The sequence below is a fragment of the Salvia miltiorrhiza genome, chromosome 7 (assembly GCF_028751815.1).
Source record: "Salvia miltiorrhiza cultivar Shanhuang (shh) chromosome 7, IMPLAD_Smil_shh, whole genome shotgun sequence".
In the NCBI taxonomy this organism is placed as follows: domain Eukaryota; kingdom Viridiplantae; phylum Streptophyta; class Magnoliopsida; order Lamiales; family Lamiaceae; genus Salvia; species Salvia miltiorrhiza.
Window position 1 is genome coordinate 44,487,438 of NC_080393.1, and position 72,089 is coordinate 44,559,526.

At 40.2% G+C, this 72,089-nt stretch overlaps 1 protein-coding gene across 2 annotated transcripts; it reads left to right on the top strand.

Moving 5' to 3' along the window:
• The first annotated feature begins 2,568 nt into the window (after nt 1–2,568).
• On the top strand, nt 2,569–9,246 carry LOC130996274 (syntaxin-61-like). 2 transcript variants are annotated; one of them, XM_057921786.1, is made up of 7 exons: nt 2,569–2,843; nt 3,976–4,089; nt 4,417–4,530; nt 4,711–4,901; nt 8,542–8,632; nt 8,781–8,846; nt 8,952–9,246. In XM_057921786.1, the coding sequence occupies exons 1-7, from the start codon at nt 2,790–2,792 to the stop codon at nt 9,060–9,062; spliced, it is 741 nt and encodes a 246-aa protein (XP_057777769.1). In that variant the 5' UTR covers nt 2,569–2,789; the 3' UTR covers nt 9,063–9,246. The 2 variants fall into 2 exon arrangements, with proteins under 2 accessions (XP_057777769.1, XP_057777770.1); XM_057921787.1 differs by having other exon boundaries at nt 2,808–2,843; nt 4,421–4,530.
• Nucleotides 9,247–72,089: the final 62,843 nt, after the last annotated feature.

Below are 72,089 nucleotides of genomic sequence, written 5' to 3' on the forward strand. Positions count from 1 at the left end.
CTTCTTCTTGGCAAATTGAGTCATGCAAGATTTCAACACCCTCCACCATATTATTGGACTCAATAGTGACAAGATTGGCGGTGGACTTATCCTCTTCAAGTGATATCTTCCCCTGTTGTTCTAATTGCATAACTTTATCCTTGAAGATGAAGCAATCATGTATGGGATGTCCAACCAGTCGATGATATTTGCAGTACTTTGGATCATCAGTTTGTCCAGCTTCATTTGGCCTTTTCATCTCTGGCAATTCGATAAGTCCTTCTCTAAGTAGATCATCAAATATCCCGGAGACGTCAGAGTCTAAGAAAGGATATTGCTTTTGCTGCATTTCTTTCAAAGTAAGCTTTCTGTACCCCGCGTCTTGAGGAGTTTTCTGCTTGTCGCCCTTGTTGTCATCCTTTCTCAAGAATTTGACGGAGGCTGCTTTTACTGCCATAGACTCTTTCTTCGGGGTCTTATCAAAAGACTTAGCTCCCTTCTTGAATTCCTGCTTCTCCTTGAATTTACGAGATTCTTGGAGCAGTGGTCCTTCGATTCCGCTTGCCGCCATACTCAATTCCATGTCATGAGCTCTAGTGGCTAACTCTTCGAATGTTCTGGGCTGAATTCCTCGCAAGATGTATTGTAACCCCCAATGCATCCCTTGAATGCACATTTCAATGGCAGACGATTCTGACAATCGATCCTTGCAGTTGAGGCAAAGGTTTCTCCACCTATTGATGTAGTCAATCACCGGCTCTTCTTTGAATTGACGAGAACTGGTAAGTTCCACCATCCTGACAGTTCTTCTGGTGCTATAAAAGCGGTTAAGGAACTTGTGCTCCAACTGTTCCCAACTATCGATCGCGTTCGACTCCAAATCCGTATACCAGTCAAAAGCATTTCCTTTGAGTGAGCGAACAAACTGCTTGACCAAATGATCTCCATAGGTGCCAGCGTTATTGCACGTCTCAACAAAATGAGCCACATGTTGTCTAGGATTGCCTTTTCCATCGAATTGTTGAAATTTGGGAGGTTGATAACCAATAGGCATCTTTAATTGATCAATCCTTTTAGTATAAGGTTTGGAGTAGATCATGGATGACTTGGAGCTACCACTAGCCTTCATAGTTCCTTCGATGAATTCTTTGAGTTGGTCGATTTGAATGAAACCATCGGAAGAGACTTGGATGTTCTTTGAAGACGTCTTTTCTTCATGGTGTTTCTCGGATGACTCTGAATCATCGCTTTCTTCATCTTTCTCGTCATTCACTCGACTTCCTTCTACTTTCTCTAAGATGAGCTTTGAGATCTTGGCGTCTTGCTCCAATATATGCTTGTTCATGTTTTCAACAAGCTTAGCTAGGCCAGCAATTTGTTCCTCCAGAGTAGAAGCATTTGTCACCATGACGGGAGCTTCAAGAGAGTAGCTAGCGGTTGAATACTCCTCCCTTGTTGAAGCAGACTTGGAAATCTCCTCCAATAGCTTAGCTTTGCCTCGAGTGATAACACCAATGTTCTCCAAAGTGATGTTTAGGGCAGCACTTGAAGCCTTGTTCTCCATTTGAACTTGCTTGAGTTGTTGTTGGTGAAGAGGAGAGATGAGAGGTAGAGAGGACCCACCGGGCGTGCCAAAATTTGTAAACACAAATTTTATATGTATTCAATCTAATGAAATACAAAAATGTGTACAAATCCAAAATATGTGGATTGAAATGAATTTGTTGCGGGTTGCGATTCTCTACTTTAATCCTCTTATTCTCCTCTTCAAGCTTCTTCAAATCATTGGAGGGAAATATAATTTCTTGATCTCTTTGAACTCGAATGTTGACTTGAATTTGATTTAATAACGTCAATCCAGAGGGCTTCCACCTTATTTCTAAATCAAACGTTGACTTGGATGAATTTGATGAAGAACTCTTTGATCTTCTTCTTTGCAGAATGCCTTGATTGTTGGAGATGACTTCGTCGTAGAGAATTACTCCTTCAATGCTTGAGCTCTCAAATGATTTCTGTTCCCTTTGACTCCACAAATGACCCATATTTATAGGTGAAGAATGGAGTGGGCTGTGGGCTTTGGCCTGTCATATTGGGCTTTTAGGGCTGAGGTGGCGCGATTTGATTGGTTCCTCAATATTTGTATTTATCTACATAAAATATTTAATATTTTATGTAGATATTCCACATGTCAATTTCTGATTGGTCAACAAATCCACATAATCAAATATTAATTATATATTTATTTAATCTTGGAATTATATTTAATTTAATTCCAAAATATAAAATAAAATATATAATTTCATATTTAATTTGTAATTTCCACATGGCATGATTTAATAGGCTATAAATTTAATTGCCTACACCAGGATCTGCATTCATCCAACAAGATGATGCATCCACCGTAGATCTTGATGATGGAATGGTTGAAAATGGTTCTGCGGCCTTCTTTTATTTATGGTTCTTTCTTGAACCTCTCCCTATATATATATATATACTTAGTTTTCAAAATTTAAAAGTTTTTAAGAGATTATTTTACCAAACATTTTTAAAGGATAGCTCGTAAGACTTATAAGTTCGGCCAAACTCAACTAATACGGTTTTTGTCCCCCACCCCCACCCCCACCCCCACCCCCACCTTTCTAAACACATTCGAACACAGGATAAGTAGACAGACCCCTCTTCTCAAATCCGGCGAGCACAGCCGTCTTCTTTTTCGATTCCCGGTGAAGACCGCGTGAAACCATCACCACAAAACCTCTTATCTCTCTCTATTTCTTCTCCACTGACCCTCTCTCTATTTGGATTTGATTATGTCATCAGCTCAAGACCCTTTTTACATTGTGAAAGAGGAGATTCAAGATTCTGTAAGTTTTTATTTCTACCTAATATTTCTTATATCCACCATTCGGTACGAGATAGATCGGCCGATTAAATTATTTCTCGGATAGTTTGAGCAGTTTATTCCTTAATTGATTGAACTAAGTTTTACATTGATTAATGAACCCGACACTCGAATGTTATTGGATTTTGAACCTTTGATAGATAGAATTTTACACTTGGATTACTTGGTGCATCACAGCGGTTCTACACTAGGCGGAGAATCTTGCTTGGTCCAATGCCAATTGTGTATCGGATGTGTTTAGCACGCCTATATTGAACTTAGAGCTAGTGATAAGACGTTTGCTGTAATATGGGAGGTTATCATATATCTGTGATTTGTTAGGGTTCCATGAATTATAATTATGTTTTGTGAGAGAGGATATCTTTACATGTGACTTGTGCACGGGTTTTAATAAAAAGTTGTTTGAAGTATTGATAGAGGAGAAAGGTCCCACATTGAGGGTATTGTTAAGAAGATTGTGGGTAAATAGTGTAAGTTAGAAGGGTAAAATTGTAAAAATTATATGTGGGGTAGTGTCAAAAAATAGAGAATGCATAAATTTGGGGACGTACCAAAAAAGAAAGGTATGCATACCCTAAAATGTTATGCAGAAAGTGTTAACTCATTTATTGTGATATTGGTGAATATTTTGCAAAGCAATAGTGTTACATATAAGTAATGGTTTGCACATTTCGGTTTGAGCACCATCAGACTGTAACATGAGTTGCCCATTTGCGAAACTCGTCTAATATTATAGATTAATTCAGGTATCAACATTGTACTTATGCCCTGTGCTAATATACAGCAAGTGGTGGTTCCTTAATTGTGATATTCTTGAATGCCATCTGCTAAGCAACAGTGGACATCTCAGTAAAGATTCACCTATCTCAATTCGAGCACCATGAATCTTAAACATTCCTAATGTATCTGTAGGCTGATGATTTGTGCGAAAACACTCTTTACAGAAAGTTTGTTTAGATATCTTGACCTGCCAATACTTTGATGTTGCCCCCCATGGGGGTGCCCAACTCTTCAATAAATTATCTGATTGCTTCTATTACGTTTATTTGCGTTTGTTGAATGTTAGCTAAACAATGATGTTCCTGCTTGGTTAGATTGATAAGTTTCTCCATACCTTTCATCAATGGGAACGGATGCCTCCAGATAGTGGGGAGAGGATACGCCTCACTAAGGAGGTTCTTACTGGATCCGAGAGCATAGAATGGCAGGTATAATTTTGTATTTGAACTTCAAGTATTTTGCTTGAGCAATCAGTTATGTTTCTGAATTATGATAGATTGACAGAGATCGGAAGATAAGTTTCCTTCGGTCTGTAATTGGATGCATTTTCCACTTGTCTATGGCCTCTGACATTTTTCTTGCTTCCATGCAACTAAGGTTGTAGATGTTGTCATAGGCTGTCAGTATCGTAGTGGATGATCATGGTATTATTGTTTGCTTGACATAAGTATACAATTGATTCTAGAATTCTGATATATATAATATAATATAATACATTTCTATCACATTAGTACTGAAAGTTTCCTGACTGGAAGGTAGATGAATTGGACAAGGCAATAACTGTTGCATCTAGAAATCCTGCTTTGTATGGTATCAATCAAGTGGAGCTTGATAATCGAAGAAGATGGACAAGCAATGCCCGCGATCAGGTATTAGCTGTTCGTTTTTAGGAGATTGGTTGCCCTATATGATATTCTTGCAGAGTTTAAAATATTTTGTTTGTTTCTGAAGTTTGATTTTTTTAGGATTTTAATTGAGTTATATACAATAGTGTATTGTTCAGTGGTTGATTATGGATTTTTCGAACTGGAATTTTTCTCGATCAATAGGTGAAAACTGTCAAGAAATCAGTTGTAACTGGAAAGGAGTTGAATGACACTAGCACATCTAATTTCAGTGAAATGCGTCGTGAGCTTATGAGACTGCCAAATCCTCATCATGCTGATCAATCACAAAAGTACAGTGCAGATAATGATGATTTCATAACATCAGAATCTGATAGACAACTACTTCTCATGAGGTAATATTCATAAACCGTTGTGTTGTTTTCTTTCCTTTGGTTAGTCTGAATTATAAGCTGTAGGTGACTTTCTATCAACGGTTAATGCAATTTGGTGATTTCCCAGTAGCTTAACACCCTTTTTTCTTTTTCGAGAGCATTATCTCTTAAGAGTATGTGTTTTATTGTTCTTAGCCATAACTTAAGATCTTAACCTAATATGATAGAGGTCATTATTTAGTTATAGTTAATTAGTTATAGATTGTTTTTTAATTTGTTTAGTTATTTAGGCTTAAGCTATTTAGGGCTAGAATAAAGTAATGAGTCAGGCTTTTGTGTGGGCCCCAAGATATTTCTTGGGCCTCAAGTTTCTGTAGGTCTTTAAGTAAGTTAATAGTGAGTTAGGATTAGGATTATCGCTGCTGAATTATTTTGGACAGCTTCTGCTGTAGGCCTCGCAAGAGGAGTTATTCTACTGTTCTGTTCTGTTATTCTACGTGTTCCACTTTAATTCTATCAATTGGTCCAACCTGCCGGATAAAAATAAAAAAAAGATGATGGAGAAGACGATAGAGAAGGGTGTTGAGCCTGTTGACTCGAGCTTGACAACATTTGAGCTAATAATGGAGAAACTCGCAATGAGGAGTTGCTAACAATTTGATCAAGAAAAAGGAAGCCCTCTCCCGTTTCATATAGCCAAAATAGTGTCAAATCAGCCACGCCACATCCACCTCCTGTTTCTGTGATAACTTCACCGCATCCACGTCCTGTTTATGTGATGACTCCACCGCCCCCACGTCCTGTTTCCATAATGACTCTGCCACCTCCACCTCGTGTTTCAGCGATATGTCTGCCGCCTCAACCTCCTGTTTCCCTGACGCCGCCTTTGCCTTTGCCTCTTGTTTCCATGACGACACCTACTTCTCTTATAGAGACAATGGTCGTGGTGGCTTCTGCCCCTTCAAATATACTTGCTGCGTCGCTCCCTACAAGAACTGCATCTCTTTCAAAGGTTGCTCCCCTCTCTACAAGGGTTGATTCCCTCTCTACAAAGACCCTTGCACCAACAAGGATTTACGCCAGCTTTGCTTATCGAGATTGGAAGGAATTGAGTCAATTGACTAAGGAATTTCTCACTACAACAAACTTATGCAAAATATATACAGCCTCTCCAGGGATGACGGCGCAGCAAGGGGAATATGAATTTCCTAATCAAAATAGCCTCAAGCCATGACAAATTTGGGATGTCATTTGAAGTGCTTACAGCCTTGAGGATAAGGCTGTTTTGAAGAGCGAAGGATTTGATACAGATCATTATTTAGTTATAGTTAATAAGGTATATATTGTTTCTTTAACTTATTTAGTTATTTAGGCTTAAGTTATGTATGGCTAGAATAAAGTAATAGGTCAGGCTTTTGTGTGGGCTCTAAGATATTTCTTGGGCCTCAAGTTTCTGTAGGTCTTTAAATAAGTTAATAGTGAGTTACAAGACATCTTTTTTCCCCGCATCTGAGACGTTTTCTGTATTAAAAACCTCCAATGATGGTCATGAGGTAATTTAAATTATTTTTTGTGGGAATTCTGCTAATAATAACTACTTCGACCGTACCAATAATAACTTCCCAAATTTCCTTTTTGGGTGTCCCATTTATGATGTCCCAACCCAAACAAGGAAATAATTTACTTTGTCTACCCTCTTTATGTATCTACTTATATACTTTTTCTCTCTCTTACTTTTTTATTTCTCTCTCTATCGCTCTCCTTATTTTACTTTCTCTCTCTCTTACTTTATCTACATTTTCTTAATTTGCGCGTCTCATTTTTTGGGGGACGTTATTATTGGGAGGAGCGAGTATTTTTTACTAGATCTGATAAGGAACTTTATTTTTTTTATTTTCAATTTTGGATTTATTTCGCAATTTCATTGATTTTTGAGGATACAATTTTGTTTTTCTAGTTAATTATGGTTAGTGCCAGAGCTTGACAATCTTATTGAAATTCTTATTCATTTGATAGAGTAGGTTCCATAGGGTTGTTCTTGTGAACAGATATTTTCCTTTTGCATGTTAGTTGTTGAAATACTCTTATTTGACTTTATATTACTTGTCTCTGATGACCTTGGAGATTGGTTTCCCGTCACTAATCTAGAATACCAATACTAGTTTTGATGGACTTGAGAGTTGGGACTGGCAGGATAAAATATTGTTGAAAAGGAATGACGATAACAGGAGAAGTTCTCTAATAAGAAGAGAATTTTGCTGACCATTTATGCTGCTTAGGTTAGGCCTTCTAATTCTTTTGTTATAATTAGGCATCCAATCATCATACTAATAGATCAGCAGATAATTTTTAGAGTAATCGCATTCATTTCCTTCATTTATCTTCCTAGATAGTTTGGTGCCTTGTGAACATCCTCTGCCAAGCCAATTGTCATATTCTAGTTTTGTTGAACTCTGGTGGAATGATTGTTAAGTTAGGTTCTATGGAATGTAGACTTAGTGGATTTAGGAAAAGCAATGGAATCTTATGTTCTTTGTTTTGTTCAGAGCAAGAACTAGATTTGGAACCAAGTGTGGGAGGTCAATTATTGAATGTGTCTTTGCTTAGAATCAAGTAAAAAAGGTTAAACATTGGGCAATAAAGCCTTATTTAAAAATTTCTTGCACGTTTTGTTACTAAAACACAGCAAAAAGATTTTTGAGGTTAAAAGGTAGAACAAGGCTTCTGGAGATGATCAGACCATCATCATTGACTAACAGATGATCAGCTTCGACTTTAAAATTAAATGTTCACTACCTGGTTCATTCTGGAAGCATAGAACTGTTTAAATTATTGCATTCTTTGGATTTTGAAAAAAAACAAAATGTTGGTGCTGAGGCTGTAAATTTTCGTGGCTGCTGTTGGTGCCCAATCAATTAGCTTTCATTTGAAGATGATAATTTAGTTTATTGTAATGCTGATAGGAAGCAGCTCAGAAATAATTTGTGGATTGAAGATCAGCAAGGAAAAAAGAAGTTAACCCCTGATACCCCTTGTCTTAATATGATATGACTGTATGCTCTTATGTTGAATTTAGCCTGAGAAGCTATTGTCACATGTGCGTAAATAGGATATGAATATCCTTGAGTAATAAAATATGTGAAAAAGCTAATGACTATCCCCCCCTATGTTTATAGTTGGAGGCTGCCTTATATATTGAATGTGTTACTAACTTACTAGATAGACTTTTATGCCACATGACAGCTGATTTGTGGAGTTTTTCATGCAAGGGCTTGGATGTTTGGGTGGTGGGGCGTGGTAGAAAATGATAAAGATCTTATTGGGTTCCTATGTGGGTTGTTTCAAGGGTAAAAATGGCAGTGTGAAGGCATTCAAAGACCTTTCTGGGAGAGTAGATGTATCTGTCGTAATTTTACTCTGCAATTGACTTCTTTGCCAAGTTCTGTTCTCTAATAGATGAGGATTTGAGCATACTTTTGTATATTTGTCTCTTTTATGTTTGTGATAAATTGGAATATGAAAACCACTGTATGTGAACAAATTAAATATGGCACTGGATGTTCCGATCAATGCTGATTGATGCTCTCCCCTTTATTTTCTATTGGATTTGGGGTTATCTCAGTTATTTCTGTCCTTTCTACTGATGAGTCTTCTCATGCAGGCAACAGGATGAAGAACTAGATGAACTTAGTGCCAGTGTGCAAAGGATCGGAGGTGTAGGGCTTACAATACATGAAGAGCTCCTTGCACAGGTAAAAGTCCCTCTACCACAGTTACTAAGACATACACGAAGCGAAGTTCTATGACTCAGTTTTCTCAAGCCTTACTGAGTATTTGCAAATTTATGTCTGGTTCCTGTTTATGAATTATATTTTTTCATGTAATTTACTTTTCTATCAGGAGAAAATTATAGATGAACTTGGCATGGAGATGGACAGCACGTCAAACCGTCTTGATTTTGTTCAGGTGAAAAACATGTCACCTTCATGCCTGTATCTATTTGCTCAAAGTGAATAACTTGAATGTGGTGGTTAATGGTTAGTCATCTTCTGTGTTATTTCACATTTGCAGAAAAAGGTTGCTGTGGTTATGAAGAAGGCAGGTGCCAAGGGCCAAATCATGATGATTTGTTTTTTACTTGTCTTGTTCATTATTCTATTTGTGCTCGTCTTCCTGACATAGGTAAAGGTAAATCGAGTTGAGCACGAGGAGAGCATTCATAGAATAAGTCGGGATTTTTCACTTTTGTTGTAAACGTATTGCTCGTGAGGTAAAATATGATTCATCATCAAACTCAGTGGGATGTGACGAGCAAAATGTGATCAATGTTTTTCTCAGTATTGTTTCAAGGTAGTGTTGTGTTTCATTTGTCTCTGGTTACTTACTTCCTGAGGTAAAATATGATTCATCATCAAACTCAGTGGGAGTAGTATTTATGACGGGCTAGGGATAGGATTTCCTTTTTGGCAGGAAAGGAGGATGAGCAATCGCAATAATATATTGATATGTTTGATTTAGGGCGTCCACTATGGACTATGGTGCTGCTACCCACCTCAGCAACTTCCTCTTTTTTCAGCTATGCTATATTTTTTCTAGTGCAGCATTACCTCATACTCCATTCGTTCTACTAAAAGTGACATGTATTCGATTTTGGGCCGTTCTATTATAAGTGGTCTGTTTCCATAATGAAAAATTTAATCTTTAAAAAAGTGTAGGTTCAACCACTTTTAATAAATTTACACCTCTTTAATTTTCGTGTCGAAAAGTTTGGAGTCACTTATAATGGGACGAATGGAGTATTTAATTATTCATGGATTTCAATATTATTATTATTGTATTTACCACAATACATATGTCATTTATGCATTTTAATTTTTATATTCTATTTTACTTCAATAAAATAAATACCCCTTTTGTCCCAATTTAATAGGTTATGTTTTCTTATTTGGATGTTTCATTTCAATAGCCATTTATTAAAATGAAAAGTCAATGTATAATAAATATTATCACATTAACTCATTATTTATATCAAATTAGTATACGCTCATTCGTGTGATGCACGACGGACATCGAAATTAAACAATAAATTTAAATAAATAAATAAATATAAATAAAAACGGGTAAATATCATGAATATCCCTGAACTATACCCATTTTATCAAAAATACCCTGAAACTTTGAAAATATTCTCTAAACCCTTAAACTATCAGATTTTTATCAAATATATTCTGGATTTATTTTTCGGTTATCAGAAACATGATGTGGCTCGCCGGATGCCACAATGTAATTTATATTCTATTTTTTTTAAATGACATGGAAAAAACGACTTCGTTTCGTACCAAATTCTATCGTGTTTATCCCTAATTCTAGGTTATTAGCATGAATTTCAAACACAATAGGAATGAATTTTAAATTTCAGAGTGAATTTTTTAGAGGATATGGTACGAAACAACGTCGTTTTTGTCATTGCATTAAAAAAAATAGAATATAAATTACATTGTGGCATTCGGCGAGCCACATCATGTTTTTGGTGACCGAAAAATAGATGCGGGATATATTTGATAAAAACCTGATAATTTGAGGGTTAATAGAACATTTTGAAAGTTTCAGGGTATTTTTGATAAAGTAGGTATATTTAAGGGGTTTTCATGATATTTACCCTAAAAAAAATTCAAAATATAAATAAATACTCCCTCCGTCCCACGAATCTTGACACGTTTTTCTTTTTGGGCCGTCCCACGAGTCTTGACACGTTTCCTTTTTGGGTAATAATTATTACATTCTCTCTCCTACTTTATCACTTTTATTATATTCTCTCTCCTACTTTATCACTTTTATTACCTTCTCTCTCATACTTTATCAATTTTATACTTTATTAATTACACACTTAAAACACTAATTTACAACTCCTTAATTCCCGTGCCGAACCCAAACGTGTCAAGACTCGCGGGACGGAGGGAGTATGAACGTTTTTCAAAATAAAATATAATAATTACATCAATTACTCAATAAAATCCTTAATTTTAAAATGTAAATTTTCAATTTATACAAAGTGTAATGATAATTATAGTTGTTAAATAAATTTAAAAATTATTCGATAATGAAAATTTGCATTATGCATATTATTATATAGTATTATTCGTCATAATAAATATTTTCATACACAAACATAAATACTAAATTGTAAATTTTTAATGAAGAGACAGAAAATAAAATATTTTAAAATTTCATAACTTATTCATTTCAAATTTATTTTTGATGATTTTTATACTATATTAAATTTAAGGTACATGTTGATTATTTTCTCATGAATCAAATTTGACGAAGGTAGAAAATAATTAAATATAAAAAAATAAAAATAAAAAAATAGTGAAAAAAATAGTGGAAGAAGTGAGAAAAAGAGAGGGAAAAAATGGTGGGAAAAAATTTATCTTTTATATATTATATAGATAGATGTTATTGTGTTGCACACATAATTACCTTTATTTTATTTCTCACTCATACTTTTTGGACAAATATATTCTCACAAAAAGTTACTATGTTGTTTTATGTGTTAATAGGGAAATCTACCCACCCTTATAATGTGTCTATGAAAAATACTCACCCAAATAACATGTCTTGTAAAAGTACCCAAAAGCAAAATTGATGGTGATGGCATGCTTGGTTTTTTGTAAAAGTTCTTACAGAAGTACAATTGTGTAAGAGTTATGTAAGATGGGTAGTTAAAATTGGTACAAAATGTTAGAAAGAGACCATAAATGCCAACTCATGTCACTTTCCTGCATTATAAGGGTGGGTACGTTTGAAAATTTTGAAAAAATTAGGGGACGTTTGTGTGTTAAAAAAATTAATACGAAGGCCAAAAAATTCACAATTATGTGTACTATTAAGCAAATTTTTTTTTGAAACGAATAACCCAATTAGCCGCCACAAATTCGTAGTCGGCAGCACTAGCCGCTTATATTTTTGACCGGCGGCTAGTGTTCGCCGGCTACGAATTTCTGGCGGCTACTTGGGTCATTCGCTCCTTAATTTTTTTTTGTTTATAATTAACATAATTGTGAATTTTTATCCTTCGTGAATTTTTATTATAACATATGTACCGTTATTTTTATATTTTTATTTAATTTTAAATTTAATTTTTTTAGAGTACAAGAAGTACACATGGATGTGTAATATGAGAGATAGTGACTTTACCAAAATTTGGATTATAATGCGGGGTAATAATACCCACTTTATGCATGATTTAATTGCACATAAAATAATAGACTTTGCACATAAAATAATAAGAAATTATCGATTAAAAATTTAAAAATTTATATATTCGGAAATGAAATAATATTATCTAGCTAAAAAGTAAACTAGCCGCCAGAAAACAGTTTTTCGACATCACTAGTCGTGTGAAAAAATAGAGGGCGGCTAGTGCCTCCGTTGAATGCTTTTTTGGCGGCTAATGGGTCTGTTAGGTAGGAAATATTGTTTTGTGTCAAAATATGTATAATTGTTTAATTTTTCGACTTGTTATGAATGTTTCAATGTAACATACGTATCCTTATTTTGTATTTGTTATTTTGTTAATTTTTCTGTTAAAAAAGTACATACCGAGAAGGTGTCAGCAAGCCTAATCAGAGGCTCTCCTGCATCCAGTTCACCACCGCATTTGCCCAAGTGAACGAGATCGAGATCGAGGAGGGAAACACCAAGATCGAAGCAGAGAAGCTGAACATCGAAGCCCTGATCCGCATGAAGGATGTCAGGATGGATCGGGGTGTGCCCAAATTTACCAACCCTGAGGAGAGAGAGGTCTCGGCGGCCGAAGGCCAAAGCCCCGCTGTGGGCAAAGGAAAAGAGAAGGTGGAGGAGCCAGAGTCAGAGGAAGAGGAAAGTCAGCTGGACATGATTGAGTCCATGATCGTGGAGACCCAGGTTGCACTGGCAGCATCCCAAAAGGCCCTTCTGGCCTTCTTCAAGTACCAAGGGTTCAGATATCCACCTGCACCTGCCCCTTGAATTTCACCCTCTCTAGGTTGTTAGTTTTTGTTTTGTTTTATTTTGTTGTGTCTTTGTGTGTTTGTTCTGTTTGTCTGCTGAGTCTGTCTGGCCAAAGCTGTGGGAAGGGTAACCTTCTGCCTGCACCGGTGTTTTGCCCAAAAGGCAACACACTTGGTGCAGGCGCCCAAAGCAATGGCCATTTTCTGTGTTTTCTTTTGTTTGCTTGTCCCGTTTGTTTTGTTCGTGTCTGTTGTTTTCCTTGACCCCCTACACACACCCAATTTGCCCAAAGCAAAGTGTGTGTGTGGGGGGGGCCAAGGCGCCTGTTGTTGTTGTACTGGATAATCCTTGTTCTCGCACCCTTTGCCTTAAAGCAAAGTGTGTGAGTGGGAGGGAAGACCCGATATCTTTTTAATGCTTTAAAAGTTTTGTGTCAAGCATGCTGTACAATCGAGGCTACTCCAGTTTTGATGATTTAAGAGTTCAATTGTGTGAGTAGAAGTCTACAAACTTTGTGCCGTATGTAGTTGAGGACGATGGATGGGGATTTTGGGCATACCATGTGAGGATTTGAGCTTTGAGATATGCTGTTTTATGCCCATAACAATTTTTTTTCTTTCTTGTGTGAAAATTAACATCTTGATTTAGGGTAATGCTAGAACTTGCCTTGATTCTTAGTCGAACCCTGTGTACATAGCCTAGGTGTGTTAAATGATTTAGGCAATTCTTTTGTTTAGCCCACATGAGCCAAACTGACCAACCCTACATCTATCACTTGTGAGCCCTTTTGAGCTTAATAATTCATTTGAATTCACTTATAAATTTTGCCTAGATTTGAGCCGTCCCGGTCAAACTGAACCCAAGGGCAAAAGAAAGAGAGTTAGTGTAGTGGATCCTATGGGCAGGACTAGTGCAAAAATTGCAAAATGGGACATCTAATCCCAAAGTAAAGAAAAAGTCCAGAAAGAAAATAAAAAAAAAAGAAATAGAAAAAGAAAAGAAAAAAAAAGAGGAAGAATAAAGGGAAGAATGTGCTTAGGCCCGCGAGAACAGGCAAGGGTTTTAAAAATCTGGGAGGTCATATGCCCAGAACGAAGTTCAGAATGACCTTAGCCTCGTACCAAAAATCCCCACCTTATGCCTTAAGCCACATTACAACCAATAAAAGACCTAATGAGATACACCTAGGGCTTTGTCTAAAGGGGAAGACAATAGAAGATAGGCAAGCTTATGGTCAGAACCCAATCAAGATGTCCGGAGTGAAAACACGAGCCCAAACACTTGAGAGAAAGAGTGAAAGGGGAGGAACATCCTTATGCCCAGAATCCGATCTTGACTCAACTGATGGCATTTTTTGATTGTTTGATCATACTGCTAATTGCTTCTTTTAATCGTCATTTCGCTGTTGGACTGAGAAAGTATAGCATGCTGTGTGTTTTTCATTTTTTTTTTATTTTTGTGTGTCTGTTTCGTCCGTGTCTGTGCTTGGGCAAAATCATGCATGCACGCTTGAGGACAATCGTGTTTAAAGTGTGTGCGTGTGATGAGCCCAAGTTTGTGCTCTATTTTTGTGTTTGTCTTAGGTCTAGATCGAGTCTTTTTCCTTGTGTTTGTGTTGTTTGGTCGCCTGGGAGGGCGTAGTTCAGTGGCAGGACCAGCTTGTGGGCAAGAGGTGCTCCAGGGGTCGAAAGTGTTGTCACCTCTCGTGAAAGAGGTATGCGCCGGAAGCAAAGGGGATTTGGAGGCAAAACCATCCCTTATGCCCATAAGTACCGCACGAGAGCTGGCAGGCAAGAGAAGGAAGGCAGGGGAAGAAGACGGAGGCACAACAGGCGGGCGAGGGAGGACTGCAAGTGGGAGTTCGATATGGGCCGAAGGCGGCAGCTATCCAAAAGAGACCGATGAGGCCAAACCACCACCTTATCCAAAAGGAAACATATCTTCATGAAGATTAGGTCTGAAAAAGGATAAGCATCTCCATGCTTGCGTGGATCCGGCCGCACCTCATGGGCTGGGCCTTAGTTCGCCCTAATCACTCCTATAAATACCCGAAGAGCTTCTAAAGCCGAGGGTACTGAAAAATCGACCTGTTGTGCAGTATTTTGTGAAGTGGAAGCTAGCCCGGGCTGTGGGCATAATCTAGTACTTTTTTGTTTCATGTTTTGCACGGCACTTTTGGCCGTAGGTACTTCTATTTTCCTTTAAGCAGTTTCAATTTCAGTTATGTTTTCCTTTATATCTTTTGCTTGTGTAATTTACTTTATGCTCGGCTAAGTTTTATATTCTGATTTGGGCAAGATGATCTAAGCATGAACACTTAACTCGAGAGGTCTAATTTGGGCATCACAACTGTATGAGCATATTTCCGATACACTAGGTTTGATTCCAAAAAGGTTGTAATAACTTGGTTAATTAATTGATCACTAGTTAACTAGGGAGTTCTGGCCACAAGTAATAGTTTGGGCAAAAGGCGAGTTGCCATCGACCTCCAAAATAGTACAACGAGTGTTGGAGCTGTGACTGCTGTGAAATATCGGCGTAATACGTATTGATAGGACCACAGTGAGATATATTCTTCTATCTGACTTAAGTGAAGAATTAGAGATCTCGGTGACTTATAAGATCTTAATACTAATAAGATGTCAGATATATATATTGATTCGTCTATCACTTTGACTTACTATGAGCAAGAGTTATATAGTAACTTGAGTACTCTGTATCTTGGGTGATAGCGGTTAATATATGATATCTGATTATCTGTATTGGTACTCGTATCCGTATAGGATAATGACATCCCCTTAAGGAGCTCAATAATGTTTATTGCGCTAAACCCTGCAGGTTGATTAAGTTCTGGCGCAATAATAAGGTTTGAGTGGTACTGCTTAAGGATTACAAAGAGATTAATTAATTTAGGCTGTCAGAGCTCTAATTAATTAATGGATGTCGGATATTTTAAATACGAGGATTTAATAAGTCTAAATACAAGCCCCGACTCATCACCGGTAATAAAGGGGTAAGTCAATATTGGTTCTCTAGTGGAATGAACTACTCCCTCTGTCCACGAAAAAGTGCCCTACTTACCCCTTTTTTTTTGTCCACGAAAAAGTGCCCTGTTTACCTTTTTGTACATTCATACCCTTTACTTTTCAATTTATTTACAACTTATGTCATTAATAAATCCACACTTTTATTTAATCTATGCAATTTACCCACACAATTAATCCCATCCATTTATTTATTTATTTTCTTAATTTTCAGTTTATTTATTTATTTTCTTAATTTTTAGTTTATTTATTTATTTATTTTCTAAATTTCAAGTTTATTTATTTATTTATTTTCTGAATTTCAAGTTTATTTATTTATTTATTTTTGAATTTTTAGTTTATTTATTTCCAGTTTATTTATTTATTTATTTATTTATTTTCAGTTTATTTATTTATTTTCTGAATTTTCAGTTTATTTATTTATTTCCAGTTTATTTATTTTCCATTTTATTTATATATTTATTTTCTGAATTTTCAGTTTATTTATTTATTTATTTTCTGAATTTCAAGTTTATTTATTTATTTATTTTTGAATTTTCAGTTTATTTATTTTCCAGTTTATTTATTTCCAATTTATTTATTTATTTATTTCCAGTTTATTTATTTTCCAGTTTATTTATTTATTTATTTTCTGAATTTTCAGTTTATTTATTTATTTATTTTCTTAATTTCAAGTTTATTTATTTTTGAATTTTCAGTTTATTTATTTATTTATTTATTTATTTTCGAATTTTCAGTTTATTTATTTTCCAGTTTATTTATTTATTTTTTTTTCTGAATTTTCAGTTAATTTATTTCCAGTTTATTTATTTATTTATTTATTTCCATTTTATTTATTTATTTTCTGAATTTCAAGTTTAGTTATTTATTTATTTTTGAATTTTCAGTTTATTTATTTTCCAGTTTATTTACTTATTTATTTATTTATTTCCAGTTTATTTATTTATTTTCTCAAATTTCAGTTTATTTATTTATTTATTTTCGAATTTTTAGTTTATTTATTTCCAATTTATTTATTTATTTCCAGTTTATTTATTTATTTTCTGAATTTTCAGTTTATTTATTTATTTATTTATTTCCAGTTTATTTATTTTCCATTTTTTTATATATTTATTTTCTGAATTTTCAGTTTATTTATTTATTTATTTTCTGAATTTCTAGTTTATTTATTTATATATTTTTGAATTTTCAGTTTATTTATTTTCCAGTTTATTTATTTCCAGTTTATTTATTTATTTATTTATTTATTTATTTATTTCCAGTTTATTTATTTTCCATTTTATTTATATATTTATTTTCTGAATTTTCACCTAATAAAATAATGTCAAATAGTTAGTGCAAGATTAGTAAAAGTAATCACAATACATTAACACTACCCTTTTAGTCTTTTACACCACCTTTACACCACCTTTTTCAGCTTTCTTAAAACCCATGCCAGCACCCAAATGGGGCACTTTTTCGTGGACGGAGGGAGTAATATTTATAAATTAATTATGGTCTGGGCTGACCATAGATAATTAATTTATTTAAGGCCCATCTTTATTCCTTGTATTTGGTCCCTGGACTGGCCCAAAGTCTCCTAGCCCAAAAAGAGCTAGAAAAACGCCCCATAACCTAAATCTGGCGCCTCCTCCTTATTTCTGTATTATAAAATACAGCTGTCAGCTCTCAGGAAATACACTGATAAAATATTAGGGTTTGAGAACTGAGAAGGGGCGCAAGAAACGTGGGAGTTCTTTAGCTTGGGATTTCTCACAGTTCGTTGTCCATCCAACGGTGAGACTTGAGCGGGATACAGTCCAGAAGATCAGAACTGGAGTTGTTCGATACGATCATCAATCATCTGTGCATCCGATTCACAAGTAAGTAAATCCTAACACCTGTGTGCAGCTGTTAAATTCATAGGAGCATGTTAGGATTAATCGTTGTATGGTAAATTAATAATAACCAAGAAACGATCATCGGGCAAAGTGGAACGTTAATTCAATTTAATATTCCTTCAATTGGTATCAGAGCCCAGGATTAATTTCTTGGCTCTATTATTAATTTATGTACGATTAATAATGTGCGTTTTTTTTACTGCTTCATTGATGAGATGCTTGAAAGACTTGCGGGAAATCAATACTTATACTTTCTAGATGGGTACTCGGGATATATGCAGATTTGGGTTGCAGAGGAGGACCAGGGCAAAACGACGTTCACTTTCCCTTTCGGAACGTTCGCCTATCGAAGGATGCCATTTGGGCTATGCAACGCCCCAGGTACATTCCAAAGATGTATGATGAGCATATTTTCGGATCTCCTTGAGAACTGCATCGAAGTATTCATGGATGACTTCACGGTCTATGGGCAAACCTTCGACTCATGCCTAGCCAATCTGGAGAAGGTACTCAAAAGGTGCGTTGACAAGAGCTTGGTGTTGAATTATGAGAAGTGCCACTTTATGGTCAAAGAAGGGATTGTGGTCGGACATGTGATCTTAGGCAGGGGAATAGAAGTGGACAAAGCAAAGATTGAAATCATAGCCAAGCTACCTTACCCAACGAACATCAAGCAGTTACGAGGATTCCTTGGGCATGCTGGATTTTACAGGAGGTTCGTTAAGGACTTTGCAAAAATTGCTCAACCCATGACAAGGTTGCTACAGAATGAAGTGGAGTGGAATTTTGATAAGGATTGCAAGGAGGCTTTCCAGATTTTGAAGAACAATCTGATCTCCGCACCCATAATACAACCCCCTGACTGGGGTATGCCCTTTGAGGTGATGTGCGACGCCAGTGGATATGCCATAGGGGCAGTTCTTGGGCAAAAGCAGGGAAAGGAAAGTCACGTCATTTACTATGCCTCAAAGACACTGAATGGAGCCCAAATCAATTATTCCACAACTGAGAAAGAGATGTTGGCGGTAGTATTCGCTTTTGAAAAATTCAGGTCTTACTTGCTTGGAGGAAAGACCACAGTCTACACTGATCATGCGGCCCTGAAGTACCTTTTGGCCAAAAAGGAGTCTAAGCCCAGATTGATTCGATGGGTCCTACTTCTACAAGAATTCGACGTGGAAATAAAGGACAAGGCTGGAGCACAGAACCAAGTAGCCGATCATCTAAGCAGGATCGTAAGGAAGGAAGAGGGGGAACCAATCAAGGAGATGTTCCCGGATGAACAGTTGTTCTATGCCCAAGAAAGAAGGAAAGACCCATGGTACGCAGACTTGTACAATTATCTATGTTCTAGATATGTACCCCCTGGATACACTTATGCCCAGAAGAAGAAATTGGCCAAGGATAGCAGGGAATACATTTGGGACGAACCGTATATGTGGAAACAATGCGGGGACCAAGTGTTACGAAGATGTATCCCGCAAGAAGAGCAAGGAAGCATCCTCGAATTCTGTCATTCAAAGGAGTGCGGGGGACATTTTGGGCATAAGAGGACAGCAGCCAAGGTTTTGGAATGTGGGTTTTATTGGCGGACAATCTTTAAGGACAATTACACCATCTGCAAGAATTGCCCACAATGCCAACGAGAAGGGAACATAACCAGGAGGAATGAAATGCCCATTATGCCCGTGGAGATATTCGACATTTGGGGGATGGACTTCATGGGACCCCTTCCCAGTTCGAGAGGAATCTTGTACATCCTACTTTTGGTGGATTATGTCTCCAAGTGGGTGGAGGCAAAAGCATCCCCGACAAATGACTCAAAGGTAGTGGTGAATTTTTTGAAGACTAACATTTTTTGCAGATTTGGTGTGCCCAGAGCAATCATCAGCGACCAAGGATCCCACTTCTGCAATTTTTCGGTCGAGAACCTTTTCAAAAAGTATGGTGTCCAACATCGGGTCTCAACAGCCTACCACCCACAAGCCAATGGACAGGCCGAACTCTCAAATCGCATTATCAAGACGATTTTGCGAAAGACTGTTGGCCCTACAGGGAAGGACTGGAGTCTTAAGTTGGAAGATGCCTTATGGGCATATCGCACTGCGTACAAAACTCCATTCGGGATGTCACCATATCGGATGGTGTATGGCAAGAGGTGCCATCTACCGGTGGAGTTGGAGCACAAGGCCTTATGGGCAGTGAACAAAGTGAATTATGACTGGGACAAGGCAGGGCAAGCAAGAAAGCTAAAAATCCAAGAGCTCGAAGAAATCAGAAGAGAGGCATACGACAATGCTGTCCTCTACAAGGAAAGAATGAAGAAAAGCCACGATGCCTTGATCATAAACAAGCAATTCAGTTTTGGGCAAAACGTTCTCCTATACCAAACAAAGGTTCAAATTTGCACAAGGCAAACTGAGTACCAAATGGACCGGCCCATTTGAAGTGCAGACCCTATTCCCAATTGGGGCCGTCGAGATCAAGAATCCAAAGTCTGGAAGAATGTTCAAGGTGAATGGACAAAGGTTGAAGGCCTATTATGGGCATAAACCCAACGCTGGGGAAGAACTGGATCTCGACCCAGCCACAAACACCCTGGGTTGATCGAAAGGTATATCATCATGCTCGGGACGATAAATAGGGCACTGGCCAGGAGGTAACCTGGTATTTTTTCGTTTCGTTTATTTCTTTTAGTTTGTTTCGTTTTCTTTTCGTGTGCCTAGGAACTAGGTTTTGCCCACAGCAGTGGGCGAGTTTGAGTTTCCCGCCTTCACGGGAATTTGAATTTATTTTCCAGATCTAGGGGAAGCAGTTATCGGCATAAGCAGCCGAATGGATGAGTGTCGATTCCAAGGCAAAAAGGGGTTCTCGGGCAAAATACGGCTAAAACCGCCTGACGCACGTCACATCAAGTGATAGTTGTCAGCCCTACACCCCCGAAACCCTAAAACCTCTACCCACGACGTCACTACCCTAACCTTCCAACTTCCCATAATCACCACCCCCCTTTCTCGACCCTTAGCATACAAAACCACCACCCAACCACCATGGTCTCCACCAGACCCAAAAGCTTCGAAAAAAACCCCACGTCGGAAACCACTCCCGATGGAAACCACATCAACCCCTTCATCCAAAACCCTGCCGCAAGCCGAGAGCCCCTCGCCGGTGGATGAAAATGTCATCGAGCAACTCACGGCGGAGATAGACGTCCCTACGCTCGGGACTGGCGACCAGCATGCAGCCGAAGGAGAAAGCAAGGCCACACTGGAATTGGTGAAAAAAGGAGAGGAAGAGCCATCCAAGAAGAAGCAGACTCCCACCGCTCCGAAGAGGAAGAAGTCGGCGGCCGAGAAATCGGCCACGCCGGCCGAAGGATCATCCAACTAGAGACATGAACCCTCGGGTTCAGTAATGCAGAGTGAACAGGGGGAGTCCGGCGAAGAGCAAGAGGAAACTCCGGCGAAGAGGAGGAGGAAGGTGATGGCCCCAACCCCGATCCGAATGATCAAGGGAGAGCCTACGTCAGCACCGAGGAGCAGGAAGAAGACAGCGAAAGAGATCGCTGTGCCCAAGATCCCAGATATGGACGCACTGGAGCCTTTGGGCATAGTCGATAAGGTGAAGGAGTATTTCGAAAACATTGGCTGGAAGGCGTTTCTGAAGTGGCCAGGGCACGCATATGAGGAGGTGGTCAGAGAAGTGTTCGACTCGGTGCAGGTGGACATCAACCCAACCTGCGGACCTCTGGGCATGAGCTTCTCCATGAAGGGAGAAACCAGGGATATGTCCGTGAATGAGCTCAACCTCAATCTGGGAATGGTGAAGCTGAAGGACCTGCAGAAGAAGGAGTACAAGGACGCGAAGAGAGGAATCCCCACTTTCACTACACAGGAGTGGGATGTTATGTGGGCAGAGATCAGCGATGGAGGACAGTTCAGGACCCAAAAGGTCAAAAGGCATAGGATTCGAGACTCAACCCTGAGGGTTTGCCACCGCATCCTCTCGTACTCCCTCTTTGGCAAAATTGACAGCGGGAATGCTATGTCCAAGAAGGATCTCTACATCCTTTGGGCAATGCATAGCGGGGTGAAGCTAAACTTTGGAGCTTTTCTGATCGAGCACATCGATTCCAAGTGTTTTCTGAAGAAAATTAAATTGAAAGCGGCATGGTCCTAGTGAGTATGTTAATTTCGAGAATTTAATTTTCAAGGTTAAAATGTGGTCATTGCTTAGATATCATATCAAGTACAATGTACAACTTCCCCACGAAGTCCCTTCTTGATGTTGATATGGTCTAGTCTAGGTGCCAACTATTAATTTCTTTTGTCAAAAGGTTAAGTTGACATGGAAATTAAATGACTAGGTGAATAGTCTGGTTGAGGAATTCGTGTGTAAACGTCCACCCCACGTGGCTTGCACATGGGATTCTTTGAGCGGTTGGAGGTTTCATTAATATTGTTTTATCAAAAGGTTACAATATTATTGTTACGAACTATATGCGTTCATGTTCTTACATGTTTAAATTGTTTACTTTCAGATATGTCTATGTCTCCGATTATTAACATTCTAGCTAGCAATCCTCTCACCGGTCCTAACTATACCGAATGGAAACGCCACATAATGTATATTCTTGACGCTGATGAGCACAGTTTTGTGCTTACCACTCCACGTCCCGCGGCCTTAACTGATCAGTCAACTGATGCGGAACGTGAGACGCATAGGAGGTGGCACAAGTCGAATAATATGGCCAAGTGCTATATTATGATGACTATGTCGCAAACTTTGCAACTCCAGCATCAGGGCATGGACGATGCGACTACGATCATGTTAAATCTCTCTGAGGTTTATGGGGAGTCCGAAAGATCTGCCCGCTTTAACATCATGAGAGAAATCTTAGCATGTGTTATGAGCGAGGGCAGTTCTGTGCACGATCATGTCATACATATGATAAATTTGTTTGACAGGCTTGATCTGCTAGGAGGGGGTATCGAAGGCGAAGCCAAAGTCGATATCATCCTCAACACTCTCCCCAAATCCTATGAGAACTTCCGTCTCAACGTCGTTATGAGCAAGGCCAACTATACTCTCAATGAGTTGTTGAATGCTCTAGTTACGGCGGAGGGAGTCATGGGCTCGCGAAAAGGGAAAGAGGTTCTTGTCGCTGCCAAGGGATCTACTTCTTCGTCGAAAGGCGGGAAAAAGAAGTGGAAGGGTCCAAAAGGCAAGAATGACAACGAAGCTAGTGGGAGTGGCAAAGCCAAACTGGACGGCCCTAGCGGCGGCGTGAAGAAGCCGACGGGAAAAGGGAAGTGCTTCAAGTGCGGCAAGACTGGGCATTGGAAGAAAGATTGTCCGATGCTCAAGGCAAAGGGACAAGGTACGTCACAAGTTTTAGTAACTGAGACATGTTTAGCTTCGTTTTCTACTCATTCATGGGTAGTGGATACGGGGGCAACTGATTATGTTTGTTACACCTTGCAGGGCTTCAAGCCGACAAGGGAGCTGGAAAGTGATGAGATCACCATCTCCATGAGCTATGCGTCGAAGGTCGCAGCTGTTGCTATTGGAGATTTATCTTTATGTTTTGGTGATGACATTTTAGTTTTGAGAGATATTTTATATGTGCCGGATTTTCGGCGGAACATAATTTCTGTTTCAAAATTGTTTTTGGATGGATATTCTGTTACTTTTGATAGAGGCGTCTCTATCATGAAAAATAACATGACTATTTGTTCTGGAATTTTGAATAACTCTCTCTATACTATTACATGTCCAATTAAAAATTCTGTCCATGTTGCATCTACATCACAAATCTGTCATAATCCGAATAAGAGGAAGTATTATTATCATGAACAATATACGCATGCGTGGCACCTAAGGTTAGGCCACATCAATCTAAATATGATCCAAAGGCTCGTTTCAAATGGAGTCTTGAAAGACTTTCAAGCTGTTCCATTTAGAACCTACAAATCCTGTATAGAAGGAAAGATGACGGCAAGGCCTTTTAATGCCAAGGGGAATAGGGCCTCGCATGTGTTAGAATTGATTCACTCTGACCTGTGTGGACCGATGTCCACAAAGGCTCGTGGAGGGTATGAGTATTTCGTCACTTTCATTGACGATTACTCAAGACATGGGTATATTTACCTACTTCAACGCAAGTCTGAATGCTTTGAGAAATTCAAAGAATTCAAGGCAGAAGTGGAGAAGAGAAGGGGTAAATCTATCAAGTCATTGCGGTCTGATCGCGGTGGCGAATACCTTGGAAACGAGTTCTTGCAATACTTGTCAGAATGTGGGATTACATCCCAGTTGACTGCACCGGGTACTCCCCAACAGAATGGTGTAGCAGAGAGAAGAAACAGAACTCTTATGGAAATGGTACGATCTATGATGAGCTATGCATCATTGCCTATTTCGTTTTGGGGATATGCCTTGGAAATAGCGGTTTATTTGCTAAATAGGGTACCGTCCAAATCGGTTCCTAAAACTCCTATCGAGTTATGGTCAGGGCGTCAGCCCAGCTTGAACCATATAAAGGTATGGGGTTGTCCTGCATACGTGCTAGACAAGGAAGCGAAGAAATTGGAGCCTAGATGCGAGTTAATGCTGTTTATAGGATATCCTAAGGAAACGAAAGGTGGTTATTTTTATAATCCTAAGGATCAGAAAGTGGTTGTTAGCACCAACGCACGATTCTTGGAACAGGATTATATAAATGAACACAAGTCGAGGTCCGAGATTGTCCTTCAAGAAATCGAAGGCAATGGACAGGCGATTCCATCACCCCAGCCAAGTGTGCAAGTGAATGCACCACAGGATACTGCACAAACCATTGTCACAGCTGTACCACCACCGCTTCATCGTAGTGGGAGGGTTGTAGTTCAACCCGATCGATTTAAGTTCTTGGTAGAATCTTCGGATCTTCTTCCTGTTGATGAACAAAAGGATGTCGACCCTAATAACTATAGACAAGCGATGAAAGATCTAGATGCAGATTCTTGGTACGACGCCATGGTTTCTGAAATAGAATCCATGACTGCTATGGGTGTATACGAGAAAACTGAACTACCTGATGGCTTTGAAGCTATAGGTAGTAGGTGGGTATACAAGAGAAAGCGAGATTCGGATGGCGAAGTCGCAGCTTTTAAAGCTAGACTGGTGGCAAAAGGCTATACCCAGGAACAGGGTATAGATTATGATGAAACTTTGTCGCCGGTTGCCATGCTTAAGTCTATCCGAATACTCCTTGCCATAGCAGCCCACATGAACCTTGAGATTTGGCAAATGGATGTCAAAACCGCTTTTCTAAACGGTTTCCTTGAAGAAGGAAGGGACATCTATATGCAGCAACCCGAAGGGTTTGTGAAGAAGGGCGAAGAGCATCTTGTTTGGAAGTTGAAGAAGTCCATTTATGGACTTAAGCAAGCTTCGAGGTCATGGAACAAACGTTTTGACGAGGTGATTAAATCCTATGGATTTACTCACTGTGAAAACGAGAGTTGCGTGTACCGTTTAGATGCCGATGGCGATGTGGTTTTCCTTGCACTTTATGTAGATGATATCCTCCTCATTGGCAACAATGTTGAGCTATTATCGGACATAAAGAAGTGGTTATCCGAACAGTTTCAAATGAAGGACTTAGGAGATGCAGCGTACATCCTGGGGATCAAGGTTGTCCGTGATCGCCAGAAAAGGATGTTGAGCTTATCTCAAGCGACCTACATTGATACTGTGATTGCTCGTTTTAGCATGCAAAATGCCAAGAAAGGCTTGCTACCTTTTAGACATGGCATTCCTCTGTCTAAGGACATGTGTCTTAAGACGCCTAGTGAGGTTGAGGAGATGAGGAAGATGAAGGAATATTAAATTGAATTAATACTCGATTGCCCGATGATCGTTTCTTGGATTATTATTAATTCATCATACAACGATTAATTCCTAACATGCTCCTATGAATTTAACAGCTGCACACAGGTGTTAGGAAAACTTACTTGAGAATCGGATGCACAGATGATTGATGATCGTGTCGAATGATTCAGACTCCAGCTCTGATCTTCTCGACTGTATCCCGCTCAATTCCCAACGTTGGATGGACAACGAGCTATGGAAATTCCCAAGACAGAATGCCTCACACGATTTCCTGCGCCCCCCTCTGCTCTCAAAACCCTAATTTTTATCAGTGTATTTTCCTGAGAGCTGACAGCTGTATTTAATAGAGAATTAAATACGTATGGGGCGCTTCTTTCTTTGTGATAGGCGATTTCTGCCCTACTTGGGCTAGGAGACATTGGGCCAGCCCAGGGACCAGATACAAGGAATAAAGATGGGCCTCAAATAAATTAATTTATCTATGGTCAGCCCAGACCATAATTAATTTATAAATATCAGTTCATTCCACTAGAGAACCGATACTGACTTACCCCTTTATTGCCGGTGATGAGTCGGGGCTTGTATTTAGACTTATTAAATCTCCGTATTTAAAATATCCGACATCCATTAATTAATTAGAGCTCTGACAGCTTAAATTAATTAATCTCTTAATAATTCCTTAAGCAGTACCACTCAATCTTTATTATTACGCCTGAACTTAATCAACCTGCAGGGTTTAGCGTAATAAACCTTATTGAGCTCCTTAAGGGGATGTCATTATCCTATACCGGATACGGGTACTAATACAGATAGTCAAATATCATATATTAACCGCTATCACCCAAGATACAGAGTACTCGAGTTAGTATTTAACTCTCGCCCATAGTAAGTCAAAGTGATATACGAATTAACATATATATCTGAATACTTATTAGTATTAAGATTTATGAGTCACCGAGATCTTGATTCTTCACTTAAGTCAGATAGAAGAATACATCTCAACTGTTGGTCCTATCAATACGTAATGACGTACCAGTATAGACAAGTAGCCAAGACAAACTACTTCCATCTATACTGCAGCCTAAACCAATAACTTGTCCTAGAGTTATTTCGGCTGTGATCATATTATATCTCTTAAGGTTATTCCAATTATATGGTCTTCTGTGATCTACAACACACCATATAATCTACTTATACAGAGATAAAGAACATACATATGCAATCATGAACACAATCAGATAGGAGATAAGAATAGTGAATAACAGGAATCATTGTATACAAGCATAAAGTTCTTGCTTTCAGTATACAAATCCAACAGAAGATACCCTATGCTTCCGCCGTAGGTAGCCTCATGTATGCAATGCTCTGCACGAGACCTGATATTTGCTATGTCGTTGGCATGGTTGCAAGATATCAGTCGAACCCTGGACCAGGACACTAGACTGCGGTAAAGCATATTCTCAAGTACCTGAAGAGGACTCGAGATTATAGGCTAGTTTACCAATCAGACAGTCTATCTCCTTTGGGTTACACCGATTCGGATTTCCAGGCTGACCGGGATGAGAAGAGATCTACCTCTGGATATGTGTTTACCTTGGGAGGTGGAGCCGTATCATGGCGGAGTGCAAAGCAGAAGTGCATTGCAGACTCCACCATGGAAGCCGAGTATGTAGCTGCTTCCGAAGCTGCTAAAGAGGCTGTATGGTTCTGGAACTACCTCTTGGATCTAGGAGTGGTACCTAATTTGCCTAAGAGTATCATAATTTATTGTGATAACTCGGGTGCAGTGGCAAATTCTAAAGAACCCAAGAGCCACAAGGCGACCAAACACATAGAGAGAAAGTACCACATCATACGAGAAATCGTAAGCAGAGGAGATGTGCTAGTTGAGAAGATTAACACTTTGGAGAACTTAGCTGATCCTTTCACGAAGAGCTTACCGCAAAAGGCCTACGAGAAGCATGCTCGAGGGATGGGGCTGCGGTTGATGCCACCCACTTAGAGAAAAACTTTCAGTATAAGTGGGAAAAATAGTAAAGAGTGAAGTGGATGTTGTAATAGCTAGTATTTAGACAAATTGTATACTAAAAGTTTTGCTTTAGTATAAGTGGGAGATTGTTGGTTTTGTATACTGAAAGCAAGAACGTTTTATGCTTGTATACAATGATTCATGTTTTCACTATTTAATCTCCTATCTGATTGGGTTCATGATTGCATATGTATGTTCTTTATCTCTATATAAGTAGATTATATGGTGTGTTGTAGATCACAGAAGACCATATAATTGGATTAACCTTAAGAGATATAATATGATCACAACCGAAATAACTCTAGGACAAGTTATTGGTTTAGGTTGCGGTATAGATGGAAGTAGTTTGTCTTGACTACTTATCTATACTGGTACGTAATACGTATTGATAGGACCACAGTGAGATATATTCTTCTATCTGACTTAAGTGAAGAATTAGAGATCTCGGTGACTTATAAGATCTTAATACTAATAAGATGTCAGATATATATATTGATTCGTCTATCACTTTGACTTACTATGAGCAAGAGTTATATAGTAACTTGAGTACTCTGTATCTTGGGTGATAGCGATTAATATATGATATCTGATTATCTGTATTGGTACTCGTATCCGTATAGGATAATGACATCCCCCTAAGGAGCTCAATAATGTTTATTGCGCTAAACCCTGCAGGTTGATTAAGTTCAGGCGCAATAATAAGGTTTGAGTGGTACTGCTTAAGGATTACAAAGAGATTAATTAATTTAGGCTGTCAGAGCTCTAATTAATTAATGGATGTCGGATATTTTAAATACGAGGATTTAATAAGTCTAAATACAAGCCCCGACTCATCACCGGTAATAAAGGGGTAAGTCAATATTGGTTCTCTAGTGGAATGAACTAATATTTATAAATTAATTATGGTCTGGGCTGACCATAGATAATTAATTTATTTGAGGCCCATCTTTATTCCTTGTATTTGGTCTCTGGACTGGCCCAAAGTCTCCTAGCCCAGAAAGAGCTAGAAAAATGCCCCATAACCTAAATCTGGCGCCTCCTCCTTATTTCTGTATTATAAAATACAGCTGTCAGCTCTCAGGAAATACACTGATAAAATATTAGGGTTTGAGAACTGAGAAGGGGCGCAGGAAACGTGGGAGTTCTTTAGCTTGGGATTTCTCACAGTTCGTTGTCCATCCAACGGTGAGACTTGAGCGGGATACAGTCCAGAAGATCAGAACTGGAGTTGTTCGATACGATCATCAATCATCTGTGCATCCGATTCACAAGTAAGTAAATCCTAACACCTGTGTGCAGCTGTTAAATTCATAGGAGCATGTTAGGATTAATCGTTGTATGGTAAATTAATAATAACCAAGAACAGATCATCGGGCAAAGTGGAACGTTAATTCAATTTAATATTCCTTCACAACTAGCGATAGGCCATCGCAGAGAGCGTGGATGTTGCCCGGGGTAGTTGATTTCCATTAGCTGACCCTTCTAAGGGATCATAAACTGAAAGGATAGATTGGGCAAGGGGTTTTTGTGTGCGTGACAAGTGACAATAGGGGCACAACAATTCTTATGCCTATAACCACCGGTATGAGAGTATAGTGAATAATCTTTGCACCAATGATCGAGTGTTCCATTCATGTTTAGTGATTCAAAACTAAGTCAGAATTGTTTTGTTATTTGATTTATCTACATTTCTCTTTCAGTTTAGGTTGGAAACCCGTTCTGCCCATAAGCACGTTTTGGTCAGAACATTACAGGATACAAAACCCTTTTTGGTGACACCCTTGCAGGAGAAGTTACTGCTCAGTTCCCTGTGGATTCGACTCTGGACTTACCACTAGCTAGTCTAGTTGTGGGCACAGGATAAATTTATTTGCACGAAGCTTAAACGACGGCTTCGTCAGATGCGCTGGTGGAAACTGGGGGAGGGCATCGACGTCGCTCGGCGCAACCCTCTCATAGTAGCCGACGAATTTGGGGGAAGTGGGAAAGGCAGAAGCAGAAGGCTTCAGAAGTCTGGATCTGGAACTTTGGGGGAATCGCTGGAGCCCTATTATTTTAATTATGAGTACAACTTAATAAAATATATACTATAATTATATTAACCGGTTAATTCGGTTTTAACCGGTCGGTTACCGGTTAAATCGATTAACCGGTTAACACCAAAAGTGATAACCGATAACCGAACCGAACCAAAAAAAATTGGTTACCGGTTTTTTTGGTTCGGTTACGGTTATAACCGGATAACCGAAACCGATTTACCTGCCCTATCGTTCCACCCTCCCCCAAAGATCATCCAAGAAAATCTCTAAACCAAAACCAGCTGTTGCCTCCAGAAAGCTTATCTCTCCAAAATCCAAAGGCAAAGCTGTCTTGGAAACTACCCCTGAACTAGTCTCTACTGGTTTTTCAGAGAAAACTCAGGAATTCGTTGAACTGCAATCAGAAGCTCAACGAGATGCGACAAATCACCTTCATCGTCTTCTTGGTGATTTCGATACATCACTTGAAGTTTATCAGAATCTTCATAGACTTCTCACGTATACATTCCTGAAGACGGCATCCTGCCCCCAGATCAACAGTCTTCACAGCACTCAAGCCGAAGACTCATTCGAAATGGAAGAGGCATCCTTGATCAGCCTTTTTCAAATTGAGAAAGTTTGGGATGTAATCTATGGTTTTGACAGATTCTCCATGGATTATCTGAATTCTTTCAATCAATCCAGACATCCCACTCCATTCAATGACGATGCTGGCACTTCGTAGGTGTCTGAAGAGCCCTTCATCTCTGAACAAGTAGCTGATTTACTCAGTTCTTCGCCACACCGCTAGGATCCCCAAGAAGCATCCGCTTGTGAGACTGCTCCTCCAGCAGAATCCGCAGCCGACATTGCTTCTGAACAACTGATGACTGACCCAGTCAGTCAGTCGCACTCTGAGCCTTCAGCTATTCTGCCAACCTCAGCTGAAGATGATCAAGCTGGTATCATTGACGATGATACACCTCTCTGCTCATCACCTGCAACAGAACTGAAATCAGCTGACAATGTTGATCCCTCATCCCCTGAAGAACGAGTCGAAGACATTATAGAGACTCTTCAGCCTTCATCACCACCCCTCTTCAACACTGATGAGCCTACTCCTTTCGAATGCATCACCATCAGTCAAGAGCGGACATGTTCTCAACTCCCTGCTCAAGAAGAAGCTGAATGCCCTGCTCCTCCGAGCAACGCCGAGGCATCCACTTCAAAAGCTCCCCTTTCCGATCAACAAGCGAAGGCATCTTTCGCCGACCCAGAAACACCGGTAGAACACATCGAGCTCCCTCGCCCAACAGGACCTGTTCTATTTGACTCAGATTTAGAAACTGACGAGCTTCTTACCATCTGGAAGAACAACAGACCGCACAAGAATCAGGTCTCAAACTCCAAGAAGTTCAGAAACAGGCGACTGAAGAAATGATTCATCATGCCGGTTTGATCAATAAGCTCAAAATTGATTTGATGAATGAGGAAATTGCTCTTATTAATTTCAAGAAGGAAATGATTGATCCGGTCAAAGGCTTTCCCAAAATCAGGAAGGATCACAATGACCTGTGTAACCTTTTTCTTGAAACAGAGATCAAAACAAAGACGCAACTTCATGAGTTCAAAACTCGGGTCGACAAATTGGAGATTGAATTTTTGAAGACGTTCAGGCCCCCAGCTGAAGCCAGATTGCTCGTTGCAGAATCAATGCACCCTGTCCTGGAGCGCCTTGCAACAGTTGAACAGCAACTCCAACATCCCCAAGAGTCCCCTGACTCTGCCCTTCTTCAGAAGATGTTTGATGATCTTCAACAGCTGAAAAGCCGACTCCCTCCTAATGATACCAAAAAGGGGGAAGAGGATATGAAGAAGCACGGCTGAAGGGAAGAGGATTGGATTCCTCCATACTTTGCCAAGGCTGAAGACCTTATCTCAAAGTTTGCTCGTACCACTGCCTCAGTTGAACTCAACAGAAAAAGAGCCAGAGAAAGCTCCTCAATAGAATCAGAGCCAAAGGCCAAGAAGGCTCTTCATCAGGTTGAAGACAAGAAACTCGATTTCTTGTCAAGTCTTTTGGACGGTCAAAGGCTCCAGCACTACTTCAGCAAAGGTCTGATGGTATCATACTTGGACAAGTTTGAGCGTCAAGACAAATGGATACCATCTGATTTGAATGACTGGTGGGAGAAGATTAAGGAATGCTACACCAAGTGGATGGTCTTTGCCAGCATCCAAGGAGATAGAGATTTTCGGAATGATGCCTGGAAATATTTCCTGATGCAGCAGCCAGAACGAGCATTGGTCTTGAGAATGCAAGAAGCTCAAAGAAAACTCGGAACTAGCATTCCTGACCCTATGAAGAAGATGGTGACTCCACCAAGGATCAAGAACGGAGTCAACAGAGACAAAATCAAGGCGGAGATCAAAGCCATCTGCAAGATCTGGAATGTGAATCCAGACTCCCATGCAGCCGATGAAATCAGGAAAACAGTCTTCAAGTTGTATGATCAGAAACCTTGAGCCTTTTGGTTGTCTTCTTTTTTTCTGTGTTGTTCTTTTCTGTTTCAAATTGTAATTTAGACTGATGACTTATCAGTCTTTCTTTAATGAAAAGAACTTCTTTTTTATCTCAACCTGAAGACAATGGCTCTTTGTCCAGGCTCTGATTATGGTTTTCTGTCTTCTCCTTGTTCTGTTTTAGAACTGTTTCGTTCTTGACTCTAAGTACAAGTTTTTAGGTTCTATTGTTAAGGGGGAACTGTTTTCACCCCAGTTTAGAACTTGTGCTGTGAGTTCAGTCTTTTTGTTGTCTAGAACTGCTGTATGGTTTTGGCATCATCAAAAAGCGGGAAATTATTGGGAACCTTGTGGAATATCATAATCCTTGTTTTGATGATACCAAAATTCATAGGTCTTAATTGTAATAGAATAGAACTGTTTTGAACTCAAGTGTTAGAGTTCATTTCTAGTTTAGCGTGCGGTTCTGAAGATTGAAGACTGAAGACTGAAGGACGAAGGACTGAAGATTGAAGACTGAAGATACCAACTGAAGTATTAGTTGAAGAATCAGTTCGGAACTGATTACTTAATGCGGGCCGCGTGAACTCAGCGGACTGATACTAAAGTCAAGTATCAGTTAAATATTCTTCCTCGGACTGATCTTCCAACGTTCAAAGGAAGCCACGTACTCACAAAAGTACAGCCGCATTAAATGCAGAGATCTCAGGATCTCCTTATCTCTGCAGAGGTCATTCCTATTTGGTGGCTACTTTATCAGAGACGTCACATCTCCATTCCAAACAAGGAACCTCGAAGATTGAAGCCTCAGCCCAATTCGAATTGCTCTCCAACGGAAGAAATCTTGAGGACGTTCTACGCCAACGGATCTATTCAAGAGTTCTCCTACAAATAGCGCTCGAGGATCACTTCTATCTTCACCGATTCAACAACATAAGCTGAAGCTCTGCCAAAATCGCTACTCAGCCTAAAGCTTAACCTCCCCAAAGCTTGAATCGAATAAGAGAATTCCAAAGCCAAAATCAGTCACTGCTGATTACATACATTCTCTTAGACCTTAGGCAAACCTCTGTTGTCACGACCGCACTTGCTAAGGACAGCAAATTCGGGAAAACCGTGACTAGGGGAGGGGAATTAGGAGCGGGATTAGAAAAGGGGCATGTTTAGCTTCTTAATGACTCGACTTGTATAAAGAAATCAATCGAAATATCTAGATATCAACGAAGGCCACAAGGGGACCGTACATAATATTATCCCAAAACGGGGTACTCAATGGTTTTAGTACATTATTAAATAATACATATTGTTTGACAAATGACATAATATCTTAACATAATCAGTGTTCGCAGCGGAATAACAATTTGAGTATATGTATGAAGACATATATTCTACTCTGAGGTAATCATCCTAGATCGACAAAAGCTCCGCTTGCACACTACATCCTCGATCACAGCTCAACCTGCACATTTAAAAAAATACATGCAGGGCTAAGTACAAAAGTACTTAGTGGACACTTGCCGAAATTTACATACATGCATAATATTTTATTGTCAAGCCTTTCAACAGTAGTAATATACGAGGGTTTTCCTTTAAAGACATATCATTTCTTTCATCAATAACCTGTACAGGTATTTTATATCATTAATCACCATATCAGTAACTCGTGCCGAGAGGGAGGCCTCCCTCTACGGACACTATGATCGGCCAACCCGCTAGATGACTCACGATCACAAGGGTGTACACTAATTCCGAAGGGATTTGCGGTCCCATCCAGAATCCGAATTCGATTAACATCAGATAGGCAATTAATAATAAAACATAAAGCATTTAGGCATTGACAATATCATTTAAATTCATAAGCATAAAGTTTTAGCAATTCTAATATATATAATTTTAGTTTATACATAGAAAGCCCACCTGAATAGCAGACTCACGGTTTAGCTCTAACTCTGGTGCTTGACCTTTAATCCGAGAAAATAAAATAAGATTCTAATTCTCGAAAAATCTCAATAAATGAGGATGCGTGAAATGATTATGCATGACTCATATTCCTTTAATTACATTATGAGATGCTAATCCTATTTAAGGAATTAAAGCTCGTCTTATGAGGTCGGATTATTAATCATTAATAATCTACTCATCTTAAAATAATCTAATTCACTTACTAATTAATAATTAGTAAGTCTTAAAATCTTCTCTAATTAAACTTAATAGAATAATTATGAAGGCCCAATTAAAATAAAAATAATCAAGGCCCAAAAGGAATTTAATTCGAGCCCAAATGAACAAATTCGAAGCCCAATGCATAAATAACATTAGGCCCAACATCAATTTAAATCCTAGAGCCCAACAAATGAGGCCCAAGATAATAAAATCATGAAGCCCAATAAGTGAGCTCATCATTACCCTTAAAAATAATTAGTAAATTTTAATATTAATCACTAATTAAAATAATTAGGATTAATAAAGAGGCCTAAAATAATAATTCTTATTGGGTTAAATAAATAAATTTCATTGGGCTTAATCAATTAAATCGTAGGAGCCCAAGTAATATAAATTCGAGACCCATTATTAATAAATAATAGGAGTCCAAGTAATAATTAATGTGGACTGGAAAAAATTAATCTTAGTCCAATAGACAATTTAATCGGCCCAAATGACGAATTAACAGCTGGGCTGAACTAAACAAATCTGAAACAGGCCCAATAGAATTAAATAAATTCCAGCCCAAGAACATTAAACAAATTCGGCCCAGATAGAAATAAAAAGATGGCCCAATGAATTAATCCCCGGCCCAACAAATAAACTGAACCAGGCCCAAGAAAAATAAAAGCCCAAAATCCTCCCCATCCCTAACCAATCGGTTTCTCTCTCTCTCGAATATTTCTCAACAATTCACGCCAACATCTCCCTTTTCTTTATTAAAGTAGATCTCTCTCTCTATCTTTATTATCAAGAAGTCTCCTCCTCATTCCTCAAAGCCGATCTCTCTCTCAAAAACCAATCTCTCTCTCTATACTCTCGAAACAGTCGAGTCCTTCCTCAAAATCAGTCGAGCTCTTTCTCTGCTCCGACCGGCGTCGGCTGTCGCTGTGCCTAGGTCCGGCGTGGCCGTACCTGCCTCTTCCTCCTTATCCTCTCTCTCTCTCGCTCAATCCAGCCATCTCCTCTTTCGAATTTCCGCCGCCGCGGCTCTTCTCTTCAACGGCGAGGAGCGTCGCTTTCTGTTGCTCCGGCGACTCACAGCGAGGTCGCCGCGTGGAGCTGCTGCCGCTGACTACTGCTGTTCAGCTCTGGGCCGCGACCAGCGGCGCTTGGCCTTCGGCCGCGCCGCCCCGCTCAGCCGCCTGGAACTGCTGCTGCTCGCCCGGAGTCGCGGCTGTTGCTGCTGTTCACCGAGGAGTCCGCCGACTGTTGCTGTTCGTCGAGTTGGCCGCCAACTGCTGCTGTTCTGGAGTTGGCCGCCGACTGCTGCTGTTCTGGAGTCGCGAGCTGCTGTTGCCGAGTTTCGACAGCCACCACCGTCGTCGGCTGCCGCTGCCTCGCCCAAGGCCGACTTCTGCTGCCAAGCACCGAACGCCGCTGCTGTAGGGAGGCCGTCGCCGCTCACTGCTCTCACGCACACGTTTGTGCCGACATGACGGAGGCAAGGGTCGAGCCCTGACCTCTCGGCTCTGTTGCTGCTGTTCGGTTAATGGCGAGCCGGGGAGTCCGCCGTTTCCAGTTTTTCTCCGAGTTCCGAAGCCGGTGAGAGCTCCATCGTCGCGTCGTCCTCCCCAACGCCCCTGTCACTCCGAAATCTGGAGATAGCCGCTGCCTTCGCCGTTGCTGAAAATGGAGGACCAGCGAGCTTCGTCGTGCCGCTGTCATTGGGAAAACCGGTGAACGCCTGCTGCTTCACCCGCGAGTCGCCGCCCACTCGTCGTCTCTCGGCCCGACTGAACAGGGCCGCGTCTCTCGTTGTCTAAAAGCTAAGTTCTTCAAGTTTCGTTCCCCTCTTATTCTACGAATTATAGGTGTTGTTGTGCTAAGTAAAAGGCCATGATTTTTAAGCCTAAATCGTGTATGGTTACATGCTGTTGGTTATACATAGAAGTGAACATGCTGTTTTTTTTTTTTTTAATAAGTAAGAAGTGAGACGATAAGGCTATGTGTGTAAGTCATAGTGTGTTTGATTCTATAGAAGTAGCTAGTTATGCTACTCCCTTCGTATGATGCATTTCAATCTAATGAATATGATTTCTGTGGGTGTGCATCATGTAACAGGAGGAAGTAAATTGAAAAGAAACAGAATACCTTAATGTTTGCTTTGGTTGAAGGTTGTAGTTGAATTAAACTGAAACTTGTGAATACTTTGGCAGAGATGGATGAAGAGCAGTACAAGTGTGGAATGGGAATGAAATGAAGATTAATAGCTGCTGAAATCTGGAAAAAAAATGAAGATGTTCGGGTGTGAAATGCACACATTTTTAGTCAAAAATGTGCAAAATGGCTGGAGTCAAAAGATACAAACAGGCGTGGAGCTGGAGTCAAAAAGATGTACAGTATAGGCGTGGAGAGTTGGAGGAGCGTGCCTTAGCAGCCCATTTTTTTTTTCTTTCCTTTATCTTATTCTTCTTAGACATATATATTAATAATTGAGAGTAATTGGTTTGATCTGTGCCATATCTATGTTTATTTATATTCAGACTCTCTTCTCGATCTCATTCAAAAGTACTCTATGAAACTACTCGATATCTGCTTCCTTTCTTAGCTAGAATAAATTCTAAATTAAATCCGTAGATTTAATTCTTCATAAACCGGAATAAATTCACGACTCAAGAAATAATAATAAAAATAGAAAAAAAATTCTATTGTGATTAATTCATAACATGACTTCGCTAAGTCAGTTATGAATCTGAAATAATTATTGGCTTACTCAATAATTTTTTTATCGCGGTTTTACTCACGCGAAGCTAACTGGCTTAGTAATAAAATAATAACTCTGCTTCAATTAGAATATAAACCAGTGTCATAAGCTGAATTTAAATAATAAATAATTACTGGGCTTGATTTACTGAAAGATGAAATAATAATTATCGTATTCCTGGATTTAAATATAATAAAAGAGCGGGTTGTTACATCTGTTTACCCAGAAGCCAAGGTCAAACTTGCTCCAAAGAACTTGTTCTTTGCAGTATAGTTGGCACCCGTTCAAACCTCTTTTCAGGAAGAAAGATTAGAGTGTTTGAGTGATTCGGAGTTCAGGAAGGTACTCTGACTCTGAGAGTCTTAGCGCGGGTTGTGCTAAGCAAGAGAAATCCGACACGAGTGAAGTGTGGGTACTGAAGAAGTGGTTTCTTCAGTGGTACGGTTGTGTGCACCCGGCAAGCACACGGTTTGGTTTACAGTGCACCTGTTAAGCACTTGCGGAGTGGATTGTTGGTCTGATCAACCGATCGTAGATGTAGGAAAGGGTTTTTTCGAACCACGTAAAAGTCTGTGTGTTGTTTACAACTTTTAGTTTTACTTTTCTACTTGTGTTGTTTCAATTGATAAACTGAATACTGAATAACTGCAAAGAGAAACCTAAGACCAACAACGTGCTCAACCAAGGCTATTGCGAAACTAAGTTTAATTTTCGCTGCGTATGATATCAGTCTGACTGATCTATCTTCTGATAGTCAGAAAGAGTGTTATCATCTCTGTTTTAGCAAACTCTACTAAAGCCCTTACGTGCATCAGTTAAGTTCCAACAACTTAACTGATAACTCCTTACTGAAGAGCTTTTAGTATCAGTCGTCAACCCTGTTTGGTCAAAACTATTTTCAGTTAACAGGCGTCACTGTTTGCATGTAAAGTTTCGTTTTGATCTCTAACTTGAGATCCCTCACTTTGAGGAAAAGAAAAATAGCCCATAGGTGTATTCCCCCCCCATACACCTATTCGAGACCTTCGGAACCTAACACATTCTGACTGAAGAACCTCCACCATCACCAGAAGAGATCAAGAAGTATCGAAGATGGTTTAAACTCCATTCAAAGGAGAACATCATTGGAGAACCATCAGACGGTGTAAAGACTCGAAGATCAATCTGCAATCTCGTCTTTGATATCAACCAGGACTGCATCAACGTAGATAAGAATTTTAGTTGTTTCTTATCATCTACAGAGCCCAAGGACGTCGAAGAAGCTCTGAAGTCCACTCAATGGGTCATCGCAATGCAAGAAGAACTCAATGAATTTAATCAGAATTCAGTTTGGGAGCTTGTGGATCGACCAGACGATGCAAAGGTGATTGGTTTGAAATGAATTTTCAAAAATAAGAAAGACGAATAAGGAAATGTTGTGAGAAACAAAGTAAGGCTAGTAGCAAAAGGTTACAGTCAAGAAGAAGGGATCGACTACGATGAGACTTTTGCCCCAGTTGCCAGATTGGAAGCAGTCAGACTCTTCTTAGCCTTCGCAGCTCACAAAGGATTCAAGGTACACCAAATGGATGTGAAGTGCGCATTTTTCAATGGAGTGCTCACCGATGAAGTCTACGTGGAACAACCTTCAGGGTTTGAGGTTGCAGGACCAGAAAAGGTGTACAAACTGAAGAAAGCGCTCTATGGCTTGAAACAAGCACCAAGAGCATGGTATGAACAAGGATTCAAGAAATGATCTGTGGATAGAACATTGTTCACTCTCAAAGAAGGAGAAGATCTCCTACTTGTTCAAATTTATGTCGATGACATAATCTTCGGATCCACATCCGAACGCATGTGCAAGAAGTTTGCTGATATCATGACTAACAAGTTTTAGATGTCCATGATGGGAGAAATGAATTTCTTTCTTGGATTACATGTCAAGCAGACCAGCGAAGGAATACTGATCAATCAGTCAAAGTACGCCAAAGAACTGATCGCCAAGTTCGGTATTCAGCACATGAAATCAGTCAAGATCCCAATGAACATAAACTAGAAAGTTGATCCAGGATCAGAAGGAAAATCTGTATCTTCAACCAAATACAGAGAAATAATTGGATCTTTGCTATATTTGACTGCGAGCAGACCAGATATCGTGTATGCAGTCGGGGTTTGTGCAAGATATCAGTCAGATTTAAAGGAAGCTCATATAGATGTTGCAAAACAAATTTTGCGATATCTCAAAGGCACACCCAACTTAGGATTGTGGTACCCAGTTGACGATGACTTCAAGCTCACCGGATATTCAGACTCAGATTTTGTAGGATGCAAAATTGATCGCAAATCAACTTCAGGAACTTGTCAATTCCTAGGAAACAAGCTCATCTCATGGTTTTCAAAGAAGCAGACTTCAGTCGCCACCTCCACAACTGAAGCTGAATATGTTGCTGCGGGAAGCTGCTGTTCACAACTCCTATGGTTAGTCCAACAACTGAAGGACTATGGGATCGAAGAGAAGGAAGTCTCAATCTATTGCGACAGCTCCAGTGCTATTGCAATCTCACAAATACCAGTTCATCACACCAGAGTCAAGCATATTGCTATCTGACATCACTTCATTCGTGATCATGTCTAAAAGAAGAATATCTCTATTGAATGGATTCCAACCGCAGTTCAGAGAGCAGACTTGCTGACCAAAGCTCTTCCTGAAGAAAGGTTCAACGATCTGTGTGGAAGGATCGGCCTCATCAACCCAGAAGAGTGATGTTGTGTTTGAAGATCTCCTCAAACAAGTCTTGATGACTGGTGGTCAACCAACTGATGCTCTACACCTGCTGACGTGGAAAGCAATGAAGAAAAGTCTTCATCTGAAGGAAACTCATCCTGATAAGTCAACCAGGATCAATGGTATCGACTGACTACAATGATCAATCGATCAGTAAGTACTTTCAACTTACTATTTAAAAATCAGTTAGTTCAGTTATGAGTCTTTTGTCTGTTTTCAAAAGTTTTCTCTAATTGATCAGTTTGTTTCAAAATCTTTAACTGATTGTTGGAAAATGGAATATCCGAAAAGGACAAGTACTTTTAAAAGGAAAAAGTCTGTATTTAATTTGACCTGTCCTGATCATTTCTTAAAAATCTTTCCAACCTTTTGCCTCTGAAATGAAAATCTTGAGAATCTCATTGATTTGACAAAATGCAATGATCTTTCTCACCTTTTGAAGCTTCCGTCCTCTGCAGTGACGGCGGATGTGAAATTTTCCTTCAAAAATATTTTAGGCACAGTTTTTGAAAAACTTTTTCATCTTCCTTCTTGGTAAAATTTATCTATTTATACCTTGATGTCTTCGCCTGTTTTCTGCATCAACTAACAACTGTCCACAGCCTTCACTGTGAGAAAACTTTTCAATCTTTCAAAAAGTGCAGAGAAAATTTTGTTCCGACAAAGTAGAAAATCAATGACTACAAAGTCATGGAGTGGGAGAATGACGCTCACATACTTGGTCTTCACCGGACCCTTCCACTGGATCTCAACGTCTCTCCGACGTCAAAGCTTGCTTTATTCTCACTTGTATCCAGCGACGAGAGTGTCTTCCATCCTCATGCCTGGCGCCAAGAAGCTTCCCGGTTTATGGAGGATATCAATTTTATTTCAGATATCTTGTACACCTCATTGGCATGCAACAACAACGAGTTTTCTCTCGTTGTCGGCCGGCATCTTCAGCCGCACAACGTCCATTCTTTAAAGACCTTGTGCTGGTAAATCGACAGTGTTAGTCATCAAGGCTGTCACTATTTCAATTTTTCCTTTTCACATCCTTCTCCCATACTCTCCCTCTTTCTCCATCCCCGTCCTATCTCTCTTCTTTTTAAGCCTCTCTTTCTCCATTCAAGGCAGCCTTCTCCCTCTCTAAGGCAGCCTTCCTCATTTTTCCGTCTTCTTCATCCTTTCGCTCTCCTCCACTTCTCCGTGTCCCTCCTCACCTCATCCCTACACTGACGTCTTCCTCTTCTGCATCTCTGGACTCATCCTCTTCTCAAGTCCTCCCACAAGTGCTTGAGAATCGGAGTTGAGTCCTATCCGATCATAGCTTCCATCATCAGCTCTCTTTTTTATGTTGCCAAAAAGGTGGAAAGTAGGAAGTCAGAGAAAAACCTTCTCGAAGGTTATTCCCTGCATCTTCTCGAAAGACTGAAGATGGTAAAGCAAAAGGATCACTAGAAGTTGTAAGGATGACGTTTCAGTAAAGACCTTAAGTTAACGGAAAACAAGTATGAGTGGAACAAGCTTAGGAACATGAAGACTGAAGATGAAGATCAAGAAGTTCAAGGCGCAGCCAAGCAGACTGCTGGAATCCATGGGTTTCCCCATGTGTTTTGTTTTGTTGTTTTTACTCCCTTGTAAGTCTTGCCCTGTACCTCGACTGATGTCTCATCAGTCTTTTCTATTAATGAAAAGAACTTCTTTTGATCTCAACCTGAAGACAATGACTCTTTGTCCAGGCTCTGATTAATGTTTTTCTGTCTTCTCCTCGATCTGTTTTTGAACTGTTGTGTTCTTTCTCTCAGTACAAGTTTTAGGTTCTATTGTTAAGAGGGGAATAGTATTCACCCTGTTTTAGGACTTGTGCTATGAGTTCAGTCTTTTTCTTGCCTAGAACTGTTGTGTGGTTTTGGCATCATCAAAAAGGGAAAAATTGTTGAGAACTTAATGGAATATCCTAATCCTTGTTTTGATGATACCAAAATCCATAGGTTCTGTTTGTAATAGACTAGAACTGTTCAAACTCAAGTGTTGGGAGTTCTTTTCTAGTTTAGTTGTTGTTCTGAAGACTGAAGACTGAAGAACGACTTATGGTCGGTTCGGTTTCGGTCCGGAGGAGGCCAAAACCGATGAAAACCGGACCGAACCGAATATATATATATTAAATATATATTTAATATTTTTATTAATATTATTAATATTTTAATTATTTCTAATATTCTAAAAGCCTAATTCTCTAATATTTTAATTATTTCTAATATTTTTATTAATATTATTAATATTTTAATTATTATTGTTAAACAGGTTAAAATATGTGTAAAAATGTGATTTTTGGGTTAATTTCGCAAACTGCCCAGTTTTTTCGGTTTTGGACCGAACCGGACCGAGAACCGATGACGGTTTCGGTTCGGTTCCGGTTCGGTCCTAGCGTTTACGTCGGTCCGGTTCGGTCCTAAAAATTTTAGAAATTCGGTCCTCGATTTTGTCGGTCCGGTCCGGTTCGGTCCGGTCCGGACCGACTGCTCACCCCTACTGAAGACTGAAGACTGAAGTTGCCGACTGGAGTATCAGTCGAAGAATCAGTCCAGAACTGATTACTTAATGCGTGCCATGTGGAATCAGCGGACTGATACCAAAGTCAATTATCAGTTAAACATTCTTCCTCGGACTGAACCTCCAACGTTCAAAGGAAGCGACATACTCCAGAAGTACAGCCGCATTAAATGCAGAGATCTCAGGATCATCCTTTCTCTGCAGAGGTCATTCCTATTTGGTGACTACTTTATCAGAGATGTAGCATCTCATGCTCTTCAACATAGCCGTTCTCACCAAACAAGGAACCTCGAAGATTGAAGTCTCAGCAAAAGTTCAAATTACTCTCTAACGGAAGAAATCTTGAAGACCTTCTCCGCCAACGGATCTATTCAAGACTTCTCCTATAAGTAGCGCTCGAGGATCACCTCAATCTTCACCGATTTAACAACATAAGCTGAAGCTCTGCCAAAATTGCTTCTCAGCCAAAGCTCAAATTCCCCAAAGCTTCAAATCGAAGAAGATAATTCCAAAGCCAAAAATCAGTCGCTGTTGATTACATATATTCTCTTAGACCTTAGGCAAACCTTGATTATCCAAAGCTTAGGTCAAACTAACTCCAAAGAACTTGTTCTTTAAAGTTTTGTTGGCAAGATTTCAAACCTCCCTTCGACCGATAGAATCGAGTGTTTGAGTTGCAAAGGAGTTCAGGAAGGTACTCTGACTCCGTGAGGTCCTAGTGCCAGTTCGTGTGTGTTGGTGCTGAAGATTGGATCTTCAGTTGTTTCGGTTGTGTGCACCCGCAAGCACACGGTTCGGTTTGTTGTGCACCCGTAAGCACTTACAGAGTGAAGTTGTTGGTCTGATCAACCGACCGTGGATGTAGGAAATGTTTTTCGAACCACGTAAAAATCTATGTGTTATTTACAACTTTCAGTATTTAAATTTGTTACTTGTTCTCTTCCTTTCATAAACTGAAAACTGATTAATTGCAAAGAGAAACTTAAGACTAACAATGTGCTCAACCCAAAAGGCAATTGCGAAACAAAAAATTTCCGCTGCGTGTGTTATCAGTCTAACTGATCTATCTTCTGATAGTCAGTGAGACTTATAACATCTCTGTTTATCAAACTCGACTAAAGCCTTACGTGGATCAGTTAAGAACTCGTAACTTAACTGTTAACTCCTTACTGAAGAGTCTTTCAGTATCAGTCGTTAACCCTGTTTTGGTCAAAACTCTTTTCTGTATACAGGTGTCTGAGTTTGTGTTTGTAGTTTCGCTTTTGATCTCTGTATTGAGATCCTGCTTTTGAAAAATAGCCTATAGGTGTATTTCTCTCCCCCCTCCCATAACCTATTCGAGACCCTCCGGACCTAACAGATCATCGTCTAATAAATTCTCAGAGGCGGCAGAATCTGTGCCCGACTCGTTCGTTGGATCGTATTCTTCGTCTTCTTTATCAGAATCGTCATCAGGTTCTCCGGCTTCGTCTTCAGGTTGTACGGCTTCATCCGTCCGCACCTGGTTGAATCTCCCGCATATTTCATTCAGGCTTTCCGTTTGACTCCATGCGGATTCGTTCAACGGTTGCCCATCCCATGAAAAGTATTGTGTTGGAGGCGCGCTCTCACGACCATGATACGGTGTCTCATACTGACTAGATTGTGCTTCATCTCTGTATCCCGAAGCCTGGGCAAAATAGAAAGTAGGGATGTAAGCTTCTTCGACCGGGTCGTTGTTGTGCTCAACGTACACCATGGGATATTCGGCAGTTGCCAACAAGCCTTGCACATCATCGTCGTCGGTCAAGCCATATTTTGTCTCCCTTCCAAATCGATTGATCGCACAAATAATAAAATTGGTAGTTCGGGCTCAACGAATGCGTTGTCACAATATTGTTGATGCTTTATATTAGGCTCGCAACAGTTTCGTTGGCGAGGGGAAGGACCTCCGTAGCCCCGCCAACATAGTATATACCATCGACGACTCCATTGTATCTCACATATATGTATCTCACGAATTCCATTTATAAAACCACATAAAATATAGTATTAAAATACGCTTAAACGAGTACAAACATCACAATAAGCACGAAAAATGAACTAGCCGCCCGAATATCAATAGCCGCTGACCTTGTGGGGTCGGCGGTTAGTGTCGCCGGCTAACCAGATTCTGGCGGCTAGTTCATTTTTTGTGTTCAAAACATTCAATTTGATTAGAAACAAGTTTAATATCTCCCTAAAACGCTTGTAAATTTCAAATAATAACTAAATTCATTAAAATAACGTAAAACACGCTCTCAACGTTAAAAACAACATACGATTAAACATGCATACTATAATTTATACGAAGAATACAGGAGAATCATCTTTTTAGGCTGAAATTCAACACAAATTGCACCACCTCTCACACAAAATCACTTTTCAAATCTTTAGGGTTTCTATTCTTAAATTTCTTCTCTAAACTCACGAAGTAGATATGAGTATTTCAATTTGTGTTTTGCTCATTCACAAATGCAGCCTTATAAGGACTAAACTTGGATTCTTTAGTATAAGTTCACGTGAAATGTATTGTTCATTCAGTACAATTCAATATATTATTTCTTATGCAATAAATGCATGCATAAAATGAGCATTAATGCCTCACTACAATTAATCTCATGCATAAAATTGGCAAAGGGAAGTGATCCTTCCTTGTCTTCTGATTGAGCTTGCGGTAGTTAATACACACCCTCCAGCCAGTTTGCAACCTTGTAGCAATCAGTTCCCGGAATTCATTCTCCACCACTTGTATGCCAGACTTCTTGGGCACAACGTGCACCGGGCTTACCCACCTGCTATCGGAAACGGAGTATATTATGCCCAGATCCAATAGTTTGAGTATCTCTTTCATCACAACTTCCTTCATGGCTGGATTTAGCTTCCTTTGGAGGTCCCGGACTGGAACCGCATCTTCCTCTAGTAATATGTGGTGCATGCATACGGTAGGGCTTATGCCCTTGATATCGGCCAGGGTCCATCCGATTGCTTCCTTGTACTTCCCCAAAGTCATCTTGACTTTGTTCTCGTCTTCGAGTGTCAATTTTGAATTAATGATTACGGGCAAAGTGTAATTATCGCCTGTTTGGGCAGAGACTTCAGCTCGAGCTTGGGTGCCCTTTGGATCGAGGGCACAAGTCGGTCTTCCTCCTTCAGGGTGGGGATTTTCAAAGCCTAAGTGTGGTTAACCCCTTCGCTCCATGCATTTAGTACCTTCACCGCCTCTTGCAATGACTCTTCTTGCAAGTCCTCCTCGGTTATGCCATTCTGGATTATTGCATCGTATGGCTCCTTGGATGCTGACCTTCTCGATCATGTCAACACTCTTCACCATTTCTGTATCAGCTCGATGTTTCATGGCACTGTATATGTCGAAGGTCACTGTTTTCCCTTCGAACTGACATGTTAGCTTGCCCGTATCACAATCGATGCGAGTCCTGGCAGTTTTAGAAATGGTCTGCCCAAAAGCATAACCGGGTCCCTTGCTTTTGACTTCCCATGTCGAGAATGTAGAAGTCCGCTGGAAAGATGAGTTCCTCCACTTTGACCAAAACGTCTTCTAGTATCCCCTCTGGGTAGACATTTGATCGATCTGCCAATTGGATTACCACTCGGGTGGGCTTCAGTGGTCCTATCTCCAGGTCCTGGTACATGGATAAATGCATAACGTTGATGGATGCCCCTAAGTCGAGCATTGCCTTCTCCACCTTCATGGTTCCTATTACACATGGGATGTAAAACATGCCGGGATCCCCACATTTTATGGGCATATCTCGTTGTAAGACCGCGGATACGGACTCGCCCACTTGAAATTTCGCATCGTCAGTGTATTTGACCTTCCGAGTGCAGAGTTCCTTGAGAAATTTCGCGCATCTGGGCATAGAGCGTAGCGCGACCAAAAGGGGCATATTTGTTGGATTTGTATACTGAAAACAAGAACGTTTTATGCTTGTATATAATGTTTCCTAAGTTCACTATCTAATCTCCTATCTGATTGTGTTCATGATTGCATATGTATGTTCTTTATCTCTATATAAGTAGATTATATGGTGTGTTGTAGATCACAGAAGACCATATAATTGGAATAACCTTAAGAGATATAATATGATCACAGCCGAAATAACTCTAGGACAAGTTATTGGTTTAGGCTGCAGTATAGATGGAAGTAGTTTGTCTTGGCTACTTGTCTATACTGGTATGTCATTACGTATTGATAGGACCACAGTTGAGATGTATTCTTCTATCTGACTTAAGTGAAGAATGAAGATCTCGGTGACTTATAAGATCTTAATACTAATAAGTATTCAGATATATATGTTAATTCGTATATCACTTTGACTTACTATGGGTGAAAGTTATATACTAACTCGAGTACTCTGTATCTTGGGTGATAGCGGTTAATATATGATATTTGATTATCTGTATTAGTTCCCGTATCCGGTATAGGATAATGACATCCCCTTAAGGAGCTCAATAAGGTATATTGCGCTAAACCCTGCAGGTTGATTAAGTTCAGGCGCAATAATAAAGTTTGAGTGGTACTGCTTAAGGATTTATAAAGAGATTAATTAATTTAAGCTGTCAGAGCTCTAATTAATTAATGGATGTCGGATATTTTAAATACGGAGATTTAATAAGTCTAAATACAAGCCCCCGACTCATCACCGGCAATAAAGGGGTAAGTCAGTATCGGTTCTCTAGTGGAATGAACTGATATTTACAACTTAATTATGGTCTGGGCTGACCATAGATAAATTAATTTATTTGAGGCTCATCTTTATTCCTTGTATCTGGTCCCTGGACTGGCCCAAAGTCTCCTAGCCCTAGAAGGAGAGAAGGAACGCCTATTACAGATTCCAAGCGTCCCACACGTATTTAATTCTATTAAATACAGCTGTCAGCTCTCAGGAAAATACACTGATAAAATTAGGGTTTTGAGAGCTGTGGGAGGCGCAGGAAAACGTGTGGAGCATTCTCTCTTGGGACTTTCATAGATCGTTGTCCATCCAACGGTGAAAGCTGAGCGGGATACAGTTCAGAAGATCTGAGCTGGAATCAGATTTTCGCAGGAAACCAAGTTCTGGCAGTCTCCGTAAAATGACCATAACTTCCTCCACAGAACTCCGATTCAGACAATCAGGCGGCCACGGAAAGCTCTCTCGAAGACGAAGAAGTCGTATTTCTGGGCGAAATACGATTTGAGGACGTTTGAGGCTTCAAACGAAGGCTTGAAGCTGACTGGTCTGTTCAGATACGAATCTGCGAATTCTTCTGAATTCTTCAGGTATTTCTGAACTCCAACGTGCAGCTGTTAAATTCATAGGAGCATGTTAGGATTGATCGTTGTATGATAAATTAATAATAACCAAGAAACGATTATCGGGCAAAGCGGAACGTTAATTCAGTTTAATATTCCTTCAATTGGTATCAGAGCCCAGGATTAATTTCTTGGCTCTATTATTAATTTATGTACGATTAATAATGTGCGTTGTTTTTTCTGTTGCTGTTCTTCGTGGTCTGTTGATTCGTGGGATACGTCGTTTTGACGTTGTAATCGTTTTTTACCATGAGAAAATCCGTGGTTAGATTAGGATTTCAAATTGTATTTGTTTTCCGTTGTAATCTGTAATTGTTGAAAATCGAGACGAAGACGACGACGAATCAACATCGAATGAACGGAGGTTGGAGAGCCGAGAGGCGGTGGGTGCCGAGGGCACGAAGGGCTGCGCACTGCGCAAGCGCTGTGCGCCACGACGAGCGCACAAACTCCCGGGCTGGATGGCTGCTGGCGGACCGAGGGCAGACAGGGCCGCTGCTGCGTGCGCCGACGAGGGCTACAGGTGCGTGTGTGCTTGCGCACCATGCGCTGTGCGCCCAGGTCAAGCGCCGTGCACCGTGCTGCTGCTCTCGGTGCTGGGTACAGCCGAGGAGGCGTGGCTGCTGGAGTCAGGCTGGGGCGAGGGCTGTGCGTGCTGGGACGGTGCGCGCGCGTGCCTGCGCGCTGTGTGCTGCGCGCCCCGCGCTGCACTGCACGGCCGTCTGCCCGCTGCCGATGTGCTGCTGCCGCGCCAAAGCTGATGCTGCCGAGGCTGGTCAGGTAAGGTAGGGCTAGGGAGGATAGGCGGCGAGCAGGGGCTGTGCGCGCCTAGGGCTGCGCGCTGCGCGCCCGGCAGGAGCGCCGCGGCCGCTGCTGCCGTTGTTGCTGTCCTCACGCCGGTTTTTGCCGAGGTTGCCGGGACCAGGAGCCGAGGTTGTCGTGCCGCCGCTGCTGCTGTACTGCTGTTGCTGGACGCCGAGGAGGTTGCTGCCGTACCGAGGGAAGCGGCGCCGGGGCTGCTGCTGTTGCGCCCGTCCGGCTACTGTCGAGGTGTGGGTGGCGGCGGCGCCTAGGGAACTCCAAACCCTAGGTGGGCGCGGGTTTCGTCAAACCCTAGGGGGCCCAAACCCTTTTTTCAAAGACGGGCCTGTTTTGAAGTGTTTCAGGCCGAGTTTACGTTTTTTAGTTTTATTTCTTTTTCTTTTCTGTTCTTTGTAATAGATTAGAAATATGGGGTTCCACGAATGGGTCACGAAGAACTTTATTGTTTTAATTTTGTTCTTTGCATGTTGTGGTGTTAATCTTTTATGCTCTATGCATGCTGTTTTTGTCTTTGCTTGTTAATATGTGTTTATTAACTGCGCTTAGACAAGCATGCTAGGTTTATCATTTTCTTAAGCATGTTTTAGAATTCTGCGAGCATGTTTTACATGTTGCGTTCTAGATGAGCATGTTTAGGATTATGTGTTGAGCATGATCAAACCTTTTGAAAGAAAAAAAAAAAAGGACTAAGCTGTATTGATAATTTTATAGATGATTAAAAATTATTTAGTTTTCCACATGCGGTCTCTAGACAAGATGATTGACAATGTGAGTAAACGTCCACCCCACGTGGCTTACTTCATGTTTGTTCTTTCATAAGTTTGTCAGATGAGATTTCTATAAAAATATTTAAATCCATTAAAGTAGTGGAAGTTATGCAGTAAACGTCCACCCCACGTGGCTTACTCGTATAATTTTTCACGAGTACTTTAGATGATGGATTTAAATAAGATAACTAAGAAATTAAATTGAATGCGGCATGGTCCGAGTGAGTATGTCAAAATTCGAGAATTTAATTTCAAAGTTAAATTGTGGTTATTTCTAATTAATTTTATTCTTAAAATTATGTAGACCTCCACATGCGGCCTCTAGACAAAGTGATTGACAATGTGAGTAAACGTCCACCCCACGTGGCTTATTTCATATTTGTTTCTCAGAAGTTTGTCAGAAGAGGTTTCTATAAAAATATTTAAACCATTAAAGTAGTGGGAGTTATGCAGTAAAGTCCACCCCACGTGGCTTACTTGTGTAATTTTCACAAGTACTTTGGAGAATGGAATTAAATAAGATAACCAAGAAAATTAAATTGAAAGCGGCATGGTCCTAGTGAGTATGTTAATTTCGAGAATTTAATTTTCAAGGTTAAAATGTGGTCATTGCTTAGATATCATATCAAGTACAATGTACAACTCCCCCACGGAGTCCCTTCTTGATGATGATATGGTCTAGTCAAGGTGCCAACTATTAATTTCTTTTGTCAAAAGGTTAAGTTGACATGGAAATTAAATGACTAGGTGAATAGTCTGGTTGAGGAGTTCGTGTGTAAACGTCCACCCCACGTGGCTTGCACATGGGATTCTTTGAGCGGTTGGAGGTTTCATTAATATTGTTTTATCAAAAGGTTACAATATTATTGTTACGAATTATGTGCTTTATGTTCGTTACTTTCAGATATGTCTATGTCTCTTATTGTTTATTTATTCTTGCACAAAGTCTTTTAACCGGTCCACATATATAAAATGGAAACGCAGTTTTGGATTTTTATCTTTATCACAAACTGAACACTTTTTTTTGTGTTGCTTACTACTCGACGTTCTATTTGTTCGAACAATGAGACAACTGATGGGAAAAAGGAACTGCATAAAAGGTGGCATGTGACGAATAATGTGGCTATATGCTTTATTATGAATATAATGTCACAAACCTTGTAGCTCCAACATCAGGGCATGGACGATGCTATTAGCATCATGCTGAATCTCAAGAAAGTGTTCGGAGAGTTGGACTGAGCTGCTCATTTAAATTTGATGAGAGTAATCTTGTTATTTTTATGAGTGAGCACAGCTCAGTGCACGAGCATGTCATGCAAATTTTGACGGATTTGACTTGCTCAGTGGGAGTATCGACGGTGAGGCAAAAGTCGATATTATCCTGAACTCTCTTCCCAAGTCTTTTAATTAAGAACTTCTGCCTCAACGCTGTTATGAGCAAGAAAGATAATACTCTTTTTGAGTTGTTGAATGCTCTAGTTACGGCTAAGGAAGTTGTGGGAAAGAGATGTGCAAGCACTTGTTATTGCCAAAGGAGAGCCATCTTCTTCGTCGAATGACGGGAAGAAGAAGGATCCAAGGGGCAAGAAAGACAAGGGAAATAGTGGGAGTAGTGGTGTGATAAGATTGAGTATTGGAGATTTTTTCTTTCAATACTCAAGGCAAAGGGTTAAGGTACTTCACTTGCTATAGTAACTGAGACATATCAACTCATTTTCTACTCAGTTGTGAGTAGTGGATAATGAGAGAAACTGATAATGATTGTTACACCTTGCATGGACTTTTATAAGCTGACAAGGAAGCTGAGAAGTGATGAGATGATTGTCTTCGTAGGCAGCGCAGTTGTTGCAATTGAAGACTTGTCTTTAAGTCCTAAAGACATAGTTTAGTTTTTGAGAGTTCCTTATCATGTTCCAAAATTTTGAATAGATGGATCTTATGTCATTTTTGATAGTGGTGTTTCTATCATAAGAAATGACAAAAGTTGTCTATTCTGGTATTTTTTGAACATCTCTCTTCACACTATAACTTGTCTTCAAAATACCTTTATATTGCATTTACATCATCGAACAAAAGAAAGAGAAAAGTTAAGGCTAATCTCTCATGAGGATCTTACACATATATTGATACCCTAGATTAGGTCACATCTATCTTAACAGGATCCAAAGGCTCGTGTCTAAATAAGTATATTGGATTCAATCCAGGTTGTACTATTTCGAACCTGCGAATCCTGTATAGAGGAAAAGTTGGAGACCAGGTCATTCATGACAAAGGGGATAAAGGGCCAATAATGTGTTAGGAATGATCTTTTCTGATTCATTGTCAGTGTTTGGGATTTCAACCCAGTTTACTACACCATGTAATCCTTATATAAAATGGTGTGGTGGAGAGAAGAAATAGGTCACTCTTGGAAAAATATGTCCGATGATGAGTTATGCATCTTTGCAATTAGTCCTAAAGAATCAGAAGGTGGTTATTAGCAATGACACACGATTCTTAGAAGTGGACTATGGGAATAATTACTAATCCAAGTCAGATAGTGTGTTTCAAGAAATTGAAGACATTAGACAGGCGATTCCATCACCCAAGCCAAGTATGCAAGAGTTTTGTACCACAAGACACTGCACGCACTGTTGACACACATGTGCCACCACAGATCCATTGTAGTGGGAGGGTTGTGGGACAACCCGATCGATTTATGTTGTTGGGAGAATCTTTGGATTCAGTCCCTGGTAGTGAATATAAGAGAATCGACCCAGATATCTACTTGGAATTAGTGGAAGACGAGAATGTAGATTCTTGGCACACCTCAATGGAGCAATCCATTAAGAATATGGGTGTATACTAGAAAATCTTGCTACCAGGAGGCAGTCATGCCTTAGGTTGTAAGTGAGTATGCAAGATAATGACAGGCCCGAATGAGCAAGGTCGTAGCTTCCGAAGCTAGACTGGTGGCGAAAGGTTATGCCCAGTGTAAGGGTATAGGTTATGATGATATTTTCGCAAGTACCATGCTCAGAACATTCGGATCATTTTACCCATAGCAGCTCACTTAAACCATCGAGGTTACGTGAGGGAGGGAGAGAAACATCTCGTGTCAATCGCTCTCGTGTCATCGGTGATGTGGTTTATCTTGCATTTTATGTAAACAATATCCTCCTAATTGGCGACAATATGGAGCTATTGTCAAGACATAAAGTAATGGTTATCCGAACAGTCTCATATGAAAGACTAAGGAGGTACAGTATACATCTTTGTGATCAAAGTAATAAGGGATCACTAGAAAAGGATGTTGGGCTTATCTCGAGTGTCTTACATTGATACTGAGAATACTCGTTGTAGTATGAATACCGCCAAGAAAGGATTGCTAACTTTTAGATATGGCGTTCCTTTATCTAAAGACTATGTCTTAAGATGCCTATTAAGGTTGAGGAAATGAAGGCAGTATTCTACGTTTCCGCAGTAGATAGCTTCATGTATGGATTGCTATGTATGAGATCTTATATTTGCTATGCAGTTAGCATGGTTGTAAGATATCAGTATAGTCCTAGTTAAGGACACTGAATTGTGGTAAATTATATTCTCAAGTCCCTGACTAGAGAATAAGGATAGTTTACCAGTTAGACAGTTTAGTTCCTTTTTGGATTATATGATTTCGGATTTCCAGGCTGACCGGAACAAAGAATAATTACCTCGAGCTATGTGTTTTTTCTTGGGAGGTAAAACCTTTTGGTTTGACCACTACCTCCAGGATCTAAGGGTAATTCCTAGTTTGCGTGGGAGCATCACCTTCGTGATACCTCAAGTGCAGTTGCGAACTCTAAGGAATCCAAGAACCACAAGGGGTTAAACACATGGAGAGTAAGTACCAAGTTATACGATTATTCGTAAATCGAGGTTTTTGTGCTCAAAGAAGAAATTCTCACATATTGGAGAAACCTACTGATCTTTCACAAAAGGCTTATCGCAAATGGTCATTGAAAGATGGGAATGCGATTGATGCCAGATTGATGCCACCCACTTAGGAAACTTTAAGTATAAGTGGGAGAAGTGTTAGGTGATTGGTAAATAGACGCATTGTATACTAAAAGTTTGCTTTAGTATAAGTGGGAGATTGTTGGATTTGTATACTGAAAGCAAGAACGTTTTATGCTTGTATACAATGTTTCCTAAGTTCACTATCTAATCTCCTATCTGATTGTGTTCATGATTGCATATGTATGTTCTTTATCTCTATATAAGTAGATTATATGGTGTGTTGTAGATCACAAAAGACCATATAATTGGAATAACCTTAAGAGATATAATATGATCACAGCCGAAATAACTCTAGGACAAGTTATTGGTTTAGGCTGCAGTATAGATGGAAGTAGTTTGTCTTGGCTACTTGTCTATACTGGTATGTCATTACGTATTGATAGGACCACAGTTGAGATGTATTCTTCTATCTGACTTAAGTGAAGAATCAAGATCTCGGTGACTTATAAGATCTTAATACTAATAAGTATTCAGATATATATGTTAATTCGTATATCACTTTGACTTACTATGGGTGAAAGTTATATACTAACTCGAGTACTCTGTATCTTGGGTGATAGCGGTTAATATATGATATTTGATTATCTGTATTAGTAGCCGTATCCGGTATAGGATAATGACATCCCCTTAAGGAGCTCAATAAGGTTTATTGCGCTAAACCCTGCAGGTTGATTAAGTTCAGGCGCAATAATAAAGTTTGAGTGGTACTGCTTAAGGATTTATAAAGAGATTAATTAATTTAAGCTGTCAGAGCTCTAATTAATTAATGGATGTCGGATATTTTAAATACGGAGATTTAATAAGTCTAAATACAAGCCCCCGACTCATCACCGGCAATAAAGGGGTAAGTCAGTATCGGTTCTCTAGTGGAATGAACTGATATTTACAACTTAATTATGGTCTGGGCTGACCATAGATAAATTAATTTATTTGAGGCTCATCTTTATTCCTTGTATCTGGTCCCTGGACTGGCCCAAAGTCTCCTAGCCCTAGAAGGAGAGAAGGAACGCCTATTACAGATTCCAAGCGTCCCACACGTATTTAATTCTATTAAATACAGCTGTCAGCTCTCAGGAAAATACACTGATAAAATTAGGGTTTTGAGAGCTGTGGGAGGCGCAGGAAAACGTGTGGAGCATTCTCTCTTGGGACTTTCATAGATCGTTGTCCATCCAACGGTGAAAGCTGAGCGGGATACAGTTTAGAAGATCTGAGCTGGAGTCAGATTTTCGCAGGAAACCAAGTTCTGGCAGTCTCCGTAAAACGGCCATAACTTCCTCCACAGAACTCCGATTCAGACAATCAGGCGGCCACGGAAAGCTCTCTCGAAGACGAAGAAGTCGTATTTCTGGGCGAAATACGATTTGAGGACGTTTGAGGCTTCAAACAAAGGCTTGAAGCTGACTGGTCTGTTCAGATACGAATCTGTGAATTCTTCTGAATTCTTCAGGTATTTCTGAACTCCAACGTGCAGCTGTTAAATTCATAGGAGCATGTTAGAATTAATCGTTGTATGATAAATTAATAATAACCAAGAAACGATTATCGGGCAAAGCGGAACGTTAATTCAGTTTAATATTCCTTCAATATTGACCTCCACCTTTTTGAAGATTTTCACCAGTTCGGTTAGTTCTTCCTTCTCTTGTTCCTTGGCCATTCTGCCTGGGAAAGGGATTATGGGCTCAGTCTGGCTTGATTTTTCTTTCCCCTTTCCTATCGTCTTTCGCTTGGCCTCTCTCTCTTGGGCAAGTTCTTCCTCATCTGCCGACCCCATTCCGACTTCCTCATTGATCTCTGGCTTTTCTTGGCTTTTCTTTTTTACAACCTCGGGTAACTCCTTTCCTCCTCTAAGTGTCATAGCATTTACCTTCTTCACCTCTACTTGGGAGGGAAGTTCTCCTTGTTTGCTCTCAAGTCTGGCAACTGCTTGGGCAAGATGTGATAGTTGGGAATTCACATTCTGCATTCCTCCTCTTGTCTCCATTATGAACTTCTCGGTCTCTTGTTGGAACTTCACTTGTTGTTGGGCCATTTGATGCACAAGCTCTGATAGGGAGGATCCTCTTGCCTGTTGGGGTTGTTGCGAGTATTGTGGTGGATTACTCGTCTGCCCTTGGTTTGGCCCCAAAAAGTTATTGTTGCCGTACCTAAGGTTCTCATGTTGTCTCCACCCTTGATTGTTAAACTGTTGCCTGTAAGGCTCAAAGGTTTTCTGGTGTTGCCCACCGTTATTTCCTCCCGGCTGTTGCCCAACAACATTAAGCTCTTCCTCTTCGAAAAGTTGTGGACATTCATCAGTTGCATGTGAGTTTGCCATGCAAAGTTGGCATGCCTTCACAGGCTTCCGAATGTTGGGAATCCCTTGATTAGGTGTTCCTTGGTTCGTCATGAATTTCTCGAACATGTTGCATAGCTTGTCCAACTCTCAAGTCATAAGAAAACATAAATAAAGATGTAGAGAGATAGAGATTCATAGACAAGTCCTATAATCTTGATCTTCAATCATGTAGTCTTGATGAGCTCCTTTCCAAGCCTTCCCCTTCTTTCTTTGATTTTGGTATTGTTCTAATGTGTGGAAGAGAGAAAATGATAGAAATGGAGGCTAGTGTTTGGAATTAGAGTGTTGGGGAAGATGAAAATGTGTGGGAAAGATGATGGATATGAAGAATGGGGGGAAAATGAGTTTTAGAGCACAAATTCGCGTCTGGGGTCCACTTTGGGGGAGCCCCGCCTTTTTCCCGCGGTAACAGCCCGTGACCGCGGCTAGGAAACGTGGGGAAATGGGAGGGAACCCGCGGTCCCACCCCGCGTCCGCGGGTGGTGACCGCGGGGGTCCTCTAGTGTTGAGGGCGAGTTTACCGCGGTCCCAGCCCGCGGTCGCAGGTGGTGACCGCGGGCTACTGGGCTCTTTGCGCAGTCTGCTCGTTTTGCTTCGTTCTCCCTCGTTCGGACTCGGATTTGGTCACCGTTTGTGCTCACAGATTCCTGTCGAGACGTACTTTAATCTCATGTCTTCAAAATCCTCCAATTATGATGCATGCCATGGAGGCCCAAGTTGCGTTGCATATGTGGGCTGATTTAATAGAGTCTTTTATTTTGTTTTATCTTATAATTTTCGTGGGTTATGTTAGGGTGGCTGAAATTAGGCCTTAGTTGAGTCAATTTTGAGTTTTATACCTTGTTTTGACTAAGGATATGTTTCCTTATTAGATTAGGAGTTATTTTCCATGTTTATTCTCCTGGTTTGGTTAGGTTTTCGCATACCTTATTTGTAGTCCTTATGATGGACGAAAATTAGGGCTTCTTTGCTTGGTAGTTAAGTTGTTTCCTTCTTAGATTAGAGTTAGTCTTTGCCTATATATAGGCCTTCTTATGTTGGAGAGCAAAATTTCTAGGGTTTTATCATTTGTTCTGTTGGGTTCTGTTCATAATTTCAGTTCGGGTAGACGTTTTCTAGGGGTTTTTGTCCTTCTGTTGGGTTCTGTTCTCAATTTGAGGGTGTTTCTTTTGGGTTTTGTTGGCCGCGTTTCAGATTTTCAAAATTATTCAGGGTTTGGTCTTTTCTATTTGGGTCTTTATTTTCTTCACAGAGTATGAGTGTGATTCCAGCAAATCACAGCCATCCGGCAGTTTTTTATGGTTACAATCGAGATAAGCCGTGTCGTTCATGTCAAGGGTTCAGATCCCATGAGAGTGAGCAGTGGGCAAATTTCTTTCACACGCGTTGTCTTGTCCATGACAGGGTGTGCAGTGTGATCATTGATGGAGAAAGTTGCTCGAATGTGGCGAGTAGGTACATGGTAGAGAAATTGGGGCTGACCGAGGTGCAACACCCCAAGCCGTATCGTGTGCAATGGCCGAATGAGACTGGCGTCGTCGAGGTTACCACGCAAGTGAAAGTGCCTTTTCGCGTTGGGAAGTATGAAGATGAGGTTGTGTGCGATGTTATTCCCATGCTGGCGACCCACATTTTGTTGGGTAGACCGTGGCAGGTCGATCGACGAGCTATTCATGATGAAGTCACCAACAAGTACTCCTTCGCGTATAAGCACAGGAAGGTGGCACTTGTCTCTCTTAGTCCTCAACAAATTTATGAGGATCACTTGCAACTGCAGCAACGGCACATGGAGGCGGAGGAGGTGATATCTAGGGAGCAGCCGGTAGAGAAACAGGAGATGCCGGTTGAAGTGGAGATTGATAGAGAGGTTGTTGCTCTCAAGGATAAGGAGACCGATTCCGATAGGCCACAAGTGGAGGCGACCGACGAAGCAATGGCAGTTGTGGTGGACATCGATCGAGAGGTGGTTGCTGTTGAAGAAGAGGAGCCCAATCTTACGTTGCTGAAATTGAAGGATTCACGTGAGAAAATGCGTGAGGAATCTGTTCCATATATTTTGGAAGCAAAGGCGTTGAATCATGATAAGAGCGTTGAACAGGAGCAGCGCTGTGATGTTGCCAATAAGTTAGGGATGATCTTGTTACAACAACCAAAGCTAAAGTGGATGCATCAATCGAAGCATTTGGTTTTTGATCCTGGCAAGATGAATGATGGACAAGAGAGAAAAGCTAGGGTCCATCAATTGTTTCTAGCAGCCAATGAAGATTTTGTTTTTGATCCAGGTATTGGCATTCACGACTTGGATTTGAGGACAAATCCCTTTCAAGAGGAGGGGAATGATGCATGCCATGGAGGCCCAAGTTGCGTTGCATATGTGGGCTGATTTAATAGAGTCTTTTATTTTGTTTTATCTTATAATTTTCGTGGGTTATGTTAGGGTGGCTGAAATTAGGCCTTAGTTGAGTCAATTTTGAGTTTTATACCTTGTTTTGACTAAGGATATGTTTCCTTATTAGATTAGGAGTTATTTTCCATGTTTATTCTCCTGGTTTGGTTAGGTTTTCGCATACCTTATTTGTAGTCCTTATGATGGACGAAAATTAGGGCTTCTTTGCTTGGTAGTTAAGTTGTTTCCTTCTTAGATTAGAGTTAGTCTTTGCCTATATATAGGCCTTCTTATGTTGGACGAAAATCAGCATATTTTTATCAATAAACTTGTGAGTTTTATTTCTCTCTTGAGAATTCCGAATTCCTCTTGATTGTTCCAAGACGAATTCATTTATCGACGTAACGGCGAGTCAACCAACCCTCGTCGGGTGTCATTCAGCGTCCCCGAGTTGCTGCGTCAACTGCACGTTGGGGTTTAGGGATTCATTCGCCTAAATCATTCCGTGGGTTAGATTCAGAGGTTTTGGGATTCCATCTTCTGTTCGTTGTTCAAGTCTTCCGTTTACGTGGTGTTCGATTTGATCGGCCAGGATCATATCAAATTAGTCCTTGATTTTTCCTGAAAACACTCATTTTTGCAAAAATTGAAGGAAAATGACATTAAGGTACAAACAAACACTCATAAGCAAAACATGAAGGAAAATGACAACAATTCATACGAAAATGAGATACGAAAACCTGTTTGGCAATCATGTTAGAAGGGAACATAATACTATAACTCATTTTTAGCTAAGGCTGCGAGAGATTTTCATACACACCATGTTTGGAATGAACCTCCGTTGGCTGTGGAGGGTCATTTCCATTTATCATGCTCTTGTGTTCAATAAAGATATCTCTCTTTACCTAAAAAAAAAAAAAAACTAAGATGGCTTGAGGACTTTTTTCTCTCTCTCCCCCTCCAATTTCATTCACCCCATCCCTATCTCTACTGGTTCGATTTGTATACTGAGAACAAGAACTTTTATACTTGTATACAATGATTCCAGAGTTCACTATCTAATCTCTTATCTGAATTATTCATAATTGCATATGTATGTCCAATTATCTTTATATAATAGATTATATGGTGTTTGTAGATCATAGAAGATCATAAAATTGATCACAGCTGAGATGACTCTAGGACGAGTGGTTGGTTTAGGTTGCAATATAGATAAAAATAGTTTGTCTTGGCTACTTGTCGCAGCTGCATGTAGGAATATTAAATTTAATTAATATTCGATTTGTTCGAGGATCGTCTCTTGAATTATCTAAATTCACCATACACCGATTAAATATAGCATGCTTCTACTAATTTAAATACTGCCATAGTGGTTTAGAAACACCTGAAGAATTCACAGGAATTCATCATAAATCTCTGAACAAGTCGACCGATTCCAACACTTCTTTTGAAGCCTTAAACAACCTCCTTTCACATTTTGCCCTGAACGCATGGACGTTTGTTTCACCTCAATCGAACTTCTGTAAAAGAAATTATGGCCGTTCTACGGAGACTGCTAGAAGTTGAGTTCCTGCGAAAAATCTGACTTCAGCTCTAATCTTTTGGACTGTATCCCGCTCAATCTTCGACATCTGACGGACGACGATCTTCGAAGATTTTCCGGAGAAAGCACCCACTCAACAGGCGCCGCTCAACTCTCACAGAACCTTAATTCTCTGTAATATGAATTTACGTATTACAAAATTTTGTTCTGAGATCTGATATGTATTTATCATTATAAATACAGGATATGGGCCTGACTTATGAGTAGGGCTATTTTTCTCCTACTGGGCTCAGGAGACTTTGGTTAGTCCAGCGATCAAATACAAGGAATAAAGATTAGCCTTAAATGAATTAATTCTTATGATCAGCCCATATGATAATTAATTCATAAATATTAATTCATTCCACTAAATAATCAATATTGACTTGCCCATTTATTCTAGATGATGAGTCTGGGCTTGTATTTAGACTTATCGAACACCTGTATTTAAGATATGCAACATTCATTAATTAATTAAAGCTTCTAACAGCTTATAGTAATTATTTTCTTATTAATCTTTAAGTAGTACCACTCAACCTTATTATTGCACTTGAAATCAACCTACAGGGTTTAGTGCAATAAACCTTTCGAGCTCCTTATGGGGATGTTGTCATCCTATACGGGATACGGTTACCTAATACAAATTACCAAATATCATATATAAATTGTTATCACCCAAGATAAAGAGTACTCAAGTTAAAATGTAACTCTCACCCATAGTAAATAAAAGTGATACACAAATTTATATATACACCTGAAATCTTATTTGGATTTAGGTCCCTTTAAATCACAGAGATCATGATTCTTCATTTAGGTCAGACAGAAGAATACATCTCACTATGATCCTATAAATACGTTTACCAGTACCACTACAGATAAGTAGACAAGACAAACTACTTCCATTTGTATTGCAATCTAAACCAACAACTCGTCCTAGAGTTTTCTCGATTGTGATCAATTTTATATCTCATAAGGTTATTCCAATTATGTGGTCTTCTATGATATACAAACACAATATAATCTACTTATATAGAGATAATTTGACATACATATGAAATTATGAACAATTCAGATAGGAGATTAGATAGTGAACTAAGGAATCATTATACACAAGCATAAAAGTTCTTGCTTTCAGTGTACAAATCCAACAATCTCCCAGTTATACTAAAGCAAACTTTTAGTATACAATGTGTTTATTTACCAAAACACCTAACACTTCTCCCACATATAGTTTCTAACTGGGTGACATCAATTGCAGTCCCATCTTTCAATAACCATCTGGAATAAGCCTTTTTCTTTTTGTGAAAGAATTAGTAAGTTTCTCCAATATGTGTTAATTCATTCTATGAGCACATAACCTCGATTTACGAATAATTGTATAACTTGGTACTTAATCTCCATGTGTTTGATCCCTTGTGGTTCTTGGATTCCTTAAAGTTTGCTACTGCAATTGAGTTATCACGAAAGTGATTATCTCATGCAAACTAGGAACCACTCTTAGATCCTGGAAATAGTGGTCAAACCAAACAACGATTTTTAACTCCCAAGAAAAACACATAGCTCGAGGTAATTTTTCTTTATTCCGATTAGCCTGGAGATCTGACTCCGTATAATCTAAAAGGAACTAGACTGTCTAATTGGTAAACTATCCTTATTCTCCAGTCCTTCTCAAGTACTTGAGAATATAATTTACCGCAGTCCAGTATCCCTAAGTAGGTATACTAATATCTTACAACCATACTAACTGCATAGCAAATATCAGGTCTCGTACATAACAATTCATACATGAGGCTACCTATTGTGGAAACGTAGGATATTGCCTGAATTTTCTCACTCTTAACAAGAACCTTAAGGCATATGTTTTTAGATAAAGAAACGCCATGGCCAAAAGGTAGCAATCTTTTATTGGCGCTATGCATACTAAAATGAGCATTCACAATATCAATATAAGACACTCGAGATAAGCCCACCAACCTTTCTAGTGATCCTTTATTACCTTGATCAAAAAGGTGCATACTATACCTTCTTAGTCTTTCATCGGAAACAATTCGGATAATCATTACTTTATGTATGATAAAAACTCCATATTTATCGCCAATTAGGAGGGTATTATCTATATAAAATGCAAGGTAAACCACATCATCGATGACACAATATGCTTCTTTCCCTCCCTCACATTACCTTAAGGCTCCTACACATGGATGATCCTACCTTATCCAGGTAACGGTTTTAGAAAAATATTTTTGACATCCATTTGCCAGACCTCGATGATTTAAGTGAGCTACTATGGGTAATATGGTTAGGGATGTCAATTTAGCCCGAAACCCGTGGGCTGGCCCGATTAACCCGCTATCCGAGAGGGTTAGGGTTGAATATTTTCAACCCGATAAAAGTTACAACCCGATTAGCCTGTAACCGAATAGCCCGACACCCGATAGGGTCGACCCGACTAACCCGATGGGCTAGCCCGAAACCCGAATACTTAATATTAAATATTTAGATATAAAAATAAAAAATGACAAAATATTATAAAGTCTCATCATTTCACTTTTCTGTATTTTTGAGATGCTTTGATTCTATAAATTCAAACTATTGTTGGATATTTTATTATTTTTTCGTTAACAAAGTTGAACATTTTATTGTTACCAACTTATTTTATATGTTATGTAATCTTGATGTTTTTTTTCAATATCTTATATTTTTGCATTTCATGCTTGCTATATAATTTATATCTTTGATTTCTATGTATATTTTATACATTATAATGATCATTAAAAATAACAAAATACAAATGATTATTTTATTTTTACGCATTTAAGCCGACTAACCCGATGGGCTAGCCCGAAACCCAAACGTTTAGGGTTAGGGTAGAAAATTTTAACCCGACAAAATCCCCAGCCCGATTAGCCCACACACGGTTAACCAGAAACCCGGTGGACTGACGCGATTGACATCCCTAAATATGGTTCAAATTTCCGAGCATGGTGATTGACGAAAAAACTTCATCATAATCTATACCCTCACACTAGGTATAACCTTTCGCCACCAGTCCAGCTTCAAAATCTACAACCTTGCTCATTTGGGAATGTCATTCTCTTGTATACTCACTTGCAACCTATGGCTTTACTGCCTTCTGGTAGCAAGATTTTCTAGTATAGACTCATATTATTAATGTATTATATTACCAACTCCATTGAGGCATGCCAGGAATCTTCATTCTCGTCTCCCACTAATTCCAAATAGATATTCGGGTCGATTTTCTTTATATTCACTACCAGGGACCGAATCTTAAGATTCTCCCAAGAACATAAATTGATCGGGTTGTCTGACACACACCCGTCGGGCGATGCGGGCAAAATACTTGTGTATGCCCAGTATAGACAATACACGCTCCTACGTCCCACAACAAGAACTCAGTCTTAGTGGTAAGTGTAGGGTCGAATCTCGCAGGGAGTGAGGAACCACTTTGTTCTCCAACGACAAACTGAGGTGTCACAAGTCTCAATCTGTATACTCTGCACAAGAAATTAACAAGATCAATAATAACAAAGGGGTGAGGTTATTCGGTTAGGTCATAACTGTTGTTAACATTCGTTTCGATCAATAATCCGTCCATGATCCATATAAACCCAAGGCGTGGCCCAAAGACATTGGGGCGTTTCAAGAGGTTATACTTCACATTTAGGATGGTTGATCCCATTGTGGTCACTTGGTCCGAAGGTCACACATTCCCCGGTCACAAGGCAGTGCTTCACTTCCCCTTAGATGGTAGTCATACCCGTTACTCACCAAGTATGACCTTCACCAACCTTCTCTCCCGAGGTCCCCAACTCCGCACTTTGAGTGACACATGCCTCCTGGACACAACCATTTCCGGCTTGTCAGCCGACCAGTCATAGACATGCTACGACGCCGAGATTGCTTTCCTGGTTTGATAACCATGGCTTTATACCTCGTCACAGTTGATGGATAGTCTCTAGAGAAGCCCAAGACTGAAGAAGGACAGTGTATCCCATCAATCCTTTCCCCACCTTCCGGATCTACAACGCCTTTTGTTGACGCTGCTCAGCTACTCGGTCCTGGGTATACCGGTTGTCACACCCTGGAATACCCTGGCCTTTGCTTATCATGGACAGCGTTTTACCGAACGGAGATCACCCGTTAGGCCCCTACTGCCCATGGTTTCGAACAGATCCTTCCGGAACCACGAGATTCAACCGAAATAACAAATGCCTCTCGAATATTTACATGTTAACAACAATTATTTCCACCCCTAAAACCCCACCTAAGGACATAGCAGAATTCATAAATACGAAATGAATTAAACACATTATGACACAAAGAGAAATACTTAAATAGATAAAGTAATACCTAAGGCTTCGAGCCTTCAATCTTGTTCGAATGCAAATACAACGGAAATAGGAAAATAGTACTGGAATGTAAATTGTTTGGATGCCACACTTCAGCGAATTAAAGTAGTAAACTAAAGTAAAATAGGAGTTCAAAAGGTGCCAAGAGCTTGTGCACGCTGCACATCATCAATCTTTTATACTGCCGAATGGTCGAGGTCTAACCCTAGCTGCGCCAGTCTCATATCTTCACCGGGATCTTCTTTCATTTTTTAGCTCAATCCTTGATTGATCCGATTGAAGATAGCGTCCAGCTGCAAGCTTTAGTCAACCTTTCCCTTTCTTCAGATCCTTCTAGCTTCTTCCTCCATCTTCCGCTTGCTTCTTCAAAATCTCCGATATTTACTTTCCTTTCTTGGTTCTGGTTGTCTGCTTCTCGTTGTAGTGGTCAGACGGATTGCTTTCTTCGGTTTGATTCGTACCAGGTGGGTTGCTTCAGGTTCCCATGCCCCAAGTTAGACTGGGGAGGTACTTGTTGGCCGAAGCTCCATGCTGGTAAACATGACATAGCAATCTGGGCTTGGTAATGCCCATTCCAACCACGTTTTTTCCGTTTCCGCTCCACTGGACCTTCCTTCCTCAACAACTTCGTTTCCCCCCTGGACAGACCTGTACTGACACAAATAAAGAGAAAAATAGGGCCAAATGGCCCAAAAGTCGAAGACGCATCACACCTACACACTTAAAGCATACTTGCCCTCAAGTATGTATGTGGATTCACAGAAGACAAGGACGAAAAGGTTGAAAGAAAAGAAATAAAACTAAGAGACACGAAACTTGCACAAATTTTAGGATCAGATCATACTAACATGCATCATTCAGTTCAGTCAAACCACAAACCAGAGTAATGATCATGCATAAAGTGTGATAGTAGTCTCTCTTTCGGTCAAGTACCGGGCTAAGTGTATACACTCTTAATTTGCTGTTCCAGTTCTTCTAAGAGTTTGATTGAAAACTACAAGTGGAACACACTAGTATGACTCATCAGAGGGTCTTTGTTTGGTTGTAATGGGGTATACGGAGCTAAGGTGGGGTAAATATGGTTCAGTGGCTAATTCAGTATCACCCTTACTCAGTATACACGTTCAGTAAAGCTACAACCAACCCTTTATTCCCCCGTTTTCAATGGGGTTCATCTTTTCTTTGATTTTTGGCAATAATTTTCATTCATCATTTTTTTTTTTGTGCCCAGATTTTCTTTCTTTTTTTCTAGTTCCTTGTTTACCATTTCATGCACTCCAACAATTATTTCTTCTAGATGTAGCAATAGAAAGGCTCAAGAAAGAATGCATTCTGCTCAAATTGGCATACAAGGCATTCTTTTCACATTTATCAACAAAGAAGAATCTGGGGCCCTAATCAAAGAAATGCGCCCTAATCACACGAGTCATTACTAGCAATATAAGTTCTCAAGCAAAAACTCGATTCCCTAGCACAGCAAAATCTTACCAGAAATATGCAATTTTTCAATTTGGCCCTGATATCACTGGTGGGGTACTCTCAGTAACCTCACAACTACTATCATGCATCTCATACTCAATCCACCAAATCACACCAAGACCGAATTCAGCATGCATAATCTCATCACCATCAAACAATGCAAGTAAGACTCGACTCAAATAAGGACTATAAAGACACTAAAACATGAAAATCAAAAGACAAAATAAAACCTAATCTAAGAGTTCAGGGGAAAAGAACTTAGTGTTCGCTATTATTTTCACCACGCCGCAAGTATACGGTGTAGTTGCAACATAGGGAAGCAAGGTCGTATCCCACAAGGATTGGTGAATTCAAACTTCTAAATATTATTAATAAGTTGTTTTCAATCTATTTAGACAAACCAAAGATGAAGAGATATTGAGAACTAAAACAAAGCTAAATAAAGCAAGTAAATAAAATAACAACAAGATAAACTTAGTTAATAAATTGGGGAATGACTCGAATGAAAGTTATCCTAGGGACTAGATTTCGATGGATCGTAATGAACTTCAATCTAAATCAATATAAATCTTGATATGGCCTACTTATCTAGGGCGATCTCCCCACTAGTTTTAGCCCCCTCCCGGACGACTAAAACAGTAGATTACGGGTCATAATTGCCGTCCCCGGTCAATTTCTAACCTATAACTCCCAAGAGCACAAAAGATCAACAAGCCCTCACCCACCTCTCAACCTCCCGGTTTATTGAGATGATATGTATCAAACTCCTAATCTATTGTAATTATCCTCTCCCGATTCAAATCACAAATTAGAAATGCACAAAAGGTGGCCAACCAATCATACAAGAGATAAATCTAGGACTTGAAAAGATAACAATAAGCACAATCAAGATATATATTGAACAAAGAAATCAATCCATTACAAATCCATCTAATCTAATCCCTAAGATAAGAGATTTTAGCCAAGCATATTCATAATAAAAGCAAATCTCAAGTCATAAGAAAACATAAATAAAGATATAGAGAGATAGAGATTCATAGACAAATCCTATAATCTTGATCTTCAATCATGTAGTCTTGATGAGCTCCTTTCCAAGTCTTCCCCTTCTTTATTTGATTTTGGTGTTGTTTTTGTGTGTGGAAGAGAGAAAAAATGGTAGAGAATGGAGGCTAGGGTTTGGGATTGGAGAGTTGGGGAAGATGAAGTGGGTGTGTTTGAGGTTGGGGAAGATGAATAGTGTGAGGAAAAGGGGGAGAAAGGGGTTTAAGGGCTGAAAAAACGCGACTGGGGCCCACTTGGGGATGCTCCGCTCTTTTCCCGCGGTCACGGCCCGAGTCCGCGGCCTTCAAACGTGGGGGATGCTCAGGGGACCCGCGGTCCCGCCCCGTGGCCGCGGGTGGTGACCGCGGGTGTCTCCTGAGTCGGGAACAGCTGACCCGCGGTCTTCTCCCGCGGCCGCGGGTGGTGACCGCGGGGTACTGGGCGTTTTGCACAGTCCGCTCGTTTTGCTTCGTTCTCCCTCGTCCGGACTCGGATTTGGTCGCCGTTTGCGCTCACGGATTCCTCTCGAGACGTACTTCAATATCATATCTTCAAAATCCTCCAATTAATCCTTGATTTTTCCTGAAATTACTCCAAAACTACACAAAGATATCAAATCTTCATAAAACTAAATATTCGGGCACAAACAAGCATTCACAAGCAAAACATGAAGGGAAATTACAACAAAACATGTGGAATTGAGGTACGAAAACCATGTTTGTCACTTAGTCATTTTGGTCGGAGGATCTCTCCTCCGCATTCAACCGGTCCATGATTGCTTTGAAGCCAGCATCCATAGCTTCCCTCAGGGTTGTGATCTTCGCGCTCAGCATCACCAGCTCGTCCTTCACTTCCTTCATTTCTGCCAACAACATCACGCTCTCGCTGCTGACAAGGCGGGGTGCATCTTGCTCTTGTGGCCTCCTCGGTTCAGGCCTAGCTGCTGCTCCTTCAGGATTCACCAAACGGTATCTCCTGCCTTCGTCGGCCTCAACCACCCTCCATCGCACGAACCTACTGATGGAACGCGCGCCCGTCGCCCGACGCGCGGTATCAAAAATAATTTGTGTATGCCCTAGACGGACAGTACACGCTCCTATTGCTTGCAACCAAAGAACAGTCTTAGTAGCAAGTATAGGGTCGATCCCACGGAGAGTGGGGAACTACTTTACTCTTCGGGTGCACAAATTGAGTTGTCACGGTCTCAACCTGTTTATCTGCACAAGTATACTCAAACAAAGATCAAATATAACAAGGGGTAAGGTTTACGGTTAGGTCATAACTGTTGTCAATATTTATTTCGGTCATAGGCATACTGATGATCCGTCCATGATCCGTATAGACTCAAGGCGTGGCCCAAAGACATTGGGGCGTTTCAAGAGGCTATACTTCACACTTAGGATGGTTGATCCCATTGTGGTCACTTGGTCCGAAGGTCACATATTCCCCGGTCACAAGGCAGTGCTTCACTTCTCCTTAGATGGTAGTCATACCCGTTACTCACCAAGTATGACCCTCACCAACCTTCTCTCCCGAGGTCCCCAACTCCGCACTTTGAGTGACACATGCCTCCTGGACACAACCATTTCCGGCTTTGCCAGCCGACCAGTCATAGACATGCTACGGCGCCGAGATTGCTTTCCTCGTTTGATAACCATGGCTTGATGCCTCGTCACAGTTGATGGATAGTCTCTAGAGAAGCCCAAGACTGAGGAAGGACAGTGTATCCCATCAATCCTTTCCCCACCTTCCGGATCTACAACGCCTTTTGTTGACGCTGCTCAGCTACTTGGTCGTGGGTATACCGGTTGTCACGCCCTGGTATGCCCTGGCCTTTGCTTAACACGAACAGAGTTTTACCGAACGGAGATCACCCGTTAGGCCCCTACTGTCCATGGTTTGGCACAAATCCGTCTGGAACCACGAGACTCAACCGAAAGAACAAATGCCTCACGAATGTTTACATATTGACAACAATTATTTCCACCCCTTAAACCTTACCAAGGGGACTACTCACACATATTGAAAAACGTAAATGCAAAATAGAATGAACACATGAATGTAAAGAAATTCGAAATACTTGATATAAAAATACCTAAGAAAACAACCTTGGCTTTGTTCGTCACAACGGAATTGAAATACGAAAAGCAACTAAATTGTTTGGTGCGAAAAATATAAAAGAACTAAAAGTAAATTGTTTTCTTGGTGAACTAACAAAAGTCTAAGTCTAGAAGAGCACTAAAAACTGATGTGTAAGTGTAAAAATTCGTGCATCCCCTAAAACTACTAAAACTCTAAAAACTGCTGTCAAACTCCTCTAACTGCTCTCAAACTGCCCTCTGCCAGCCACATATGCTGAGGTTTATATAGCAATTCGGTAAACCCTAGCCGGCAGACCAAATCTGGCAGATTATTTCCTTCCATATTTAGCTTGATCCTTGATTTGATTTGATAGATAATGGATCTCCAGCGGATTTGGGGTTGATTCCACATTATTCCAGATCCTTCCATTGCTAGAATTCGCCAGAAGCTTCCTGGCAATGTCCTCCACACGTCTTTCCATATATAACTCCAATTGCTGACTGTTGTTGACGGGCATGGTCATACTAGCTTCTTTCTTCGGTTGGCCTCATACCAGGTGGTACACTTCGAATGTTCCCGCGCCTCGAATGGTTCTGAGGAGTAGTTCGCCGAGCTCTCTTTCTGGTTCATATATAACTCATTTGTGCTGACTGCGACAGCTGTTATGGCCTTACCAACTGCTTCCTTCGGTTAGCCTCACACCAAGTGGTACACTTCGGAGATTCCCGCGCCTCGAATGGTTCTGAGGGGTACTTCACCGAGCTCTCTTCCTGGTAAGTTTCACTTCTGGAAGCTTGGATAGTTTTGTTCCGGTAATGCCCATTTTGACCATGTTTCGTGCATATGCCCTTTTCCGAGCTTCCTCCTCCTGAATACCTGTTTTCTCTCCTAGAGGACTCAAACAAAACAAAAGAAAGAGAAAAATAGGGCCAAATGGCCCAAAAGTCGAAGACGCATCACACCTACACACTTAAACCATACTTGCCCTCAAGTATGTAGATGGATTCACAAAAGACACCAACGAAAAGAGAAGAAAGAAAAGAAATAAAGACTCAAGACACGAAACTGCACAGTTATCAGTTCAGATCAAACATGCATGCATCATCCGTAATATCATACCACAAACCATTGAGCAGAAAAATCACATGTAGAGATAGCAGTTTCTCTCACACACTCAAGTGTATGGCTAAGTGTATACTCTCATACTATGCTGCATTAGCTCACCTATAGGCTTGATCACGGATTCATAGCAAGTGTTTAAATTGGTATAATTCATCAAAGGGTCTTTTAAAGGTTGTAGTGGGGCATACGGAGTGGAGGTAAGGATTTCTGGATAAGTAGCTTAAAACTTCGTTCCAGTCATACCGACCTATCTTCTTCAGTAATGGCACACCCACTTCATTTTCTCCCTTTATTTTCAGCAGGGATTGATTTAACTTCTTCAATTCAAGCAAATTTATTGTTTCATTTTTGTGCCCAGATCTTCCTTTCTCAAGTTATGCTTTTTCACTTAGAGCAATAAGCTTCCCTTTATCTTTTGTATGGTGTGGAAGGCACACCTTTTCATCCATTTCAATTCAAGGGCTTATAAAAGAATTCATTCGGCTCAAAGTGGTTTAGCAAAGGTTTATCATTTAAAACTCAAGAAAATAATTCTGAGGCTCTAATTTGAAGAAAATTGCCCTAATCATGTAAATTATACCAACTAGCTAAAATCCATAAACAAGTTCTAGGGTTACCGAGCAGCATACTCACACAGAAAATAAATGCAATTTTGGCTCAGATCTCACAGGTGGGAGTATTCAGTATGCTCACTACTGCTATCATGTGATCATGCTCATCATACCAACAAACCAGTCAAACCAAATACCATGCATGAATCACCAATACCAACAACATGTGCAGACAGACTCTAACTCAAGACTCAAATGAAAAAACAAAGACTACACTAGGGAGAGAAAACTTATTCGTGGAGTGTGAGGACTCGGTGGAATGCATCCCAAATGTCCAACAAAATTTCCTTGATATCAGTATGGAGTAGAGATCATGTGTAGCAGCTATGGAGTGGTGGAGAGTGGGCGAATGAATTTCCCGATCCTTCAAAATGCAAAGGTCTTGCCAGTCGGGCAGACCCTGACCAATCATACTGCTGATGCGGTAATCCCTTGACCACCTACTGTATCTCCACCGGCCCCACCTACACACTTTGCTTCGCAAAGTGGGTTTTGATCTTCAATGCATAGGGTCCAGCTCAACTCTTCTGCATGGTTAGTCCTCCAAGAAACACAAAACACAAGGAAAATAAAAGAAACATGAAACTAAAGCAATAATGGTCATACCAACGACCTTATTCTGGGTTGCCTCCCAGTCAGCGCTCTTATTTATTGTCTCGAGCTCGACGTTGTCCATTCCCTTATGCAACATAGGGTTTTACGAGAAAACCTTTCTCCATCATCGGTATGCCTGGATCAAAGACTCGCTTTCCAATTTCCTTGCTCACTCTAGCACTACCGTATGCCTTGCTCCATTCCTCATGGTCTTGTTGCATATTTGGTTCAACTTCATCTTCAGATCGAGATGGTCCAACCTTGTTTCCTGGGGTTTCCTGGGTGAGTTCCTCCAAAAAGTATGATTCCAGCCACTCTTCTTGTTTGGCAGCATTAGTAAGATCTTTCAGCAACTCCTTCTCCGGTATGACCGCCACCACAGATTCTGACTTTCTAGCCTTTTCCATTCTTGCTTTCTTCTCCAAATGGCTGGCATTTTGAGTTAGTGGCCGTTTTTGATTATTTGCTTTCTCCAAGATATTCGGCCAAGGCGGTGCGGTAGTTGGCAGTTTCTGGATAATCTCCTCTGTATGAGCTTCTCTGACAGATTCTTCAAACGTCAGTATACCTTTTCCGGTTGATTTAGCCGCAGTGCCTGGCATTTTGAGCATACTGACATGCTGCTTTTCTGAATTATTCTCCTCTTGCAGTGTTGCTCCATCAACTTCTTCGGTCAGATCGATACCGACCTTTGTTTCAGACTCGAAGAGTTCAGCATCATTGCGATTGCTTCCATTAACTCCTCCCAAGTTAGTTCTTCTTGTGGTTCTGGTTGGGATGAGGACGTCTGTGGTATGCCCTGTACTGGAAGCAGTTGTTGATTCTTCCATTCTCCATATCCCCATTGGGAACTTGGATCTTCACTCCATTCAACATTGTAAGAGTGAGAGAATGGATCATACTTTTTCGTGCTGGTCATTATTTTCTCCCATGGCAACATCTTCCATTGGTCCACCCCCTACGGAGAGAGTGTATCTATCAGTCTGATGCTCAGTCATGTGGTCTGAGCCACACTGACGAACATTCTCCGGTGTGATCAAGACTGCTACGAGTTGTTTGAGCTCCATGATCTC

Coding starts and splice junctions, on each gene's coding strand:
- LOC130996274 (XM_057921786.1), top strand. CDS start 2,790: ATGTCATCAGCTCAAGACCCTTTTTACATTGTGAAAGAGGAGATTCAA. Junction 2,844..3,975: donor AAGAGGAGATTCAAGATTCT/GTAAGTTTTTAT, acceptor CTGCTTGGTTAG/ATTGATAAGTTTCTCCATAC. Junction 4,090..4,416: donor CCGAGAGCATAGAATGGCAG/GTATAATTTTGT, acceptor CCTGACTGGAAG/GTAGATGAATTGGACAAGGC.